The 51,311-nt window shown below is 43.6% G+C and overlaps 2 protein-coding genes across 6 annotated transcripts; both read left to right on the top strand.

Annotated features, from left to right (window-relative positions):
* The first annotated feature begins 629 nt into the window (after positions 1–629).
* Positions 630–39,885, top strand: ldlrap1b (low density lipoprotein receptor adaptor protein 1b). Of its 5 annotated transcripts, none has more exons than XM_069195416.1 (10): positions 630–962; positions 19,296–19,438; positions 20,807–20,919; positions 22,939–23,053; positions 24,651–24,723; positions 28,707–28,802; positions 31,753–31,889; positions 33,259–33,293; positions 36,509–36,606; positions 38,159–38,295. In XM_069195416.1, exons 1-10 carry the CDS (start codon positions 878–880, stop codon positions 38,203–38,205), a joined length of 942 nt encoding a protein of 313 aa, XP_069051517.1. In that variant the 5' UTR covers positions 630–877; the 3' UTR covers positions 38,206–38,295. The 5 variants fall into 5 exon arrangements, with proteins under 5 accessions (XP_069051517.1, XP_069051520.1, XP_069051518.1 ...); XM_069195417.1 differs by lacking the exon at positions 36,509–36,606 and adding an exon at positions 37,293–37,377 and having other exon boundaries at positions 632–962; positions 38,159–38,227; XM_006631237.3 differs by lacking the exon at positions 36,509–36,606 and having other exon boundaries at positions 637–962; positions 38,159–39,885.
* Positions 39,886–41,564: 1,679 nt separating this feature from the next.
* Positions 41,565–49,250, top strand: LOC102690739 (oligodendrocyte transcription factor 4). The gene is made up of 7 exons (XM_015348642.2): positions 41,565–41,638; positions 42,146–42,218; positions 42,822–44,053; positions 45,386–45,477; positions 46,046–46,143; positions 47,125–47,224; positions 47,465–49,250. The coding sequence occupies exons 3-7, from the start codon at positions 42,860–42,862 to the stop codon at positions 47,598–47,600; spliced, it is 1,620 nt and encodes a 539-aa protein (XP_015204128.2). The 5' UTR covers positions 41,565–41,638; positions 42,146–42,218; positions 42,822–42,859; the 3' UTR covers positions 47,601–49,250.
* Positions 49,251–51,311: the final 2,061 nt, after the last annotated feature.

Raw genomic sequence — 51,311 nt, 5'->3', positions numbered from 1 at the left:
GCTGACTCGTCCTGTTCTGTCAGGCTGACACGCCTCCCAAACTTGAGAACCAAATTCCTAGTTGACAAGACAATCTTTAACACCCCACCAAAAAAAAAACAAAAAAAAAAACAACCAGTTATAGAGATGGCAAATAGTTTTATGTCGCAAAGCCATGACTGAAAAATAATTCATAGTTCTGCTAAGTGCTTCTTCGTAATTTACTATTTTTGCTCGGATTATTTAATGTTTACATTTAATCTGCACAGTAAGGGGTATAATAAGAGAGAGGTGAACTATTAATATTCTTGTTCTTAATTTCATCCGATTATATTCTTGGTTCGGCAGTCGATGAGTGAGATGTGACTGCTTTTCTGACTGTATATATAGATTTAAAAATGAACTAAGTCGATACAGCTTCGACATTCTGAGGAAGAGAGGTCGTGTTGTTGTTCCTGAAGTCTGAGTCACTCCAAGCGACGGACGGGGTGCCCTTTGTTTGTCTTTACTTGAACTGTAGGAAATGCGGCCTTGGTTTAATTTTAGCACACACAAAATCAGGGGAAAAGTCAGGTTTCCGCTACACGAGTTCACCTCGCCCGCTCGGCCCTCCCCTCCAAGCGACTCTCAGCCTCCGCTGCGCTTTAAAAAAAAAAAGGCACCACGTCAACGCCAAGTACATTATCCGCCCGATTTACATAAATAACACCGCCCATGTGGGGCGAAACGTGATAATCCATCGACTGTGGGGCTGGCTTCGGAAAAGGGAGGAAGAAAAAGGGAAGAAAAGTTTGGGACAGTGACTTTAACATCGCGGAGAGTGCAGGAGCTGCGGTGCCGTAGAACCCGGAGCTTCCCGGACTCTTTCTTCCCCTTTCTTTCTGTGGGTTTCACAAGCATGGATGCTTTGAAGTCCGCGGGTAGGGCCATCATACGGAGTCCGAGTCTGGCTAAACAGTCATGGGGAGTCGGCAAACACAAAAGTAAGTTTTTTTTTGTGTGCGTGTGGCGCTTTGCTTTGCTTTTGGGAATCCCTGCTACGTTGTTGCTAGCCGCGGGGAACGATACGTTGTATTCGTCTGCGTGTTCTTGTGTGCGTGTGTGTGTTTTGCTCTTGCCGGCGAAGGTTTAAAGACAAAACGCAGGCAGGGGCATACATGCTCATTAAAAACGCTGGTCTGTGAACTCCTCGGTTGTTAGGGCACGTTTCGGTCTGCAACGAGGCGAGGTGTTTTGGGGTCAGAAGTAAATCTGAATTGTTGGTGCAACTCTTGCAAAATCCGTGTGGCGGGGTGCCGCTTTGATAGTGACCGTAGAGCTGGGGGATATTTTTGTGATTGAATCCGCTGGCTCCCAGCCTGAAGCCGAAAGGGTTTTTTTTTTTTTTGCAAGCGTGGGTTCCCAGTGGTAGCTGAATTGCGGGCTCCTGAGCGTTTGTTCAGGTAGCAGTAAGCCCACGCCGTGCTGGGGGAGGTTCACTGATGACTCGGGTCGTCCCGTTAAAGTTGGTCGCCTCCGAGTCTGTGCTCCAGAAGCTAACGGTTAACCTTTTGTACACCATAAAAATAGGTACCTTGGCTACTTAAGGTTATCGAAAACCAAAACTACTAGCACGGAGAGATTTGCCAGTCTATCAGGCAGTTTGCTTTTTTTTTTTAGCCTACACTTTGACGTCTTCATAGCTGGGACGCGTATCATGAAGATTTACTCTTCTATCCTTTCTCATAAACCTTTGGCTGTCCATAAGTTGTTAGCATGGATACGATAATAAATTTCCCAATGGCTTTCACAGTCTTTAATTGCGCCTGTCGTAGGCAGTTGTTTGGCGAAGCCCAAGATTAGTTGCTAGCGGCATCTCGGGTGGGGGAGCGAGGGGAAAACAGTATCTGGGCATGAAATGGGATTCACGGAGACTGGGCTTGTGGAAGAATTGATGTGTGTTTGTATGCGTTGATTTTAAAGTACACAGCCCTTGTAGCGCTGCTGGAAGACGAATGTTTGTATTGGAAGACGCGCTGGGTAGCGGGTGCATGGAGACCAATTTTAAAGCCGCAAACATCGGAGACGCCTTCACCGAACCCAAAAGTTTATTGGCTATGGAGAGTTGACTCCAGCTCTTATATACGAGGCCTAGTCACAGCGCGATATTATCCCACGTGTGGTGTTTGATTTATGCTTTTCGGCAGGTGTGAAGGGTGAGGTGACGCCCTATCATTGCCGTATAGAAGCCTAGCAGAAATCATGCGCGAAAAGTGCGGCCTACGTCAGAGTTAGACGGAAAAGAAATGTGATGTTGAAGAAGAACAAATATAACTTGGATTGGGGAAAAATGGAATCCCTTTGCTGGAAACGGCACTGCATAAAATGCGTGGCGACTTTGGCTTTTGTCGAAGTTCAAGGTGGAGTTTAGCAGTTAACTTGTCACGTCTGACAAGCAGGACTCGTGTGGTCTTATATAGATATTCCTGCAGCGCGGGTGAAACATTTTGTAAGGTTTTCAAACGTTTACTTGTTTATTTTAACGTGAGGGGTTCGTGTTTCCCAGGGCAGGAAAGAGCGCACCAGTCATGGCACTGGGATGAGACATACTCGTATCGACTAACTTGGTAGGTGAAGGAGTAGGTGGAACTATTTCCCCATGCAATCTCGGACCAGAATTTCTAGACTATCGCCCCAGTATGGCAGTGTGATGAGGGGGAGACACTGCAGTAGGAGGTGCTACCCTTCATATTAAACTGAAGCTCTGACTTGAGTATTGGAACTGAAGCTCTCTTGGGCATTAAAGATCTCATGGCAGAGTTTGTAAAAGTAAGTTGTTAACCCTAGTGTCTGGGCTAAATTACATTTTGTTCTTGCATGGTCTGGCCTACCTGAAGTTCACCCTTAACTTTCTCACTGCTCCACCTGTTTTTGCTGTGTGTCACACAGGTGGGGCCACACATCGGTGCTGGCTGAAGTGGGTCCCCTCCTATATGTGAAGCACTTGGGGGGGAATTTGGGGATCTGCTTTTCTTCAGAATGGCTTTGTTTGCCAGCTGCATTACACCTGCAACGAATGTGCTGTACGGTTTTGATGTAAAAACATAGAAACGGTCAATAATACATATACGCTTCTTATTTAAAAACAATTAGCAGACAGGGGTGGCAGTGCTGGTGACCTTTTGACTGGATCTGCTGGTGAGTATAAGGAGAATAAGCTTAATTAGCTTAAGTCTTAATTTTAAACTATTTTGGCAGCAGAGGTACATGTGCAGTGCACTCGAGACCTGCTGGTAACAAGAGTGTAATGCGGTGTCTGTGTTTTTTGTACTGGAAGGGAAACAATGGTCACTGTCACATAGCTCAAGGTCCTGGTTCCTGATTGGTCCTGAGGACACTATTCTAATTAACATTCTTTAAGCTTCTTATTCTCCTAATTATGCCTACCCACAGTCAGACCTTTCACTAGGCAATTATCCTTTTTCATTAACCTTGTCTTAATGTGTGTCTTGTTTATCTTTATTGGAGATTGGTGTGCAGGGCTTCTCAGAACAACTACAATGGGGGGCAGCCTTTTCCTTGAGTCAAGGGCAGAGTGGACATGTGGCAAATGCAGAGATGATTTGGTCTTTGCCTTAATACATTGGCGAGGTTTTTATCCAGAGCAGTGTTCTTGAGCTTTATGCACAATCAAAGTAAATTGGGAACTAGTATCCGGGCAGGAGCCAATAATTGAAAAGGACAAAAAAAAGCATCTGTAGCAGTTCAAGAATGGATTCTGACCTGCTTGAATTTGAATCAGAAAAGCTGTGTTACAGGCTTTGCTCTTTCTGTGGGGTTTCCCTCTCCCATCCTTGCCAAAATCTATACAGAAGACAACCCATCTATTATCTTGTACTTTCCCTTAACAAGATGCTGATTTTTCTATTACACAGCTATGGCCCCCTTCTGATCTGTACCTGTATTGGAAGGAGACTGCTCTATTTTTACTGTGCCCTTGCTCAGAATACATGCACCTTTTAAATTTGAAATTTATGCACATGCTGAAAAGGCAATTACTTTGCGCCTTTGGCCCATGCGCCTTGTGGTCTTTAATGATGTTTTAAACTCAAGCCAAAGCCTGTGGGTTTGGGGGATTAACTTAACTTCAACGTGCCAGTACAGGAATGCTTTGTAAATGTTCTGTGCTGCTGTTCTCAGGAATGCTGAAAACCACGTGTCACTGCTTGCTGAAACCCTCCTACATCAGTCAAGGTTTCTCTGGGTTGTGGTGGCAGAGGAAGAGCTGAAGGTTTCTTACTAATTGGTTTCCTGTGCTGCTGTCTCTGTGAGGTTGTTTTTCAGTCTGGCTTCAAACTGGGACAGGTGGCTGATGGGTGCATGCGACAAAGCTGTAGATCAACATTTTGGCTTGACTTGATGCGCTCTCATCTGCTTTGCAGTGAATGTTCTCTAGGCCCCCTGTTTACAGCATGTTAGATTGATGCTTCCTTCAAACAAGATAACAGCACATTTCTGCACTGTAATCTGAATGCCACTTCTCCCTGCTGGCTCCTGTAATTCTGAACACTGTTGAAGCCTCATGATGAGGCTTATGCTACATGTTTTTTTGCTTACTTTCTGTTTTATACACGCAGAGCTTCCTTGCCAGGGAATCATGTTACTCGGGGATGAACTGAATGTTCCTTTGCTGTTCTAAATGCCCTGGGAGTTCTTCCTGGCTAAAGTCAGGCGTGATCTGCGTTATTCATTACAATTCACCAAGCAGGTTTCAGCTGCTGCAGGCATGTGAAATTGTATAGCAAACTTTAAATAGATTCATAGCTCTGCAAGACTCCTTGCATTTTATTGTAAATTTGTTTGTGGAAAGAAAGTTTGGGACGTGAATTGCAGGGTGGGCGATCCCACTCCAAGGGGTGTTTCCTCGCAGCTGCTTTTGAAGAGATGTCATGTTTTGGCAGCGCTGACCACTGCGGATGTTGCGACGTGTCTCCGGCCCCTCGGCGTCACCTGGGAGTGCCTGCGGAAGTTAACTGCACTTTGCTGGGCTCTAGCTTGTGGCCACAGATGCACGATTCTGCTTAAGCCATTTCAAAGGAGTGTTCTGCTCTTAAAATAAAAATATGGTAAAGATGCATGGCCATGTTTTGTTAGAGAAGAACCCAGTGGCACATGGGTGCAGGTAAGAGGTTGAATTATACGTTTTTTTGTTTTAGTTGAGATGAAGTGTTGATTTTTTTTTTTAATAGTGCAGATGTTTTCAGCCAAGGAACAGCAGGCAGGCAGCTGCAGGAATGCCTCTGTTGCTTTGCAGGTTAAATCCTTGATGAGTTTATTTATTGTAGGCCCAAAGGCTGAAATGGACGATCTAATAAACTTTAATGCTCTTAGGGGCAGTGGCTTCCTGCGAGACGTGTCATTTCTGCTAAATACAGGACACTTTAAGCTGTTTACAGGCACTCAGGAAGAGCCTACTAATCCTATTGACGTGAGCTTTTTTTGTGGCCTGTTCACTGTGCTGTTCTAGGTGAAGTCCTTTACATTATTTAGTTACTGTTTTCCAAGGCTTTTAGTGAAACGTGTTTGATAAAGAGAACTAGAGCATGACCTGGTATCATTCGGTGACAACTTTTGTTTCATGCTGAAAGATGGATTCCTCCAATCTTTTCGGATTCATCAGTTTCTCCTGTAAGGAATGTTTCATCACGCTGTGCTCAGTATGCAAGCAATAAGACATTGGAACGTTCTCATTTTGAGCCGAGAGTTTTATGATGCTAAATGTTATGTTGTACATGGGGGGGGGAGTCTGCAAAATGTTTTTATGATTCAGATCAGAAGTATTTAAAGATGTCTGGGTGGTGTTTAAGCACTGTACTTCTCAGGCAGTGTAGCATTTGGGTCCTTGCAGTTATGCAGTGGCACAGAAGTGAACGCGTCTGAACTTATTCCTTTCTTTGCTGGCTGGGCCACTGGGTTTCCTTCCCCGGGGATGTGCTAATCAATTACAGGGACCAGCGTCATGCTCTTCAAATATAAGAGCTGATCGATTCATCCAGTGTTGATCAAGTCCATTTTGTAACACTCCTCTAATCCTTGTTTATTTTGCACACAGGGAGAGATGAGTGTTTTGGGAGATTCTTAGGGTGGAGAGGCATGAATGGGGGTGTAACATTCTGTGGGCAACATCTAATAATAGTAATTGCTAACACTTGCATAGCGCATTTCTGGACACTCCACTCCAAGTGCTGTACAGGTAATGGGGACTGAACCCCCCCACCATCAGTGTGCAGCCCCCACCTGGATGATGCTACAGCAGCCATAGTGTGCCAGTCCTCTCCCCACACACCAGCTCTCAGGGGGGAGGAGAGCAGAGTGATGAAGCCAGTTCAGAGATGGCGATTATTAGGAGGCCATGAGTGGTAAAGGTCAGGGGGAAATTTTGCCAGGACACTGGGGTAACACCCCTACTCTTTTAGAGACACACCCTGGGATTTTTAATGACCGCAAAGTCAGAACCTTGGTTTAACGTCTCATCTGAAGGATGGGTGTCATCTGGAAAGTGGCCTCACTTCGCTGGAGGGGTTAACGCCTCCAAGAGGGAGAATGATTTCAACTCTCAGGAAATGAAGTAAATTGGGTCTTTAGAATTTAGTGTTTAGTGTTTTGTTATGTAGCACTTGAAGTACAGGTTACACTGAGCTGTTATTGTTAGATAGCTTCACTGTGTTTTATACCCACTTTACCGAATACTGTAAACTGTGGCTGTCATGTCAGGTGCGAAGTGCTGTTTTAATCCCTGTGAATTTCCATTAGGGCCGGGAGCCCTATCTGCAGTTGTTCCAGTGACTAATGTGTGATGTCATGACAATACTAGGAGTCTAGTGCTAAAACTGCCTCTTTTTTTTTTTTACTTCTGTTTGTGAGTGGAATCACTTCCAAGGTGGTGCACTTCCTAACTCCAGTTGATAAGCCTCTTATCTACAGCAGATCCATTTCTTCAGTGAGCTAAAATTAGTTTATTAAGTCCCCTTCTAATACTGAGAGTATAATACAGCTCTCGTTCATCTGTTCAGATATGCCATTAAATCTCATGGCTTTGTGGTAAGTTTTTTTTTTTTCATGGTTACAGATACTGCTTAACACTGGACTTAGAACTGAAATTCAGGAAGTCCTGCGGCAGGACCTTTCTGATGGAATGGGTCTGTCTTGCATCTAGGTTCTTTAATAGTTTAAGGCTGTGTATATAATGGGATACAATCAGCTGGGTTTTTTTTAATTTGAAGAAATTCATGTTGATCTAGGGGTTTAAATAGTCTGATGGTTAGTTGTTCTCTTGCTGTGTTTTGAAAACCCAGTCAAAGCTGAATGTGTGGAAGAGCAGAGCAGGCTTTAAATATGAGTCGCTCTGACGTTCGTCCTCCTGCATTCCAGCAGGAAAGAGAAATGCTCTTCAGTGCATCTGCAGTTCTTCTACCCCATTTGCAACTTCTTCACTGTTGTGCAAAGGGTTAAAGCAGAATTGTGCTGGTTCTCAAATGATTTCATCATTAAAAATGAAGTTTAATATTTATATATTTTTAGAAGTAGTTTCTCAAATCACTTCACAGTAAAAAAAAAAATAAAAAAAAATCTGAACTCTTTTAGAAGTTTGAGTTTTGTTTTGAAACATCTTAGGGAAGGTGACTCCGGTATCCCTGACATAGAAACTGCAAAGGATTTTAATTAGATCAGTGCAGACTCCCCTGATTCAAGAAGCATTCATCGCAGATAGCATTTCGCCAAAGTCATTTCCAATAGCCATTTACATTCTCAAACCTGGGTATTTGTTTTAGACATTTTCATCCATCCTTCGCGGTTTTTGCAGCCTTGAGCTCCGGAGGTTTTTTTTTTTTGGCAGGTGGTCCTTTCCGCAGCTGTCTCCTTCAGATGATGGAAGCACTAGGCACTCAGAACGGGGAGCCCCTTGTGGTCCTGGCACGTGCTGAGGCCTCCTCCACTTGCCTAGCACGGTACTTTGAACAAGGCTCATGGGCTAATCCTGGAGTCATCCCACTGGGGTGCAAGTGGGCTGGCACATCGATGGGAAGCCATTGGGAGTGCTGTTGGCAGCTGGCCCCTGACAGGCCAGCAGGAAGGGCTTGCGGACCGACTGGGCAGGGCGCTAGCCGTGCAGTGTCCACAGAGGCCGGCCGCTCTGCGGTCTGTGATATATTAATCTGCTGCTCCGCGGGGAGGGCCAGTTCCAGAGGTGTATCGCTCGTGCTGCGATCTGCCTTTTCACACTGGCCTCAGCTCCACCCACTTGAAAGGGTGCTGCATCCCAAACCTTTTCTAGACGGGTATCAAAAAGTCAAAGGAGGTACATTTGAAGTACCAAAAAACATTCCCATTCTTGAGCTTCTCTCTGAAGGCAATGGAACAGATACAGTGAAGGTCCCTCACATAGATGGAGATCCTGGACTTTTTATTTCTGAAAGACTCTATTCGGTTTGTTCCAAGTTTTGACTGTAACCACAGAGCTCCACAGCTGGAAAGTGGTTGTGTACTCCAGAACTGAAAATGCCTTTTCAGTTTGGGGACCAAACTACAGGGAAACCTTAGTTGTGTTGACACGGTATAATGTGAACATTGTTGCAACGGAAACACCCAGGAATTTATTCCTCGATTTGTTCTTCCATGCTGGCTGTGACAGCTGAGATTTTGAAAGAAAGAAATATGCAAGAGGGGTAACTGAACATCGCAGTGGTGGTGCTTGATTGCTTTAAACCTTGAAATGTTCCTGCCTTTCTTCCTTTCGAGGAGATAACATTTGTTAAAAACCTGGTTCTCGAACGTACGTGTGTCCCAGTTTCATTTTTACTAAAGGTATTGATCAGATTGTACTTTTCAGTTCCTGGGAACGCTTCCTGCCGAAGCATGGAGGAAAAAAAAGGCTTCAAGTCATTCCCGGGGGTGTACCCTCTCTCCCCTTGGAGGATGGGAGGTATCTGTATCCATGGAAACAGACTTGGATTTTGTCTGGCAGACCATCCTTCCAAAAATAGTCTGAATGTCATCTTTATGTGCGCCTTGACCTTAAAAACTCGCCAGTTCTTGTACCCACTTAATCTGGAATAGTCAATTGTTTTTTTGTCTTGACTCGCAGCTCTGAGCCCTGTGCCTCCTGTCTCAGGAGAAGAAAGAGTAGCACTACTGTGATCTGGCCCCGGCTGTCTCCTAGCGCACACACACCTCGAACCAGCGGTTCAGCTCTGACTGGAGCAGAGGCACCGCAGCACCTCAGACTGTGGCCTCGGAGAGCCGCCAGAATCCCGGAATGTGCTCGGACACTGGTGCTTCTCCGCTCGGGCACTCGGGTCAGTCGGCTGGTGGCGCGACGTATCCCCAGATGTTCAAACATGAAAGCGCTTGCCAAGATGGTGGAGGACTCCACCATGAGGAGGACTGCATGAGGACTCGTTATTGGGATGTTCAAACTGGGGCTGTTCTTTGCTCTTGTCTTTGCGGTTTCAGCAGCTCCTCATCTGAAACCCTTTCGCTAGCGAGTCAGAATGCTTTGTTTTCTCTTCGGAAAATGTGGGCTTTAGTATCTGGCATAGAGCGAGCTTGGGATTACCTTGGTATTTATCGGATTTCTGCTCTGTAAACCCCCTCTTGTACACCCCGAGAGCATGGCATGGGAGACAATCTGATTGTGCCAATCTGGAGAACTCAGTCTACATAAATGGCTGTTGAAGGCCTATAGGTCCCAGGTGGCAAATTATTTGGCTTTTTACACTTATGACACAGCTGGATATGTTTTGCTGCTGTTGTGGGATATCAATCTTTCCGTCTACAGGGAACTACTTTTGGATTGTAAAGTGGAAGATATGGTAGGAATGGATTTCATGTTTCCGGTTTCTAGAACCGGAAGAAATGAAAGGCTGACAGCAGTGTCTTTGTCAGAGCAGCGAAGCATCTTGCATCCCACTAGGTGTGAGACTGGGACTGGGAAAGCAAAGCCTCTGCTTTCTCTCGCCTGTTTCCGACTAGAGAGCGAGAAGCCAGCTTTACGGTTTTGTGGGGGTTTCAGCTCATCTGAAACCGCAGCCCTGAGAATCCCGTGTTTAGAAAGTAAAGCTCATTTGTGCCAAGACAATTCTGCCTTGGTTTTAAACGGTTCAGGCCCGGCAGAAACAGCGGCTTGGCATTAGATCAAGAAGCGTCTGATTGAACTCGCCCTCGCTGCTCAGTTCTTGTTTTCCAGACTTAGTGTTCGATACACGCCCAGCTTGTGGGTTACTCTACATCAGACGCTCTGGGCTTATTCATGTGCTGTTGAAGCATCATCAAAGTTATTGCTCTTGGGAGCAGTTAATTAGATTTTTGTTCTGATAAATTCAGCCCATTATTTTATCAGAGCTTGCTATGCGAAGCAAATTGAAAATAAGCATTTTTTTGAGCACTAGGTTTTGAAACAATATAGCCTGTGTTGCATGTTAGCGATGAGATTGTTGGCAAGATTGTAACTAGAGAGCTGATTGAAATGTAATATTGCAGAAAAACCTATTCTGATTTAGAATATCTAAAGGGCAAAGTAACAATCTGGCAGTCATAAAATTTGTCATTGATTTATGCGTTTAAAGCTTTGTTTGGGTTATCAGATGGTGTTCGGAAGCCTTTATAAAAAATTCAGTCCCCATTCCATGTAAGCAACAGCTTTAAAAGCAAATTTTGTTTTATAAAATGACCACAGTAACAGTTACCTGTTTGTTATGTTTGACTTTTTTTTTTTGCACTACTGTAACAAACTAGCTTTAAATGATTCTTCTTACAAGGAGGAAAGAGAAATTTTGCAGATCATTGTTCAGTAGGCCTATCTGGTCTCGGGGGCAACCTGTGGACATCTGCTCTTTGTAAACCAGAGAGACCTATGGAGTAGATCTCAGGTGCTACATAGCACCACTGTCTGTTGTGGTCCTGCTAACATTTTCTTTTTCAGACAGCATTTGCAACTGCCTATAAAACTTGATTTTCCTCAGAAGGATGAGATGGGTTGGAAGCGAAGTGGAAACTTTCCATTCGGCTGTCGGATTTCATCATAGTGTTGCCAGTTTGTGCATTGTTCTGTGCTGATCAGCTTAAACAATTCACAAGTTCCATTATTTCCTGATGTTTTCCAGAGCTGCTCTGAGTAAATGCCAGATTTACAGTGATAAGAGACTGTTTTGCATTCCCCAAACCTGAGTAAACAGTAAGTGCCTATCATGAAGACCACTTCCCCTCTCTTTTTCTGAAATTATCTGTGCCATGTGTGGGAATTAATGACTGATTCAGTTGTTACAGACTGGAAATATAATTACTGCTGTGGTCTCTTGCTTTGTTTTCTGTACCTCTTGCTACATTAGCAATCCTGCCCTCCCTGACCAGGGCCTTTAACTGTAAAGAGAAATGGTCTGAAATTGTACAGGGCTTTTTCCTGCACATATCTGAAAGTATACAGTCCATCTGTAACTCATTCACCTTGAGATTTGTGTGCATGAGCTTGAATCACTAAAACTAAGAAATCGCCTTTTTCTGTTCCTTTCTTTTGTTGTTGTACCGATTATTCCAAAGACCTTAATGTTGGATAGACTGTTACAACTGCCAAATACATTAGTGCATCCAGAAAATGCAGCCTCAAGTTTTTCTCAATGTCAGATAGAAAGTTCAAGGCCTCTTTTGCTTCTTTTTAATATTTTTTTTTCTACTGTTTAGCAGATACATTCCCACTGGAGTTGAGTCTCGATGATATTAAGGTTAACCTCTCTGCAGCTGGTTTCACTGGCCTGATCCTCGTAGCAGTGTGGGGTGAGCAGGGATCCCGTCTGGTGTCCGGGCTGTGAGCCGTGTTTCTCACTGGGAACCCTGTGCAGCCTACAGCAGGGTGAATGTGAAGTTTGAGGACTGGTATGGTCTTTTCAATAGTAGTGGCTCAGAGGATCCTAATAAGGAATTAGGGGTATTTCTCAGGATGCAGTGTAAATCCAAGGGCTGGGCTAGGTCTGGATGAGCCATTTCATGGCCTAGAGATTCTTGCGCAGTGAAAGTCTCATCTTGTAGTAGGTAGCAGTTGCAAGTTTTAAATGGAAGATTTAACTGCTTTGCTTACATTGATTATAATGTGATTTTAGGTGGTTTCTTTTTTTTTTAGTTGTAGTGCTTGGCCATGTTGGGGGGGGAAATGGCTGCTGTTTAAACAAAAAGCCAGACATGGCAACTGTGGAAAAGGCATTGTTGGTGACTCTCTATTTAATTTGTCAGCTCATGAATGCCAAACAGGCCTGTAGGTGAGGGAGTGGGAAGTCTGGGGTGGGGATACTAGAGAGGAAAGCTAGCACAGTGTAACAGGCTTTTGGGAAGAGCAAAAACCTTAATATAGCCGAGAATTTCAGAGCTCGTCTCCCAGGGAAATTGCATCATCTCCTGCATGCTTCCTGGGATCTAGGCTGGGCGAAGCCGTGCCTTCTCGGTGGAGGCAGCTGAAGAGGAAGTTGAGCTCAATGAGTAGAGGCCCACGGCTGTTCACTTCTCCAGGGCTGCTGCCTCTCTGACTTCCTGTGGAAGAATGCAGTTCCCTGCCATGTTTTATTTAAAGGAGTTCCGTATCTGTGCAACACGTGTGCACAAACATTCGTATTCCTGTCTTTGGTGATTTTTTTTCTCCCCATTTGACTCTCATTCTGTTCTGTACTTAACCCTTATGAAACTCTGCACGAGCTGACAATAGACCCAATTCAGAAACATTTGTCACTTTTTTTAATGGGGGAGCTTGTTGAGACAGTGTCTGGGTATGGCCCTATGGTGATAGTTGAGGATGAGCGTTTGGTGTGCCCAAGAGCCACCAATCACGCTAATGGACCTCTTTGATTCTCTTTGGGTGTGGATTCTCTTTGGATCAGGTGTGGACTGATCAGCACTGTTAATTTACTCCTCTTCTCCAATGCTGAGGAAACCAGAGGTCTGTAGAAGAGGTTTGCCCGTAGTTTGTGTGATTGAGTAAGATCCTGTTAAGATGGCCCATTTAAGGCTTTGTATGTATGTTTTTTTTTTGGCTGGTACAGGTGTAGCTATGAATATTTGTGACTAAATGTGAAAGAATATAAAGTAGTATCAAGGCATAATCCTTTTTTTATTAAACCAGCTGGCATATTTTTAGAAATCCAAAAGTACCAAAACTACTTACAATACAAAGACTTTAGCTTTTATTTATAGTTGTTCCACGGCATTATTTATTGTACCGCGGGGGAACGTTCTGAGGTTTTTGTTGCTAGCTGGTTCCTGGAGTTTCTCAAAATATTTTGCCTACAAAATGATAGTTCTTCAGCTGCTGCTGCAGACCGGAGCTGCTGCCTCTCTTTGATTTTCCTCCTAGAGGATCTCCAGCGATGGAGCTTGTGACCTGGTGCTGAACACAGGATGGATATCGCCAAGATCCACAGCAGACTGAGCTTTTTGTTTCAGCAGTGCTGGAGACCAGTCACTGTGTCCTGGGAGTCTGAACCCTTTCCTTTGGACTGATTCAAGGAGAGCAGTCTAATCTGAAGGTGCCCATAAACTATAGCTTAGATCTCGGTTTAAGGCTCAGTCTCGGGATGCAAAACAGGCTTGTGGATCCGTACTGCAGAGGTCAGGAAGAGCCTGTGCTGGCTGAGCAGGAAAGAGTTAATTGCAGGCCTCTCCCGGATGTGGCTGGCCTGGTTTCAGTCTAGAAGATTAAGGCCCAGGATCTCCAGCGAGTGCTGCCTCTGAAATCCTTGATCAATGAGGATTGTGGTTCGCCAGCCAGCCCCCAGCTCTGAAATCTGCGATTGCGGGGCGATTTTTGATGGGCTTAAACATTGGGCTGATGGCTTTGCTTTAGGACTGGGATGCCCAGAAGAGGCCAGTGGGAAACAGAGTGTATAGATCTCTGCTTTTTAAAGCGCCTCATGAATGAGGTTCGGTTTCCACTCATCTGCGTGTCGCACTGCCATCCTCAGCTGCTGCCTGCTCTTCAGTGTGATCCTTGCTGGCCTGGGTCTTATCGCATGTGAGAAGCATCAGTCCATCAGTCATTCGCTGAATTTTACTTCACCTTGTGTGCTTGAACTAATACAAATAGCACATCTTTCCTGGCCTTGAGTTCATTCAGTTGAATTAACTGAATTTAGAAATCAGGTGCAGTGAATCTTCTCAGTTCTGTTTATTGCCATCTCCCAGGATACTTTCTTCTCAAGTTAAGTACTCAAAAATGTGTTGTGATCACTTCAAGTGGACTGTTCCCTTATGGGCGTTTGTTACAAGTTTGAAATTATTTGGCCTTGTTCTGTGATGAAATGGGAACATGTTTTGTGGGAGAAAAACAGGCGCTCTGAACAGCAGCATCGTGTGGTTAACATTCTGTTTAACACAAGAAGAAACAGCCTGAAGTCTGGCAATAGACTGTTTTTTGGATACACCATTAAAATAGCACTCAGTCTTTACCACATAAATTGCCAAGGTGCTGAATAGCACAGAACTAGTTGCTCCATAGTGTTAGGGAGAACTACAGTATGTAATGTGTGGTCACGAGATATATAGCACTTGGTTTCTTCAGAAACAACCTGACAGTCCTTTCCTAATACAGGATGTCATATTAACTCGTTAGTCTGTTCTGTATGCTTGCTTTACTAATACCTCTAAAATGTATTAGAGGTGTGAGTGCCTGTTAACTTGCAGGTCAAGTGGTTCTAACAAGTCTGATCTTTCGTGTAGTAAGCTGTGCGTTGTGGAGCTGTGGTTAGGGCACGTGTAAAAACGTGTGCTAGAAGCCGCAGAGCTCTGAACCACACCCACCTGTTAAAACAGAGCTATAGTGAAGCTAGTTGACGTGCTGTTGTGCCATCACGATGGACCTGGACTGCAGTGCTCCTGGATAGATCTACTCCAGGCCAATGAGAACTCCAGTGCAGTCATGTGCTGGCTTGCACTGCTGCTCTGTGAGTAGATCATGGAGTGGTACATTGCTAGGTTTGGGATGAAATGCCTGCAGTGTCAGGAAAACAGTTTTTTTGGGGGGGCGCTTTCTTTTGGGCTGCATGCAGGCAAAAAGCACACTAATCATATCGCATATGGGGGATAAAAACCTGTGTTCTTGGTAAATGCCAAATGAACCAGCGTTGGTGTCATATAACAATCCCCCAAAAGATTGCTGCTTTTACAGCTTCCGACTGTTGTACAAGGTGAAAACATCTATGGTCCTAATTTACCGTGGACTAATTGTTCGCAGAAAAATGAGCAAAGATGATTTAGTGCATTGGGAACATCAGGCCCTTCACGTTGTTGGTGGGGCTCAGAGATAAAAATTACAGGATATTATGTAGGCAAATCTGATCCAGGCTTGTTGCCTTACTAACCAGATTCAGATATGATGGATGACACAAGTCCTCACTGGATATTGAAAAGATTCTTTCAGATAATCTGCCACGTGACGGGTGGCATGTTGTAATCCATTTCTTTAATCGAAATCTCGGGGGTAAATGGGCTATTGACATGTGATTACAGGGGGTTATTTTTAGTATTCAGATTATTTCTGCACTAGATGTTAGTGTACTATGTAGGAATGTTGTTCCTTTTATTTGAATTTCTTTATGCTCTAGAAACCAAATCCTATAGCTCTGTGGCAGTGCTTTGTTAGTGTGCGATGGGCCTATTGCCTATAGACTGGACTTTTCATTAACACACATTCTGGTAGGGGGAGCTCAATCTTGATCATTGTAATCAGCCAGAGAGTATTAATGTGTTGTTGACATGGTAGGCTAATTTATATTCCTGGGTAAGTAGGGCTCTTTTTGAAGACTTCACTCAGACGAGTGTGGTCCTTGATCTGATGGCTGATTGAGTCATGTGCTTTTTGCCTACAATTACAAAATGATGAGACGATGCAAATCATATGCTCTTGACTCCTCACCCTCACCAGGTCTCATATCGGAAATCCAGTCGTGTTTTTCACCTTTTAGTATTTTGAGTAAGACTTGTCGCTGTTTCCTAGTTGCCAATATAATTAGCAGATTTGGGGGGGGCATTTGATTATGCTCGATTGTCAAATTGCCAGTTCAGGTTTGATTGTAAAGAAAGATATTTTGGTTCTTGCTACTATTATGTGGAAGACCTGAACACCTTTTGTGTGTGTGGAAAGTACTGCTAAAATAAAATACCTGCCAAACACCTGCTCCTTTGAAAGTGTGGAGCTCTCTGCCCAGACCCCTTAGGGGAGAATCAGTGGCTGGGATAGAGTCACTAATCTGCACATTCCAGGAATCGCACTGTTTCCATAAACACTCACAGTCAGGAAAGGGTCACTCACTGGAAAAAAAAAAGATTAGTTATTTCTGTATAACCGGAGAGCTAAATGTCCTTAGCTACAGGATGGTCTTCTTTTCCAAAGTTTAAACTAGAGTATCTATTTAAACAGGAACAAGTATAGGTGTATTCCATTATGAAAAATATTTTGGCTGTGGAGCCTTCTTTGTGACACTTAAATAGTTTCTAGAGACAAGGTTGTTTTAATGATTTGAAGAACAAGATGTCAAAGTCTAAAACAATCCACTGTTTGTTCGGTGAAGTAGGGTTTGTATGTTCCAGTGGAAATTTTACAGTTGAAAGGCCATTTTCAGGAGCTGGCACTAATTCTGCTTTTCCAGGTATTAATGCACCACCGTAGTGATTCATCATCTTTCTCATCAAAATATGGTACGGTTTCTGCATTAGCAGAAGAACATTGAGTCAGTGGTTTCTTTTCTGCTGTTTGAGACACTGGTAAGTAAAGTTGTGGCTTCATTTTCTGTTTTTTTTAAATAAAGTGCACTGCAGGTGAGGAGAGCTCAAAATGTCTGTTGCTGCACAGTTTCCACAGTCCTGAACGGGGCTGTGGGTTTTGGTGCTCTGATGGACAACGGGCCTTTTTTCTTCCTGCGATAGCTTGATGATCTTTTCTCTGGAGGTCAGATAATGCACAGAGGCAGCCGTCCCTGACAATAGCTGCTGGTATTGTGTGCAGTGGTTTGCTGGCTGTCACACGTGCTGTAGCTGGCACCTCCGTGCCTGCCCCTGGACTGGTACAGTGTTATAAAGAGTGATTGTTTTCGCTCTGCAGATGAAGAAAGGCCTGTCTTTGTGTTGCCTGGCCCCTCTGAGGCACTTGGGACTGGCGGTGGGGGGGGTTGTTTATTAAATCTGATCGTTGGCATCTTTGATCGCACAAATACGGCCAGATGCTGAACTCGGCATTTGCCAGAGTCTGTGTAAAGATGTGTATTGTTTCTTTTATCAAGTGATCTTGCACGTCTTGTAGACCTTCTTCCACAATCCCCATGGGAGCATAGAGGTTGAAAATGACTGTGCTGTGGTCTGTCTTGCCCGTTTCTTGGCTTATTTTCAAGGGTCTCATCTGGTCCCCCGAAAAAAAAAGTCCAGTAGTTCAAATTCAAAAGGGAGGCTGGATATTTTGTGCCGGAGTGTGGAATGGGAGAACTGGGGAGGCAGCGGCTTCTTTTCCGCTGTGCAAGACACTGGGAAGGAATGTTCTGGCTTTATTTTCTGTTTTTTAAATAGTGCACTGCAGGTGAGCAGAGCTTAAAATGTCTGTTGCTGTGCAGTTTCCACAATTTTGATTTGGACTGTGGACTTGAAAGGCTCTGAGGGGGACTGTAAATCTAACACCTGACTCTACCTAACTGGCAGTAATAATGCCACTTGTTCCTCACATGAGGTGAAACCTTCTCCATCCTCCCATTTGACACGACAAGACCCATCGCTGATAGTCGGCATGAAAAGCAGTTTTTCTTTCTCCTCCTTGTGGTGACCAGAGAGCAGGAATAGCTGCTTGTTGTTGTGCTAGGGGCTTGTCTACACAGCAGTCATGAAGTCTGTAACTGAGAAGAGGCAATTTGAGCCGTCTGGCTCACTTGTTTAAGGAATCCCTTGTCATAGTAACTAAAACAGGGTCTGACTCCACTGTCTCATGCTGTTTGTGTGGGGAAACCCAGTCATTTTACCAGTGCCTGTACTCTGGTATGTTGTAAGTCACCCAACCAAGAGAAAATGGAGAATTACTTATTAGCCTCTGAATTCTATGCCTGCTTTCCCAGTGGTGTTTTCCATAGCTCTTTCCAAATCTGATACAGGTTTAAAATCTATATTTGGTTACCAGTTATTCTTTCCTTGTTGTAGTTCATTAGTTCAAAGGCTGTGAGGTGTTCGTATAAGACAGTTATTGAAATCTCCTCCACTGGTAAACTTTTCAGTTATGAAGAACTGGAAGATTAAGGAACTTTTAACAAACACTTTTCCTCCTCCTGCTAGACCCGGTCTATACTATGCTATCTCTGAACTCAACTAACACAGCTTTCCCTTTATTCTGTGAAAAGGCAATGGAACGGGTTTGTTTTTGTGGAAGGTGGTGAGGAGAAAGACCCTTAAACAGTGCATTAGATTTCTTTGAAGGTGCAGCAGACTGTTGTGATGTTTGATTCTGTACTGAATTTCTTTTGTTAATTGTTTAGTCTTATCCTGGAATTGTCTGCCGAGCCTGTGACTAAAGCAGATTACAAAATGCCTTTAACTTCTTCCATCTTAACCTTCCTCATAATCCTTTTGCGTCTTTGCCTTGTTTTAAAGATGCTGCTTTGAGAGGCATCATGGCCTCTGAAGCCGTGTGTAATCGGGAAGATTACAGGAGCATGAATATGGTGAAGCAGTCCTTAATCCTCTGGTTATGCAAGAGTTGCAACAAGGGAAGAACAATTTCAAACTTGATCAGCTGATGAGGGCTAGGTTAATGCTTCTCCTGCTAGAGGAAAAGTAATCTATTCTTAAAATGTTTCTACAGTAACTTAATTTAGTGAAGACAGGCGCACACCAGGGTGTTTTTATTTAACAGGGTTTTTTCTAAAAAGATCCACATGTGGTTGTTTGGGGTTACATCTGAATTTAAAAAGCCCCTATATAGCAGGAAGTTAGTGAAGATGTTTGTGTGCTTGTCCCATTTTAATCTACGGTAGTTTAGTTTCCTGCGCTCAGCATTGTGTGCCAGTTTTGAGTTAGTCTTGCTCCTCGGTTTTAGAGGGGAGACAAGGTGGCATGGGACTGACCGGTTAAGCCGTGTTACGTTATGAATATGTGCCCCGTACATGAAAATAACTTATTTGAGGATCATTTCTTTATGGATTTTGTTGCCTTGAATAAAACTCGTGCTTGCACTATTCTGCCATTTTTCGAAGCAAGTTGGGCTCGAGTCTTGGCGGAGTGGGCTCTCTCCGTTGACCCTCTTCCTCCGCTCCCTCTCTCCCGGTGAGCAGAACTGCCCGAGAACTGGACGGACACGAGGGAGACGCTGCTGGAGGGCATGGCTTTCAACCTGAAGTACCTGGGCATGACGCTGGTGGAGCAGCCCAAGGGTGAGGAGCTGTCTGCTGCGGCAGTCAAGAGGATCGTCGCCACGGTGAGCCGCCACCCAGTCTGAAAGGAGTGATGCTGTAGGTTGTGTTGAGGGCTTGTTGATGATACTCTCACTGGCCTGGCAGGCTGCAGTATCAAGCCACCACTCATCTGTTTTTGTCTGGCTCCCTCATGTAAATGATGAATTTGAAGCTGAAATGTGCTGTCAAGGAGCCTGAGTAAACTCTCTGAAATCAAAACCAGTCTCGCACAGGATACCTCAAGCCTGATGCTTACAACGTGAGAAGTTACGGGAGAAGAGAAGCCAGTGGGGTGCTGTTAGTTAAGCAACATGAGGGTATCCGATCATATCTTTTGATGAAAGATCCTAAAGTTTTGGCTGCTGCAGTCCTACCAACTGGGCTGTTTGTTTCAGGAGCTCCACAGTGTTGTTTGGAGTTGTCTCCAATTTCTTTCCTCTCGCCCCCATGTGTCCTGTTCTGTTTGAAGGTTGAACCTCTTGTTTTAAGATGGCGTTTGTACCTTTTCTTACATTCAATCTTAATTGTGATTTTAAAGTTTATTCTTTTCCCAGAAGCCTTTTAACGGTTACACTGTGGCATGAGATCAGCTGGTGTAGGAAAGGAGCTTGATGGGGTTTTTTTTAAGGCTGTTTGGCTCACTGCTCATGCAAATGCTGCAGTCTGCTGCTGTTCTTGGAAAGCGAGGGGGGAAAAACCTGTAAAATTGAATGTGATGGCATGCATTAGTTTAATATTTGGAATTCCACCTCTGTTATTTTTGTTATCATGCATGCTTCAGCAGTCAGCCTTGAGCCTGCAGGGTGTGGGTCTGTGGCCGCACGCCTGTTGAAGCCTGCAGTCATGCTGGGAACCTGCAGGGGGAAAGGGAAGGCACAGTGGGTGGGGTGACGCCTGGCACAGTTTTCATGCATCAAACCACGAGTGATGGCACAGTCCTGTCTATCGAGAAGGTGCCAGGATGTAGATCGTGTTGCACGGAGCATTGCAGACAGGTGAGCCAGCGCCTTGCGGCTGGTGGAGAGAACAATGGCGTCTGTGAGCAACCATTCAGTGAATTGTGGAAGTTATACTTGGCTGCCAGACAGAAAAATATCCAATAGGTGTTCGCGCTGTTGTTGAGCCATTGCATGCCAACATTAGGGGAAAAAGAGAAAATTGACTTTTAAAGAGCCAAAATGAAAAGATTGTGGTGGAGGGTGCGGAGCCTAAAAACTTTAGGTTGATGATCATCACCTAAATTTAAAATGCGGTGGTTATAGTTTTTGGGTGTGTGTAAATAATGGGCTCTCAATGTTCCAAATGTTTCTTGTTCTGGTTATGGCTCTAATAAACCTGCCTCAACGGACTACACATTGTTTATGCTGACTGTTCTCTCAACATCCTTATAGGCCAAAGCCAGTGGAAAGAAACTCCAGAAGGTGACGCTGAAAGTGTCTCCCAGGGGGATTGTACTGTACGACAGCTCCACCAATCAGCTCATTGAGAACATCTCCATATACAGGTAGGCGGGTTTAAAGACATTGGCGCGACACGCAGCTGGCGCGTCTGGAGGAACACGAGAGGTCCTAGGTAACTGTGAACTGTGGTTTCTGCTCCAGCAGCGAAGCAGCTGACATGGAATGACACTGTACGGAACGATTTGGAGTAACCCCATCCCGAGCAATAATCCTTGAATTCTAAATTTGAGAAATTGTGTTCATCTGTATATTGTGGGAAGCCCTGCATTACTTTTCACCCATGAAAAAGCGGAGAAAGGGATTCTTCACACCCGATGTGTCGCAGAGGTGAAACAGTGTTCTGAAGAGATTCAGGGGCAGAAATGCATTAAGCCTCCATACAATGGGGCTTTGCTAGAACATGACCAAAAATTTCCCGAGCGAGGGGCGTTCTGAACGGCTCGATCCATGAAATGGGTTCCACCAGGCTCCAGATCTCCGCTCTCCCGCGGAATTCCCGGGCAGCTGTGTGCCACTACCAGCGTCCAGCTCCCCAGCGCGTACTCCCCTCACACTCGTGCCACCTGCGTGACCCCCTCACGACATCCACCCAGTGCAAGTTAACAACCGGTGGCGATGCTGAAAGCAAAAAAAGTAGGAGAATGAGAGAAAGATTTGAGGCAGGCTGGGCCTTGCTCAGGCTTGATACGTGTGTGTGGGCTTAATTAATCCCATCTGTGCAACTGGAAGTTGTTAGCATTAAACACCATCGATGCCTTAACGTGCACTCACTCATAAAATGTATTTATTATTCGTTTATTTTCTGATTTTCAGCCTGCTTTTTCCCCTTTTATTTTCATTTGATAGTATGTACTGCTCAAGGCTGTACATCATACATTTTTCTTCATGACGTGTGAGATGAGCAATCTTAATTTAGTGTTATTAGATGTATGTGCTTTTGAATTTTCTTTATTATTGAATTAATTCATTTGTAAATGCGTGAAACACTAGGGTTTAACAGGACTTTGTGCTGCCTTTTTCCTCCGTCCCTAACTTTTCATAAGCTCTTCGGTTTCTCCAGTGTGCTTTGTTGGAGGAATGTGCGCTGTAGTCCCTGCATTGGAGGGGTGCTTACTGTGTATCGCATGACGTTTGTGTACGTGTCACAACTGTACAGACTCGCTAAATGTTTTCCGCTTTGTGAATGAAAGTCTTGGTTTTGCAGATCTGCACTAAAACTGTCACCTGTGGAAAGGGGAATGGGCTTAGTGCTATTGTGAAAAACTACTACAGTCCTAGAAACCATAAGAGCACCCTTCATCCCCGAGCCGAGTGTGCAAGAAGCACAGCTCGGTGAACTTGCCTGTCCTCATGCTGTATTAATCTAAGGCCTCTTTTTATTTCTGGGGAGTCAACATTTTTATAACCTTTTGAATACAGGCTGTCTCTGCAGGGCTGTGGGTTAAATGACAGTCCTCCAGAGCACAGTCAGCAGTCTACAATTACAGCCTCTAATGGCTTTGCCAGGCAGCCTGACCAGGCATGTTTCTGTCGCAGTAATGGGAAATGCACAGAACTCCGGTTACTAATGGGCGCTGTCATTCACAACCACCTGAGGGCAGGTCTGCTGCTGGTGGCCATGTGCTTGGCAGACAGTTGGCATTGGTGTGGGACAGGCAAGAAAAAAATTCTTACAGGAACAGGTAGAATTTTGCAGTAGGTTTAATACTGAAATCTATTCTGATTACGCTCACAAATCCCATCTGTTCTGCTCCCCTACTGGGTGGGGTAGTGAGTATGCGATTGAAAGTACAAGAAATGCAGAGGTTTGGATGTTCTGTGTGATGTGATGGGGTAGCACCTGAGGGTCATTAAACAGTTTAATTTTCAGAAATAGACGTAGGATTTTCATTTTTGGTGGGGGGAAAAAATGAAACTGCAATTCAGACTTGAGTTGTAAGTGGCAATATTGAATATTGGTTTAAATGGTGGAGACGGATCTTGAAAGAGTTTTCTATGGAATGGGAATAATCCAAAATGTAAAAAGGTTGAACCTTTCCCTGTCGGTTCCTCCCCCTCCTCAGGATATCTTACTGCACAGCTGACAAGATGCACGACAAGGTGTTTGCCTACATTGCACAGAGCCAGCAGAACGAGACCCTGGAGTGCCACGCCTTCCTGTGCAGCAAGAGGAAAGTGGTGAGTGTCTGTACCCCGGGGTCCTGGATGTACGTTGCAGTTTTGCAGCCGTCCCGGCGGCAGTAATCTTCTGCAAGCAAAGGCTGGTCTGGCCCAGCATCACCGCGATGATTTACCTTAATTACAGTAGTGGGTGGTGCCAAAATACCATTCAATTCGGACAAATTGCAGAAAACTTTGAAATTGAATTGCATTTCAAGTTTTTTTTCCCTACCCCTTTATCTGTTTTTCTGTAGAGTCTTCGCCATGAATTTTTCATCTGTTAGCAGATCCCGCAAAGCTTACAGTGATGCTTTCTTTCAATATATCGTATTGAAGCACTGACTAGCTCCAGTTTATTAGAAGGCCCAGATGGGTGTTGAAAAAGATCCGTTCTCTGTTCTCCACATTGGTTGTAGTCATTCCCTTTCAGGCAGGAAAAAAAGTAATTGGCTTCGTCCTTGTATTCCACCCTTCCTGGGTTATGAAGAGCAAGGCCAGGGACAAACTGAAGGGCTCACTCCTACAGTGTATAAGCAACGGTCCTCTGAAGTGGTTCTCCTAAAATCTGTAAATGGAAGCCTTAGATGCCTTGTTGCTGAAGCTGCCCTGAAGACATTGCACATCCTTGCACGCCCCTTTATCTAAATGAGCTGTCTGATGGCGCCACAACAAATTCTCAACTGGGTGTGTCCCCTTCTAACCAGAAGGGCTGTTTCTTCCTCGGTGGCTGTCGAGGGGGGGGGTCTGGCTCTCGGGGGTTCGTTTCAGGAATCGCCACACCCATCTCCTTCCTTCCTCCTGTCAGTTCTTTGTTCTGGAAGCCCTGCTTCCTAATAAACAGCCTTTTAGCATTGGGGTTGTGTGCCTGTGCTGAGGGATGCAGAGCAGAAATACTAAATAACTACATCAAATTTACCAGTACAGCTGCTTTAGCAGGCAGTTCTAGTAATTTGAATTTATTCGGCTTTAAAAGTTTTTGGATTACTGTTCATAGTCTATATTCACACTAGGATCTTGATAGCATGAAGTCCCTAGACCTGAGCACTGTATCTGTTTCTGTAGGTAAGAGTGTTCTCCCTGAGTTTTGCATGAACCAGGTTTTCTACCTTTGCCTGTTGTCTAGGTGGGTAGAACTGGGTTACAGGACCCAAAAGCAGGCAACAGACGTGCCAGTTTAATAATGATCAATAATCCTTAAACTTACATAACATGTTCATGGACACTCCATTCAAAGTGCTTTACAGGTAATGGGGACTCCCCTCCCCCACCACCAGTGTGTAGCCCCAGCTGGATGATGCAACAGCAGCCAAAATGCACCAGTATGCTCCCCACCACAGAGAGTCAGGACCCTGGTTTTGTCTCATCTGAAGGATGGCACCACTTATTTACAGTATAGTGTTGCCGTCCCTATACTGGGGCATGAGAACCCACACAGGGCTCCCTACTGGTCCTGCTAACAGTTCTTCCAGCAGCAGCCTCAGCTTTCCCAGGAGGTCTCCCATCCAGGTGCTGGCCAGGCTCCCACCTGCTGAGTGCCAGTGTTGAGTTGCAGGGGTGATGCCCCAGCTGGCGATCGGCGAGACCCTTTCCTGAGCGTGTTTCTGCTTTGTTGCAGGCCCAGGCGGTCACGCTCACTGTGGCTCAGGCCTTCCGAGTGGCGTTCGAGTTCTGGCAGGCTGCCAAAGAAGGTAGGCCCGGTCGCCTTGGCGACGCAAGAGCTACAGCTTGGCCACGTGCCGCCCGGATTCTTGCACGACATTCGGGCTCCCCTTGCTCTGAAGAAATACAACACCCACCCTTTGCTCTTGTGAGAATTGAATATGACTTGTTGCAGATAGGAGGTCACTGGAACACAGGCTGAAGGCCTCCACCGTATTGCCTAAATCATGAGGTTTTTGGACCTGGAAGTGAAAAACGGCTTCTGGAGATGAATGCCTTGTTGGCAGTTTCACATCTGCTAATGTTAACTCTTGTTAGGTGGAAAATAGTTCTACCTGCGTGTGCCAATTTTTTCGGAAACCTGAATGAACATGGAAATTGCAGTATTGCATTTTGGTTTTGAGTACTGGCACCTTTTTTACATTCCAGACTAAATCCAAATTTGTGTTTGCTGTCTCGTGCTGTTAGCTTAGCTTAAATGGTTTAAATGAAGTTAAACTTTTCATTAGTTGGCCCATAATACAAATGGGGATACAAGGGAAAATAACTCCTTTTTAAATCTTTTTTTTTTTCCAGTGATTCTAGAGATCAACCCAGGTGTTAACGCAGTTGGTACAGCTGATGTCAGAAAGTGCCTGCCTGGTTAGGGCCCAGGTGTGTTACTGTGGGTCAGGATAGAAACAAATAAAATTCCTTGAAGGCAATATTTTTTTACTAGATTCTGGAAAAGGGTCTTGCTGCCTTCTGGCACGCTAGTGTGGTCATTGTACACATCTCTTTAAACCATGATGCTGTATAAACTGGTTTGGGTAGAATTTTGTAGTATTTTTATAAAGGGTATGACCCTCCTTTCCCAGAAGGAAAACCCAAACTAAACTGATGTTGCGTTACTCCACAGAGTGCTGTGTAATTATCTTTTGCAACATGCAATCATGCAGTTTTGAGTTCCAGTCCTCTTAAGTCAGCAAAACATCTGCATTTCATTTGGTCTTTAAGACTTTTCCTCTGCGGTTTGCGAAAGCCCTCCCCTACCTGATGTCCATTTCGTCTCCTGCTGCCATACCAGATATAATCTTACAAGAGGAGCAAATTGAACAGTTACCCGTGTCGGAACCAGCGCTCCTCTACACTCCCAATCTGTCCGCAAAGGCTTTAGGTTGGATCAGCCTGGGACTGGAATCGGAGTTCCTGTTCAGTGCCGGTGGACTGAGACATAAGCTGTACATTCAGTCCTTGATACGAGTTGAATCTGGTTGAAGAGAGCTGACCAGCGAATGATGTCAGCTCTCCCATCCGTATATGTGGGCAGGGGAGATCCTTCTGTGTTTCTCAAGTGTTTGTAGCTGTTTCCTGTGGTGCTGGATTTTTTTTTTCCCCCCAACGGCAGCGATCTTGTTGGGATGAGACAACTATTTGTCTTCAAGAAAACGGCACCTTGTCTCGTCCTTTTATGTATTAAGGGTGATTAATTCTAGCACAAACTAGTTTGAGTCCCAGTCTGTAACGTCGCTGAAAAGTGCTTTAAGGAGCTTCAGTTTTAGAGTCGATTTGACCCACAGTCATATGCACATGAACACAAACGTACAACCACCAGCCCCACTCCTCCTCCTACAGCTGCTGAGTATGAATGGCAGCCCCTTGGGAATCTAGCAATGTGACAAGTTAAAGAATCCCTTTCTAGGTACCACTGACAGCTCTGCGCTACTCAGATTGCTATAACTTTAATTTTTCTCTCACTGCTGCTTAATAAAGAGTATCAGATTGACAGGGTATTTTTAAATCCTTGGCTGAGCAAACACAGCTCATGTTTTCTGGTTTTTATTCAAGATCAAAAGCAGAGCATCTGCGGTACTTTCTTAAAGTACCTGCGATCAAGACGAACTAGTTTTTATTTCTTCCCACTTCTCGGCTGTGCATTGCCTTTCCTACATGATTATTAAAACTGCGAAGTAGGAAGGTGTTTTTTTTTTTAGGCTTATCAGATCCACAAGGATATAACTCACTGGCAGTACTGAGACTGAACAATAACAGGCTAAGTCTGTAGTTTCTGCTGGTTCATTAGATTTTAGGTACTAGCACTGCATCAACTTTTAAAGTCAGACGGCAATTACTACCCCCCCACCCCGCCCCTCCAAAGATGAAACAAGGAGAAAACATCCTTCAGGCATCTGGTTGTTTCGCTGTAGCGCAGAAACATCAAAAAGCTTTCAGGGTTTTATTTTTTCAGAGGATACTTTGTTACGGGAGAAGCCCTTGAGGAGGGAGAAGTTGGGAATCAAAAGGACTCCTCTTTTTTTTTTTTATTCAAAGGCAGTGTCAGCCTGAGTTACCTGCTCTTTGCACATGTTCCATTGTCTAAAGATCAAAAGAAAGCCTTACCTGGTCCTCTCTAGTCGCGACCTCGATATCTAAGCCCTACAAATGCGCGGACGTATGGTTCAGTTCCCCCCCTGGGGCAGCTGCAAGTCTTTTCAATGCAGTTGGATTTGAGTGGGCGATTCTCTGCCTCCATCTGTTTAATTCAGACTCAATCACACAGGTTTGGGAAGCCTTAAAGGGCCCTAGCCCTGGTTAAAAACCCCAAATGGGACCATACAATTTAAAGTTTCTTTGTTCAAGACATCAGGTCTGTTCTGTTTAAAATGTGATCTTCCTGAGTGTACAATGCGTTATTTTAGATCGTTTCTGATCATTCCTTCCATTTGTACAGTCCTTTTCAACCTGAAAGATCTCAAAAAAAGAAACGTCCCCTTGTTTTACATATAGGAGGGGACCCACTTGGCACCAGGCACCAGCTGCCAGATGGAGTGAACTGAGCTGTTAAACTCTGACTGAGAATAAGTGTGGTTTCTGTCACAGCTGTCTGTGAAGGTGTAGAATTAAGTCTCCCAGACAGCCTAGGGTTGGAATCAGCCTTCCTGTTCAATACCAGTGGGCTACAACCTGAATATAACGACCAAGTAGTCAGGCCCTTGGTTGAGTGCCACTTCCAAAGCGTGCTATCGCCTACAGCGTAGTGTCCCTGGTTAAAGGGAGCATGGACAATAAGTGAGAAGAGAATAGTTTGTTTTTAAATGGATGCACTAACTAAGTGATGCAGGCCCCTTGCTCACATTTTCAGTCAAATCCCTAACCCACTAGTAGTGGCTTTTTGATGGTTCACAAAAACTCTCTTGCTTTTAAACTTCTTAAGCAAAGCGGTTAAAGGTGTAGAGATCTGATTTCTTCTTTTTATCTTTTCTGACATTAATGGAAGCATGATGTATAAACTATCAACTATGATTGTGTTTAACAGCCCTGAAGAATGTTTAAATATGCATAACGTTACCTTGAGGCATGAGTGTGGTTCTAAATTTGGAATTGTGCCACCTTCTCCTGTATAATTATTGAGTGACCTTGCTGGAATCTTCCACTCGCAGGTTATGAACACTTGCACTTTGACCAGTGTCCTCCAGAAAACAATTCTTGTCGGATTTTGTTGGTAATGGGGAAACAATAGGGTTATAAAAGTGAAAAAATTTGTGGGAGTATACATGTCCCCCAGCCATGTTTTTGAAGCAGATAGCCTTGTTTCTTTCAAGAAATGGCTACATTCATGGATCAATTAATATCCTTTATTTATATAGCACCTTTTTAAAAGTAGCTTTTCAAAGCTAAAAAATTACAGCATTAATTACCAAACAAGTTTGATTGGGCCCAATGGACTTTTTTGTAACATTGTTCTTATGCAGATTTTCATGGATTCTTTTTGCTAATGATTTTATTTAGCTTTATTTTTATACAAGTGTTCTAGTTCACAGATGGAGCTGGTCAGGCCTTGCTGGTCATTGGGCACTACGATATAGCCTACCTGCTCCAAGCTTCCTGATCAGTGGTATTGAACCAGCTTGTACGGTTCCATCTCATGCATTTATACTCTCGTTTGCGCCTCCTGATTCTGGTTTCCTCCAGGGGGGAAGTTATCTTCACCTGGTACTGACTCGTAGTTCCTTCCGTTTCCTTCCTTCCGCAGAGAAAGAGAAGCGAGTGAAATCGGGGTCTGATGGCGAGGTGGCCAGCAGCTCTCAGTCAGAAAGCTCCGCTAGCCTGGCGAGTCTGAAAGGAGGGGGTAAGCGTGGTGTCTGGGTCTCAACGCACTGCTGGTTGTGAGCGGTTTCTTGCCTTTCTCTCTGTGAGGAACCGAACGTTCGTGAAGTTGAAATGAAACTTTAGAAAAAGCATTGGGGTGACTTCATTATCACCCTGTTAGTTTAGGAATGATTTAGAAAGGAAACGCTTCTGTAAAGTCACGTCTTTTTTTTTTTGTCTAATTGGGTTTCATAAGACTTCAAAATGAGTAATTTGACCCTGTGGTGACACTTGGTGGTATCAAGAATGTGAACGTGCTGCCTGCTGTGCTACAGCCTGATGCACGCTTTTCCCAGTCAGACCCAGTTGAGAATCAGGCCTTACAGACAGGTGGTAAGATCCAGTAGTGACTTTAAGGGTAAGGAGTATCTTGAACTACTCCAAAGTTCATTGCCAAAAACTGGCAGCTTTCACATGAATCCAGACAATTGCCAAAGGTAGTTATGTTTTTGCAGGAAAAGAAAAACAGCCTAACCACTTGATATAATGCATTCTTGAATCATAGCCCAGAAGTAATGCTAGTTCCTGAGACACTAGTGTCTTATTATAGCAAGTCGTCTCCTGGGAAAGTGGCAGACTAGCACAGGAGGTGAGTAACTCAATAAAATTGCAAAACCATTGTTATTAACCTGGGATCAATGCAGGGTCTAATGAACACCTGGCTGGCATGTCCTTGGTTAATGACTGTTTTGTAAATGGTCTTCAGTGCAACCCAAAGCGGGCTGCAATGCAAACCAGTAAGTAATGTGGCACTCTAGGGCTGGAGATACGTACCCAACTTGCTATAATATGGTTACAGTTGTTTTGGAAATGTGCATCGGGCCTTTAACATCAGGAGGAAAAAACTAGATCAAGGGTTTTTGACACCTCCTTGGCTTCACTTCTGTAATGGTGTTAAAATTTTGTTTGGAGCTGGTGTGTGCAAAGCAGACTGTAAACAAATTATTTTGACCTAAAAAAATATCTTAGGATCTTGATGATGATTTGGATGTCATTAGTTATAGAAAAATTATGGTACAGCAGGAGTTATTCATGCAAGCATTACTGTAGAGCCAAAATAGTTTCATCCAGTGAGCAAAGCTCTCTTCTGGTTTTCTAACAAACCAGCTAAATTACCCCTTGCTTGGGTTTTATTGCTCTTTGTACTTGTGCTCTCAGTGCAGTGGCTGACTGCTGACTGTTTTCTGCTGTGTTCGTGCTGTAACAGTACATCTTTGCTGCACCTGGCAGAGTTCCCCATTTTTCTTAACTCAGCAGCAGAAAAATGGAGGCAGACCTGTCTTTTCAGTAAGAAGTGGGCAGTTATGACACTTTTTACTGAAAGACACATGACAAGTGAGAATCTTTCAGTGGCACCCCTTTACCAAAAATATCCTGTTGGTTGATTTGTAGCTTGTGAATGTGTATTTCAAAATAATTACTTGTCACTTTGCTCAGTAGCTGCTGCTGCATGATATGATCAACAAAGGCATAATTTTACAAAGATAGATTTAAGGGGTGATTTCAGACACTTCTGTTCTAATCTGGAGTCTGGTGCACAGACTTCTGGGACAAGTAATCTTTCCACTTTATTGACCTGTTATGACTGAAACCTTGCGTTATGACTTGTTGAAGGAGTAAGGGGAGCCTCTGTCCCACCATTTTTCTATAATGATGGCAGCGCAGGGTTATTTAATGTTTTTACAGGCTGTTACGGAATTTTATTCTGGAGCTTTGACCATGTGACACTGCAAAATTCAAGCCAGTAGTTTGAGTATGAATGTTTAACAACTGTTTTTGATTGGGGAACACATTTACCTGACAAGAGTGTTAAAATTTCAATCTTATGTTTCATACAAGATAAATCTCCCCAGTGTCTTTATAGCTGAGATTTTCTTCCGGGACCATGGGGATTTTTTTTAGATGAACAAATAAAAGAAATAGATTTCAAAATGCCCTGCATTCTGTAGCAGTTCTGTAGATTATAAGTGATGTAGTTGTAGCTTTGTGAGAGGGGCCACTGAAATATTCATGCACACTGGCCTACAAGGGATTCCTGCAACAACTCTTCAGAAGAGCATAAATGCAGTATTATAATAAAGCTGCACTTGTTACTAAAATTTAAGAAAAATAAGTGCTAGTCTTTGGCATCGGTTTGAGTTGTGATGACAGCTCTTCATGACAACCCAAATTACTTGTGAAGACTGCTGTTCTAAACCAAACACCCCTTTTAACCTCGTGGTTTCCAGAGTTTTTAAACTCTTACGATCTCAATAGGTTCGTGACTGAAGCAGCATTCTTCGTTTGTTCATTTGACAGTGGCCTCTATCATTTGAGAATAATTCAGTAGTTTTAAAACTACATTCTGAAATGAAAGGTCTTCCTTTGGACATCTCAAACTGCAAATATTACTTGTGATTTGACTCCTTAAGCAAAGTGTCGTTTTAGGTTTACTCTTAGAATGAGAGCATTGTCAAATGTTTGTAAATTTGTCATGTAGGCACAGATGGCTCTCTTTGACAGCGGTTGTGCATTATGTCTGCAAATGCAGGTGTTGAATATTAATAAGATTATTGCACAATTGAGTACATTTGTATTTTTCAAGAGGTCTTTAAAATGCTTCTTTGCGCTTCTGCATATCTTGCATTGATTGGGTTTTAAATCGAATTTGGCATCCCATTATTTTGTGAAGACTAAACCCCTTTTTAATATGATGATGATGAAACTGCTGAAAAACCATCTATGCACAGAATAAATAGGTGAAGGTTTTGGAATAATGTGATTGACCTTAAGGATGGATAACGAATTGCCCTTTTTCAAGGATAATTTTCTAATGCTGTCACTGAACATCTGTTAAATTCATATCTGAGAGTTTTGGGGTAGATGGATTGAAGCATAAATGTTTTTTTATTGTTCGTCTTTCGGATACGGATGCTTTATCGTCACCACAGAGGTAGCGACGGGAAACCTGCTGGATTTGGAAGAAGGAGCGAACTTGGCTTTTGCAAGCTCGGGTGCCAATTCTGGCCACATTGAGGAGCCCTTCTGCGTGCACAGGAACGCCACCGAGAACAACAACACCGTCTGGGTGAGTCGAGACCGCTGCCGCCCCGGACTCCTGATGAGAATCATGACTGGCCCGACTCGGGTGGGACTTTATTTATTTTTTTTACAGAATACGTGTTCTCTACATTCTGGTGCAGGGTCACACAGCCTCGGTTATGTAGGTTTATATACCACCCGAGCTCTTCGCAACCTTATCAATCCAATGATTGTCTTAGCAGCAGCAGTTTAATACTGGTCCCCAGTTCTCCAGGTAGCTGGAGATGACATGAGTCCTGAGTTGTGTCCCTCCAGGATCTGAAACCTAGCATTTGCAGAGGACTGATCCTGCTTTGCCATTGGGAGCTGGAGGTATTAAAAAAACAAACAAACCATTTAATTAAGGGCTCGATAGATCTTAATTAAAGTAAGCTCTGCTTGAATAAAGACAAGGGGGCACTCTAGGACTGGAAAACGCTGCTCTAAGCCGTTTGAGAAGATTAACGAAAAAGGCAGAGCTGGTGAGCTGTATAGCCAAACTCTGAAAGATTCCTTGCCTGCGCGGATGTTGCGATGCACATCCCCAGCAGTATTACGAGTCACAGTTTATCCAGGTCTTGAGGGTCTTGGCTGATGTCATCGTATTGAGTTATGATTTTATGTTGCCAGAAGCACTGAACTTCCCATTACATACTCTACCCATTTTGGACACTTTTTTTTCTTCTATTGATTCATCTTCTACATTTAAATGTGCCTTAAGGCAAGAAGTGTTTTTTTTACACAAAAAAAGATAACTTCAGAGTCTTAAGAGGTACTGCCCTACTTCTGGCATTAGGGCAAAAACATGCGTCTGGGGTATAAAATGGAAAATTTGGAAATGCACCCTCCAAATTAAAAAAGGGAACTCTTAACCCCCTCCCGCTCCAAAAAATGAGTTGTAGTTGTGATTAAGGTCCCATTACTTTGTAACTTTATTTTACAGGGTACAAAGGTTTTCAAAGGATCCTATAAATTAGGGGTAAACTCCAAATCCCAGTCCTCAGGTGCCAGATTCCTGCACGGGTCAGCTGGCATCACTAAGACCTGGAAACACAGCAGATTTTGCTCCTTATCCACTTAATTTGTTCAGCCAAGTCATTAAGGCCTCAGATGCAGTGCAAACCAGCAAGAAATTCAGCACTCAGAGGCTGGAGATATTTACTCCTGCAATGAAGTTGTCAGGTTTTTTTGGGGGGAATGCACATCAGACTTTTGATTAGTAGATGTGGGGGGGACTACATATTTCTGGCACCTCCTTAGCTTTACTTTTGGTATGGTGTTAAAATTTTAATGCAACATTTGTTTGAAGCCTGTGCATGATAATTACTGCAACTTTAAATGAATTTTGTTTTGACCTCAAAACTTCTTTCTCACAGGAACTTGATGATGGTTTGGATGAAGCTTTTTCAAGGTAACTGTTTCTCTTTCTTACAGTGGATAGTGGGTGTGAAACTAGCACTGTGGTTTTATCTTTCTTTAAAATGCCAACGCCTAGTTTTCAGCACAACTGTAACAGTGGAGCTGATTTGCAGTCTAGAAACTAAGGTGTTCCAATGACCACGTCTTGAACAGTGATTAAGATTGGTCTTAATGCATTGTCGTGTAGTGGGGTCCAGAACCCGTGCATTCATAACTTCTGCTTATACTCAAGTTATTTACAGAATCTTCTTGAATGTGCTTGCAATTGGGATAAAGGGTGGTAGTGCAGCCTGGCAAAAATGAGGTTTTTCCAACTTACTCCTGTTACCTCTCACCATTCAAAGATGTGCCATCTTGATCTTGATTAGTTGGCGTCTTCTGTTTCTTTGTGTGCACCATGGGATGGACTGGCATCCCACCCAGTGTGTAGTCCAGCTTTGTGCCCTGTGCCTCCAGGAAAGGGCTGGGTTACCCTGGGACAATGGATAGAATCTGTACAAGAGGTCTTGTACGCAAGATTGTGTTGTGAAGGGTCATTCTTCTGCAGTGTTCCATGCATCGTAGAGGCCTTTTTAATTAAATGATGCAACACACTCCGTCGTTCAGTCACAACCTTTCAACAACTGACAGATCTGAAAGATAACTTGCTGAGCTGTGCAGTTGAGACTCTTTCACCATAGCTTACCTGGTTTGGGGGGACAGGTTTTCTGCTGTCTCGCCGATTAAAATTGGTGTTCGTTGGACATCCCTTCTAAGACTAAGGTGATGGTTAGTAACTTGGCAGTTTTTTGCTTTACTGAAGACAGCAGGATGATGGTTTTTGTTAAATAATTCACATCTACTTCACAGCACTTTTTTTTATCTTTAAGATTCTAATGCAGTTTTCTTAAAGAATCCCAGGAAAGTTTGAAATAGATCCACGTTTTGATGGAGGTAACTACAAATAGTTTTCGTAAAATAGTTCCTTTAAAGTGTCTCTTGTGAACCATACAGACCAGGGGTATGTAGTCCTGGAGAACTGGTGTGCACTTGTTGAGCTTAGACACCGTTTAGTGAAGCAATTCAACTTCAGAGCCATGGAGGGAGGAACCCCACACATCTGCCCTCCAGGACCAGGATTGGGCAGCCCTGCTGTAGATGATTACCCTTTCTTTAAATGAGTGGATTCATTTTTGTTTCAACTACTTTTGCTTCCCTACTTTTGCTGCAGTGATTTCAGTGGAAAAACCAGTAGCTCTGAAATAAGTGTTCCGATCTGCAGTGCCTCGGAAAGAGGCACTGATCGTAAGATCTGTGTGAATCTAGGGATATGCCCAACATAGGGATGTGTTCTAATGGTGCAGCTCTGACCTCTTTGTCTTGTCAGGCAAACTGCTTTTTAATGAGGTTCTCAAATGTTGATATGAAGTAGGAAGTTCAGCTACATACCTCGGGAGAAAAGGACAGGAACCATCTTGTTTAGCTGACACTGAGGCATGTCAATTCTGTGACCTTTTAGGAGACTGAGGAGGCCCTGTGGCTCAGAGTGCTCTGTAATTCATTCAGCAGATGGGCACAGTGTACATGTGGGGCTGTATAGGATTGGCTGGACATGCTAACTGCACTGCAAATCTCTTAACCCAGAGCTGGGACTGAAAGTGGAATTACAAAGGGCTGTTAGTTTAACCAAGTGGCACAGCTTGGCATGGTAGGGTGACTGTGGCCTATTTGTGGACGGTAAATGAGGATGTTCAAGCGCTAAATGGAATGGTAAATCAAAGAGACGAAGGAGCTTTCAAGCACAATACAAAAAGTCGCATCAAATCTTTGTGTAGAGAGACCTCTCCATTAATTTCATTCTCCCTTTGTTTTCGGACGCGATTTAAACTGAATTGTCTTAAACGTACAAAACCCTTTTATCTAGTTAGTCTCTCTAATCTGAAAGGAGATGGGATGAGGAGCTCTAGGAGAGCTTGTGTAATTTGTAATATGTACTGGTCCCTTACAAATTCTTCCAGCAGTTCCTTTAGTGGGGGCATGAGGGAGCTGCACACGTACAGTACCTAATAAAGCAGATGTTAAAATTGTTTAACGAATGGTTTTAAAATATTTATGCTCATCTATGGAAGATGGTAATACAATAGCTTGCCGTTATTGTCCTCCCCTAAATATGTGAGCACATAATCATAATTTATTTTTCTTCATGCTTGTAATTAGATTCTAACAATGAAGCAGAAATGATGGCTGCGAAGTGCTTGCTGGGCAAATTGTTGTAGGTATGGGCTCTTTAATTTAGCATAGCGTAAGAAAAAAAGGAAAGGAAGAAGGTGAAGAACTGTGTGAAATTGGTTTCTGAGGTTACTTACAAACTGAAGGGCTTCTTGATGGTACTTCATGTAAATGGGGAAACTGATTTTAGAGAAATGCACAGTACAGTCTCCCTTGCTAAAACGGTTACAGTACATCTTAGATCTTTACTCCAGCACTGACCCCCCTGACTCAGTGGAAAGTTTTTCCCATGAATGATATCTGAGCAGTGTCTCTACAAACGCACTTTGCGCTAAAGGTTACGAGCACCTAATGAGAAATGTCCTTCGTTCGCAGTCTGATGGACTCGGAGGGCCATCTACAGACCTCCTAAAAACAGCAGACCCAATGCTTAACAGCACAAGATCTTTCCAGCTTTAACTGCTCTTTCAGGTGTTGAAAGGTGTCTTGCATCGCCCTGGGAGAGCTCTGAGGTGTTTCACGTGGCTTGAAGCTTGACTTCAGCTGTGGGCCAGTGTAAGCAATAGGTGAGGACTGTTTTCCTGAGAGGCGCCAGTTGGATGGTGATGTTAGTAGATTGGTTACCGGATGTCTACAGGCCTGGCAATTCTACTCTCCTCTGACCTCTGTTTTTAGAACAATTTTAGCTCAAACTGGGGGGTAAAGCTTCATCAAAACAAGCAGGGCTTGAGCTGGAAGCCATCGTGAACTGTTGCCTGCCTGCTGAGCCTTTTTTTGATTTATGCAGGGTTAAAGCCAAATTCACAGCCCAAAGGAAGTGAATGGAATGGAGCTGCTTTGTGCCTCAGAAGTCTGAGGATTGTTGTACCTGGGCATGGTTTAACAACTCAAACTTTTTAAATGCAGTTTCATATTTTCTTGTGGCACCGCAGCCAGGATTGTTTGTGACGGGGGCGCTCGGAGCCAGGCTGACTCACGTGTTCTCTTTGCGTTTGCCAGCCGCAGTCTGGATAGCTATGAGTCTTCAACAGGTAATGGCGCCTTGTTCGGCGACGGGCGTGTTCGACGTCGCGCCTCCACCCTCGGCTCACCCATGTGTACGTGAACCCCCCACCCACGTCTCCATCTCCCGCTCGTCCCGCGTTCCGCCTGCTTCACACCTCCAGCTCGGACGCTGACCGCAGGAAACCGCTAACAAACATGAGCTGCAGTATCTGCAGAGTAACAGGTGGAGGTCCTCGCAATTCTGTTGCTCAAGCTTTCATTTAAGATTTTTTTTTAAATGATCATCCCAAAGCTCATCTTGCCCTGTTTTAGACACCCTCTTAGCTCCAAGACTTGAAATAACCAGCTGTGCGGGACGATAAGGTACTGACAGGGTCGGGGTTTGTTGTTGTCTTGTTAAGGACTTAAGATGTGGTTGCTGGGACAGATACTTATCTGCATTTATTTGTGCTGAAGCGACTTTTTAATGAATGCAACACTGTGTGTGTGTGAAACGGAAGGTTTTTAAGGCCTGTGTTAGACTTCAGTCTTCTTGGTAGCCGTGTTGTGAGGCACTGGTAGCAGAGTCTGAGGTGTGAAGCCTGTTCTAGACTCGAAGGCACAGGAAGTGGCCGTGTGCCAACCTCAAAGTCTTAAAATACCCTGCTTTCGTTTTAGGCGTCTGTCCTGGGCTGCGTTTCACGAGCCCTGGCTTTTCTGTCAAGAGATCAGACTCTGATCTTCCCCCCTTTTATCTGTAACTGCGTTGTCTTGGTTCATGGTTCTCTTTGTGTTACAGCCTGCGTTACAAGTACCTGGGGGATGGGAGAGGAGCTGCTGTGTTTACAGTTGTGGATAAGTTAAACCACACATGATATCCAACGGTACTTTCTTACGGAAACAGACAACAGCTTATAGATATGAGCTCATGAGTAGGGATGCATTTGCTCGGCAGCAGCCTGAATTGTGGAGGGCCTGGGGGCAGGGAGAGCCCAGGACACAGCGCTCGGGAGGGGGACGGGCGTGCAGCCCTGCCTCACCGTGCTCGGGCTGGCCTCGTGGCTTTCTCTTTAGGGGGAAATTGAGCTGCGGGAAATAGCTTTAGCTGCTGTTGCAGGTCTCCTCTTCTGACTACAGACTGGAACCTGCAGATCTCCGTGCGAGTACATTGCAACTGCAGTAACTACCAGGTTTATTTCTGGTTATCCCGCTCAATAGTCCACTTGCTATCCGGAGTGTTAGCAGGGAATTGTGCTGTTGAGAATGTCTGAATGTCACCTGCAACTATGCCGTGTACTTTAAAAGCTGGATTAATTGCTTGCTTTGGGACAGATGTGAATCAGATTTCATTGTGTTCTCTCTCCGTGTGTTGTTGTTATGTAGTCCACAGCTGTTTTGTCTGGAAATGCCTTCCACTGCTTTTTGTTACACACCATGCATTTTCAACAGGACGGCAAGCTAGCACGCATTTGAATGTTATTTGGCCTAAACTTCACTTTTGTGCTGTCAAAGCATGTTACTCCTCACGTTAATATGTGACTGTGTGTTGCAGGCTGTTCAGTATCATCGTCAACAATCGCACATTTCATTACAAGCATCATGGTCATCTTTGTTCTTGTGCAATTGAATCAAAATGCCGAGATTCATTATTTTCCTTCTCTGCAGACTCGCTGAGTCTAGAACTAACCCCCAGGTCTTGGACATTGGGGTGACGCCTCAGGACTTCAACACTGACGAGTGCCTTTCACCCACGGACTGGGACAAAGCTGACGCCAACGCCGCAGACAGAGACGACATCTTCGGTTTCTGAGGACGATGGCGCCCTCCTGTGTGCGGAGCCGGATTTGCACCGAAAGGAAAAGCACAGAAAGCCGTCTTCCTTGGAGAGACCACTGGCGCCACCTAGTGGTTTTTAGCTGGGAGGACTGACTAACCCAAAACAAGCGTTTTCAGCTTCCAGACTTTTCAGACCAAAGCAATAATAAACTATTACAAATATTTGCATTTCCCCCCACCTTTTTCTTTTTCTAAGGAGCCATCTTGCAGTTAATGGAGTTCTTTGTTAGTCTTGTTCTGTTTTGATTTCTTTTCATGTGATCACTTTTTGACATGTCTGTATATATGTATCAAAATCAGTATGACGTTTTATTTTAGAATTATAATTTATATCACCCTTTTATTTTTTTTATTTCGTTGAGTGTTTGTTTACCCTTTCTGCTTTAAAAAACCCCAAGAACAAAGCCCATGTCCTTTCATGTACTGACTCAGTGTAGCCTTTTCTGAATATATTTCAGGATCCCAAAGTTTCAATAATCCTCGAAACAACATGCAATTTCCTTCTGTTCTTTGCAGGACTGAATTTTTGGGTAAATGTTGATGTGTTGTACACATTTGTGTTGTCTCAGAGGTGCTTTTATTAAATCTTGTAAGTGTTAATTTTCAAAACAAGGATATCATGGGGAATTTTGAAACACTAGGGTTTGCTTTAGAAAAATGTAAATTCGTTGTTGAGCTCAAAATGGAACTTTTGGATTTCATTTTGTAAATGGACACAAAGAATGAACGTCTTTGGTTAGAAGAGGAATGAGACATTGTGCCATGTCTGCTTTTGATGCACTTAAACCATCACTTTCTCAGCGTCACACTTTTATTTAGGAAATAAATTATCACAAGGGGAGCAGGGCACATTGGCAATTGTGCTAGTAGAAATAAGATGCATCTCTGAGTGTGGAAGATTTTAAACCTGATTGCAATATTTTAGGGGTTTCTTGTCGGTAAAATAAATGCTGCATCCAGCGTTTCAGCTATAGCTGAAATTGGCAATGCCAAATAGACACACACAGGGACAGAAAAGCTATTCTGAACTGAATCTTTTTGTGAACTTTGGTAGCTCTTAATGTTTAGCAAGAAACTTTTTATTTTTCTTTAGACCACAATCATGGTGGGGAATGATACATTCACCTATGCATTCAATGAGGTAAGAAAAATAAACCTGCATGTCAGAGAAGGAATTTTGCATTTTATGAGAAGAAAAGGACAATCTTATTTTGTTTTCTGGTTGGAAAGCTTACTTTTCTGAAAACAAAAGCAAGAAGTATTTTTGCACTTGTTTTTCCTCCCTCTTCAGAGCACATTGTTTAATTGCAGGAAAGTGGGTTTTTATGCAGGAAATGCAAATGCTGCTAATGGTTCCCCACCTGTGTGGTTTTGCTTCTCCACATTCACCTTCCCGAAGCGATCACTTCCTGGGGAGGGGGCTAGGTGTGTGTGTGTCAGTGTTAATATTGACCTTCTACACATGGTTGCATATTCTTTTGGATTAATTTAAATACTACTCTGTCAGTATCATGTTATGTTCCCTCAAAATTGAATAAAATAAGAAATGAAAGTGAGACCTGTCTTTTTTTTAATTGCAGGATTTGTTTGTGATCCTGATCACCTCTAATGATCCGAAGCTGGCTTGATTATAATATATCAATATATGGGGGAGTCTTTACGACACCTGGCGGTGCTGTAATTTTCATGTTGATGGGAATGTGCTCGTCACATCAGTCTGGTTCAGATCGGGAGCCTTGACCCTGGAGGACCTCTCTGCAGTTGGTCTTGTAGGCAACTCTAAACTGACGGCTCCTAAACTTCAATTAATAACTTGGCAAGATTTCACGAACAAATTTAATGAGTAGTCTGGCCTTCAAGGGTTTGAATGGTTTGGATTCCAGGCAATTTGTTTGCTTACCGGTGTATGTGGTCCCAATGAAATTCTTTCTAGCGTTCACAAAGTGTCAACTCAATGGTTCCCTAAACGCTGTGCTCTATTGGAGCTTTCCAAGACCACACTTAGGGCACTGTTTTAGGTGGATGTGACTTAGATGCCTTTGAGAAGAGAAAATACTCTTAAATCCTTCGGTGTATTTTTGGTTTGGGGGCACAATTCTGTGCAGCCCAAGCTGCTGACTCATAAAAGAAGAAAAGAGCCCCTTTGAATGCTGCGTCAAACATGTTTCTGAAATAGAGAGTCTGCGTGTCATACTTGCACATCTGGTTGTTTTATTTGCAGATATCCTGTGTGTATTGGAAAGCAAGGGGTGCATCTGTCATATCCCCCCAAAAAACTTATCTTTTAACCAACTAGTTCTTGTTTTTTCATCTCCTTAAAATGCAAACGGTCTGGATGGCTTGGTAGCATTTGTTACTCCTTTCATAAATTGCTATGGGTATCCATTTATACATCTGGATTCTCCACAAAAAGCACGGATTAGTCCATGGGTGAACTGAACCACTGAGCTGGACTGGTGTCCAGTCCAGGGTGTACCCTGCCTTGTGCCTCTGGATAGTATCCAGCCTCCCCACAGTGCAAGTTTGGGAGAAGCGGTTGGAAAATGGATGGATTGATTTGGACCAAATTAGGAAATTGAAAACTTTGTCTACTGAACCATTCTTTTCCCCTAATGACGAGATAGTGAAGCTTATTCAATAAATCTTTGGTAGTTTCTTTATAAAGCGACATTAAATTAGCTGAGAATAAAAAAAAAGTCAGAACGATACCGTGTCTGTCTTTTTAACTACAGAAGGTGGCATTGTCATTTTAAAAATGTGGTAGCATCTGTCCTGAATTAGTAGACAACGATTTTTTTTTATATATATTGTATTCGAGTCTTGATTCGTTAAATTATTTTTGTCTCGTCTGTACAGGATTTGTAGATGAACAACAACAGGTAAATGCACAACCATGTTTATTGCCCTCATTAAATGACACGTTTACAACATGGTCTCTTTCTAATTAATACTGTTCCTATCCGTGTGTTTTACTGAAACATGGTGCGGTCGGCCCAGGTGGAGACCCGACTCCGAAGTGCTTAATTATACACATTAAAATCGACGTTTGGTTTCAGTTGACTAAAACGTCCACTACTTCGTCTTGGAGACTGCCATACAGTAGGTGACTTCAGCGCCCCCAATCATTACAATACACTCACTCCATGCTCGCACTAATTATGCAAGAGCTAACCGGTTTTTGTGTTTTATTCATTAAAAAAAACTACGAATGCAGCTGTAGGATTGAGCTCCGCCTTCTTCTCCACGTTAAATTAACGCTTTGTGGCGGCCGAGTCGGTTTGGCTGTTGGGGTTTGTAACGTTGATTAAGGTAAGTGTAGTTAACCTTTATATGTTTGGGATATTCCCTATAAAAAACAAATAAACAAACACCACCAAATCGTCATAAATTGAAGTGAAGTGGGTAAATCTTATAAAAAAGTTATAAACCGGATTTTTTTTTCTTAAGCGGTGGGGTGGAGCCAAGGTTATCGGTTAATGAGAATTAGATAACCTTCAAACAATCAGTAAAATAGTATGTTTAGCATTGTGAATTCGGGAGTGAAATTACACGTTTAAGTCATTTGCGAGCGGAATTATGAATGTCAGGTATCCAGGATTGTGCTCTTCTGCCTTGTTTGACGCTGTAACATTGTGTAAACTTCCAAAGGCTTGGAGTTTGATCGTTACGCGAGTCGGGGGTTTTGAAACAGTATCCAGCATTGTTTATTATTCTGGTTTTAGAACATTTGCATGATAACCTGAGAGCGCTGAAATCTTGCTCATACCCCGAGCGCCAGGTGCGCTCTTTGCCTTACAATAGTTTTTTTTGCCTTAGAAAAGTTTTCAATCCTGCGTTCCCGGGTATTCGGTCCAACTGGACACCAAATCACCTTAATCAGTGACAGAAGGTAATTGATCTGCTTGCTTATTTCGAGTTTTTTCCCTGCTCTTGTTCCTTGGTTTAAAAAAAAATAACCTGCAGTGTGTATGTATATTCTATCCAACAGCTTCAGTACACAGAACTTCATGTGGTCTCTTCTGAACCTTGCTAGTTAAGAATTCGCTCTCTTATTGAAGGCTCATAATAGACGCTTTGTAATCTACAAACACTTGATGGGAATGACAAGGCTTCAGATATTCTCGCAGTAAATCCACAAACACAAGTTTCTCCTTCTGCTTAAGTCCTGTTGCTCACACGTCAACACATTTCCACTCCCCTGAAGGAGGGTTTCAGTAACTGGGGTGCTGGCAGAGGGTTGATGCAAATTACAGCTTTTGAAGAGCTAAAAGAAAACTTAAAACCTAGACCTAGAGTGGAAACCTGAAATTGGCGAATCTATAGTTAAGAATATGACCTGGAAAGAAACAAAACAAAAATGGAACACATTGGTCTCTCAATATGAAGATGGAGAATTAGTATTTGGAAAAAGAAAAGATGAAAAGGCTAGTTTTCACTGCTGTATGACTGATTTTGGTGTTTCTTACTAGTGGAGTTTTCTTTTTCTTCCTAGGGCGCAAGTTCTTGCAATCTCATCTTCAATGACAGAAGATGGAGTCTGACAGCCCCCGATCGCCCTTGAGTTATCGCAGAGTCGTGCTGTATGACTTGCCAGATGATAGGTGTCAGAATTCTGCTTCAGGTCTCTCAGATTCGTACTGTAATTTAAAAATCGTAATAGCCAATCACCAATGCGCTGCACATCCCAAACGGCGCCTTGATTCCTTTCCAGAGCGTGCTTGTTCGTCTCCTTTAAATAAGCCTTTGATTTTAAACTCTGGTTTCAACTCCTTACGCAGCTCTGATAAAGCTTCCCACCCGCCTGATTTAGCTCGTGTCCTTGACTCCTCCTCACAAGACAACGAGGCGTCTGAAGCCGCTTCTGAAATCCTTCCAAGGGAAGAGAGAGCGCTGTGTGGGAAAACCGTGGCTGAAAGGTGCAGTCAGACCCCACGTATTTCTGTGCCATTTGGGGAGCAAGACTTGGACAAAGGCGCTTCAGTTCCGGGTGGGGCTTTCACAGCCTGTCCCAGTAAAATTACAATGACGCAAACTAGTTCCTCAGCTGGGAAACCTGCGGCACGAGAGCAAGCTGACGAGCTGATGTCTGTTAGCCCCGTTGACAGAGATGATGACGGGATTGAGGAGTTTATTGTAAGCTGTCAACAGTTTTACGAGAGCAACTGTAGCGGAGCTGGTGGCGCCGACTGGAGCTCGTGCGATGACCAGGATTGGAGATGTGGAATGGAAAACGGAACCTCTAGCGACGAGGGCTACTTCACCAGCTCTTTCAGGGAAGAGCAGTCGAGTGCTGAAGGGAGGGGCACCAGTCCCAAGGAGCTGGTGCAGCCTGTGAACACATCGACGCCTTCAGTGAAGGGAGCTGTTGCAGATGGGGGGCTGTTGCAGACGGGGCAGGTGGCGCTGTCGGGGACAGTTATCCACAGTGAGCCTCGGCCATGGGAAGTCTTAGGACTGCAGGCGTTTGCCTCATCCCTGACTGGTAATTCCGGGCCTGAGTCCTTGCAGAGGGATATTTTATTTCAGGACAGCAGCGAGCGTGCCTCAACCTTTGGGCCTGGGATTTGTGAAACCCATCATTCGCTGGAGTCTAAAGGTTTTTCTGATGCAGCGAGTACTGCTTCTGAGCACAAGCAGTTTGCCCAGAAGCCTTTGGCTTGTGTTAAGGAAAAAGAGACTTCTGCTAATGGTTCATTAAATGCTACACAGCTACTCCACAGACAGGTAAAAAAATGGATATTGTCATTATTAAATCTTTAAAAAACACCTCTCATCTAAACAGGATGTAGTGAAAGGATTGTTTCCTCCTTCATCTTCCTGCTGTCTGCGTTAGAGATGTTTCTCAGCTGTGTGCTACGAAAACAAAACACTGCATGGAAACTGGCGCGTGTGTCTTGTGGAATGAAAATGTGTAGACGGGATATTCTGATGAAAGCTGCATCCTGGGTAGTAAGATAAGTTTTAAAACCTGGATGGTGCTGGAATTAATATAAGCAGTGGTAAGAGTTCCTTACGGAAGAGCCCAGTGCAGTCATTCTGGGAAAGTGACTTCTGACCTTGGAGAGATCCAGGCTGTTCTTTCTGGTTTGTGTTACTCCTGGGGTTTAGAAAGTGGTGGCTTCGGTCACGGTGCTCCAAGGAAGAGGTTGGCTCCTAATGAGGGAGCTTTTTGAGACTGTTTTGAAAATAGATATGTATGCACAAGTAATTTATGAGGTATAGTCCAGAAATAAAGGTGTAGATGTCATAGTATTTGGTGCAGCCGATAATATCTAAGTATGGGCCAAGGTACATTTAATATGAGATATTTAAAATATAAGTGTCTTAATGCATACTGTTTTTGTGTAGATATGTGGAGCTTACTCTGTTGACTCTGCAACTACTATTCTCTTTCAAGTTGAGCACTTTAGTTGCATCTAAAATCTCATAGTTGTTCAAATGTAGTATTGTATGATGTGTCTTGTAGGATTTCATGTTGTATTTATTGTATTTTTGTACTTGCATGCATACAGTATGTCTTTTTCTTTTTATTGGTGAAGGTTGTGAAGCAATATTGCCAAATACATTTCCCAGGTTTGGGATAATGAAGGTTTTCTAATCCAATCCCAGTAGTTAACAGCAGGAAGTGTTATAAAGTACCCGCAGCAGAAACGTGTGCGAGGGGGTGACTTCAGGGTTGGGGCAAAGGGTCCCTCGATAAAATGGCTACCCAAGGCTGATCATCAAGAGTCTGAAAAAGTTTTGTAGGTTCTCTCTAGTATCTACCACTTCATACCTGTGATGCAAGGTTAAATTGGTGAGGCTAAAATTGTTTTCTCGTCTTGGTCTTGGTGCCGATTTCAGGACGCTGAGAATATCTGCTGGGCTTGTGCCCTCAAGGCCCAGACTAGGCACTAGTATCTTACGGAAGAGATGTCAAAAGGAATTCTCACCTCAGGCTGTCAGAAGCCCCTTTATGATGTTGTCCTCCGTTTTTGAACATTGTTTTCTTAAGACTCATCATGCTGATCATTCTAAGACAGCCTTCTCTTCCCCAGTTTTCTTGTATTTTTTCAGGTGAGGTCTGTGATTATCGCCCCTGCGACTATGAACCATGTCCCTCCCGCACAGGGCCCGGTTAATGGTGCCCTCAGTGGTCCAGTTTATAGGTACGTTCAGGACATCCATGGAGTTTCCCTTCAGAGAGGTTCGAGGAACAAAACTACTGTTTTATAGCTTAGAGCTCATAAAAGTACTAACTCATTTGGTTCATCCTAGCTAAATAATCAAATGAGTTTCTCCAAACATTTTGTGAAGCCAAGGTATCAGTTTGGACAAAGTGACTGGGTGGCAAATTGATCCTGGATCAATAATTCTGACGAGTATGTTGGCGGGACCTTATTTGCACTCCTGCTGTTGCAAGAGTAACAGCAGCGAGCACAGATGGAAACCACTAATTGTTTCTAAGCTTGAAAAATGTTGAGAAAAAAGTAATTGGCAGTGCTATTTGTTTTTAAAGAAGGTTAGAGATGCCTGGAGGCGTTGAAAATAATCAACATACAACAACCGTTGTAGCTGCCCTGTGGGAGATTTTAGTTATTGTAGAATTTCCAGGTTTAGCATATTGTCTAACAGTAGGGGGAAGCATTTAGTAACACTGTTTTTTGGAGGGGGTTCGTTTTAGTCCTATGTGCGCTTGTAAAGGAGTTTTTCTTCCCCACACACTGCTCTTTGTAGAAATGTAGTCTTTGAAGAATCAGAGCTGGAACAACAAAAGAAGATGTATGTCCAGCGCGTGTCCAGCCACATGGCCGACAGTAACGCTGAGAACCAAGGTACGAATGACCAATACCACGCTACTGTCAAGTTTTCTTTTCAATTTAATGCTGCGATAAAAGTGTCCAGTTTTCATGGAAAAGGAGCAGATTTCTGTATGGGAAACAGGCAGCTGTGCGTCAGTCGTGTATTTTCATGTCTATGTTTTCCTTTTCAATTCACTAGGTACAGTAGCATATGTCACTCGTCCATTTTGAGGCATTTTTTTCACATGGTTACGTCCTTTCTTTGCCACAGATTTTTGTGAGCGTGCTCACATTAATGTCTGTTTCTCTGGCAGCTCTTCCAGAGAGACACGTGCACTGGGGTGACCAGTGTTGGAGATGGCTAATACCTCTACCCTTGTAGGATTATCTATAGAAGAATCCTTGATAACCCCTCACCTGTGTGCACCTGTGTGGCCACAGCAGTGGGCCCTTTCTCCTCCCCCTCCTGCCCCCTCTCTAGCTCTTTCAAATTCTGATCATCAGATATCACCGCCAGAGGGTTGGAGTTTTATTTTGTGAAGAAAATCTCTGTTCTTTTTCCCGTCAAAGTCAGTCCTGTGTAGGTTTAACAATACAGAGTGGACACTGAGGCCAGTGTTGAGTCTCCTATTGTCTGGGACACAGCAGTGGCTGTGGAGCAGTGAGAACGCTCATCGGGAGCAGGTTGGGTTTTGTAACAAGGTCTCCATTTGCATTCAGAAGCAATACAGAAAAAGGAATCGTTTTTTTTTTTCCTCAGTACATGCCTGCATGCTTTTCTTCATTTTCTTGTGGAAAGGGTTCCAAATCTCTTGCTGAAAAGTTAAGAACTGCACTGTATATCACGCCTGGATGTGTCGTGAGTACACACTCTTATTGTAACCTTTGACTAAAGGTTTAGTGTTGAAAAGGTGTTGAAAAGATAAAGATCAGATTGGGATGTGAGAAAAAAAGTGTACATGGGGCTTTTTGAACCGGTCTTTTTAACCAGCCCTTCCTCCTGATGTTTCCTAGGCGTGATGAATGAGCTGCTGGTCTTGATGAGCGCTGTGGCCGGCCAGGGAAATAGCACCAGCAGCGGGTCATGGCAGCACCCCTCAGATCTCACAAAAAGGTGAGGTGCATGGTGCCCCGATTCTCCAGGGGCACATCTTTTACTCATTTATAAGGCCAGTACTCTAGAATCCGTGCACTTACAGTAATTCTTCTCGGTAACTTCTCTGCGTTTGGCATTTAGCACCGTTTCTCCATTTCTGGAGAAAATAGCACCTCCTAGCTGTATTTGTCATTTGTACTTGTGTTATTGTACTGTGGAAAACATTTGAACAGTTAATGGGCAATTTTATCGCTGCAGAAACTACAGGAGAGCACTGGGCAAGCCCGTCTGTCAGATTAGTCTGCAAGACTGGCAGAAGAGGAACGGAAAGTACTTCCGGCGCTTTGCATCAATCCCAGACAAGTTTAACCGCAGCAGGATAGCCGATACCTGATGATGAGGACAGTGTGTGTGCTGTCCTTTTGTGACTGTGTGCTGCTCTGTGCGCATGTCGTCGTTCACTATTTTTAGTAACTCGTAGTTTTCAGTAGTGAAGAGCACTGTGTGGTGAAGGTCCAGTCGCTGGGCAGCTGGAGGACAATATTTCAGTACGGAGGCGTGATCCGGTGGGGAGAGCGGGCCATCGGTAATTTTGATTTATTTTTATCATGTCACCAATCTCAATAATGTTGATGTTGGCCAAGGTAGCTCTAAAAAAGGAGAAACGATTTGACAGTTTTGGTGTCTTGACATGCTTGAAATTGCTGGCTCTTGTAAAGCAGGCTTGCTCGTCTGACCCTTTACTGGACAGACACTTTTTACCATAATACAGTTTATCAGCCTACTCTTCAGCCTACTTTTTTGCACTTGCTTGACCTTTCTTCCTTCAGCTTCTGAGCTTATAAGTTCATTCAGTTCATTTAAATTTGTGTTTTATTTTGCTCTCTGTACGAATTTTTCTGAACTGTATTTATTATCTAGCTAGTTCCGGAAAACATGCAGTTTGTCGTTGGTTGATTTTAACATTTTTTGTTTGTTTGTTAATTGTGTGTTTGAACTGGAAATAAATTAGCGTAAAGAATTTAAGGTCAGAAGTCTCTGTATCTTCACTAAATACAGGTGACACTTTGCTCTTTGTTCAGCTAAATCAGAGTTTCAAGATCCTGGATTCCCAGAATTACTGGTTTCACCTCCAGCTGGACTTGTCCCTAATAGAAATCTTTACTCACAAACTGTTTGATTTTCAAGTCTTTTCCTACTCGAAAGCTGGACATCGTAAGTCAATTATGAAATGCTGTGGTTAAAAGGCATGCTAAGTGGCTGAAAGTCATAGAAGTGTCCGAATGAATCCTGTTATTAGGTCGGTTAATGTAAGTGAGAGATCAGCTGGAACAAGAAGAGTGAGCACACTGGCTGTGCCACAGTGGGGCTGCAGGTTCTGTACCAGGGGTCTGATGGGTCTCCTTGGCTTGTCCGGGCAGGAGCAGAACTCTTGTCTTGCCATGTGGTCTCACACAAGCCTCTTCTGCCTGTAGGTGCAGTGGGTCTTGGTGTTCGAGAGATCTGCTCTCCATTTGGGGGTGCAGAATCGGGAGGGGTTGTTCTTCTCAAGTTAATCCCTTCTTATTTTTCCTTCTGTGCTGCTGCAGGAATGAGTGTAAAACGGGGTGCTGGGGATTATGTGTGAAATAGAAGAAAGGTATTGCACATCAAAAAACAGTTCAATGTGCATAAAAAGGTACTAAACATATGACTAATATCGGAGGTCTGCATACATTTTGAAAGCCTACAAACCTTGTACAAAGTCTTGTAGTACTCTTGTTGTACTCGCAAGAGTAAATGAAGGACATGTGCACCTTATTTTTGTGAAGCTAATGGTTTTGGGCTTTTATGTGTTAACCGGTTGACTAATTCCTCACCCCTGAAGAAGGCAGGCCATTTTTTTAGTTAACTGAAGATTATAACATTAAAGTCAGCAGTTTGCGAAGTTGCACACTTTACAGTCACTGAGAAGTTCTCCTTAAAACCCCTTTTCTTTTGTCGGCGGAGTGTTTGTGTGGGTGGGCCGTTGGAGAGAGATCTACTGAAGGTTAGCGACAGCCAGAAGCACATGAATTCTTGTGGGGGGGGGGGGAGGGATGAGAGATGAGGAACTACAAAACTAAAGCTATTTGCATTTGAAACAAAACACTGACTGTGGAGTATGCATTCACTTCCAATATTTGTATTTCTGTTTTAAATGTTGAATGTAGAGATTGGGGATTCTTAACACTGTCGCATTTGCAAAGGGGAGTGGCATGATAAGTATAGATTTGTCAGGCATAGTGCCAAAAGCTCCTGTTAGAACTTAAGGTTAATAGAAATGGAAAAAAAAAACAGTTTCAAATTTTGGATTGTTTGTCAATGAAAATGGAAATTTCCTCCTCTGAGACATACTGTAGGCCAGGGTTGTATCATACACTTTTTGCTTTTATTCTTTTAAGATAAATTTAAGCCAGCAACCTTATCACTCTGCATCTCACAACTGGATCCCCACCACAAACTATGCATGTAATAAATTTTGTGCAAATGAGCAAACTTACTGTTTTACAGACACTAAAACAATAAAAACACGAATGTCGCCTTTTAAAAATAAGAAAAAATATTTTCAATCATCTCGTTTCTTAATTTTTGTACATTCCCCAGTGTTGATTTGTGGCTGCAGCCATCTTCCAAAACCCTCTCAGCCTCTCTCTTTTCTGTATTTTATTCCGGCTGACTTTTCAATGTCTAAATTGAAATTTTAACATCATTTACTTAATCTGGGAAAAAAAACAGATTTTTTTTTCTTGACTGTCATCTGTCTTCATGTATGAAATATGTGTATGTACATTATGTATTCTATATGAAAGTAAATCACGGGGAAAATGAGTTTGTATTTCTGTTGCGTGTCCTTTTACTTGATGTATGTGTGTGATAGAGGGCCTCAAGGTTGACCTGTTACCATGGTGACATGAATCGTGGCTGTTGGGCCCTGAATACAGATCCACCTCCGGCAAGTCGGTCTTGTTGTGACTGCAAGCTCTCTTGTGCCTTACTGGAGCGTTAGGTTCATCTCTCACTGACATCACTGCATGATTACAGACACATGGCCAATCACAGGCATTGCTGTTTACTGCCATCCGCCCATTTCTAACTGCTTCTCTCAATTCAGGGTCGTGGGGGAGCTGGAGCCTATCCCAGTAAGCAACGGGCGCAAGGTACAGGGTACATCCTGGATGGAATGCCAGTCCGTTACAGGGTACACAGACACCAACGCACACACACTCATACCTCAGGCCAGTTTTCCCAGAAGCCAATTAACCTACCTGTGTGTTTTTGGACTGTGGGAGGAAACTGGAGCAGCCAGAGGAAACCATGTTTAACCCGGGGAGAACATACGAACTCCAAGTGGATGGGATCCCAGGTCTGGAATTTTACCTGGGTCCCCAGCGTTGTGAGAGATCAAAGCTGTCCACTGTGCCACTTGCTGCCCTGCTTTTTACTTAAAAGAAGCAAACATCCTTGCCAGCTTATGTCTGTGGGGCTGCTCTACATGAGAACTCTGGCATCTGGGCTATGGGGCTCAATCCTTACATTCCTGTTTTACACTGGATGAAGGTGCGACAAAACCTTTTGGTCATGAATACACTGCCCAATCCTTGATGCAAGACATTTGCAGTTCAGTTTAGTTTTGCGCTTTTTGGAGCTGGTACTTCTCATAAAGAGACCCAGCCAGCCAGTGTTTTTAAGTGCGGCAGCCTATATAACAGCAAAAATGCTGTTGCTGGGCAAATCTCGATGCGTCTCCTGCTTAGATCACTGTGGACGGACCATGTGAATTATGACCGTCTCTGACTGCTGTGTACTTATAAAGGCCACCCTTGTACTTTGTGCGTAATGCTGAGTGCCGTTAACAGGCACATTTGTGCTGGCAGCTAAAAGACCTGAAAAGTGATATAGTAGCAACTCAACCATTTGGAGGTTAATGAAAAGGGAGCTAAAAAAAAGCCCTGCAATCATCACACAGTTTCATTGCAGGGATAGGAAGGCAGGAAACAGTGGGTAACTCAAATGCATGAGGGAGAAAAAGCTAATGAGCGACATTGTTCAGTGTAGTGCCAGAAAGGCTGGATTTAGGATTTGT

The sequence above is a fragment of the Lepisosteus oculatus genome, chromosome 11 (assembly GCF_040954835.1).
Source record: "Lepisosteus oculatus isolate fLepOcu1 chromosome 11, fLepOcu1.hap2, whole genome shotgun sequence".
Lineage (NCBI taxonomy): Eukaryota > Metazoa > Chordata > Actinopteri > Semionotiformes > Lepisosteidae > Lepisosteus > Lepisosteus oculatus.
The sequence above is the reverse complement of the archived record's forward strand: the minus strand, read 5'-3'. Positions and strand labels throughout refer to the sequence as shown.

Excerpts from the sequence above, each read along its gene's own strand:
- ldlrap1b (XM_006631237.3), top strand. The coding sequence starts at position 878 with ATGGATGCTTTGAAGTCCGCGGGTAGGGCCATCATACGGAGTCCGAGT. Across the intron at positions 24,724-28,706 it reads CTGGCAGGCTGCCAAAGAAG|AGAAAGAGAAGCGAGTGAAA; the intron begins GTAGGCCCGGTC and ends TTCCTTCCGCAG. Across the intron at positions 31,890-33,258 it reads AGAACAACAACACCGTCTGG|GAACTTGATGATGGTTTGGA; the intron begins GTGAGTCGAGAC and ends TCTTTCTCACAG.
- LOC102690739 (XM_015348642.2), top strand. The coding sequence starts at position 42,860 with ATGGAGTCTGACAGCCCCCGATCGCCCTTGAGTTATCGCAGAGTCGTG. Across the intron at positions 45,478-46,045 it reads CTCAGTGGTCCAGTTTATAG|AAATGTAGTCTTTGAAGAAT; the intron begins GTACGTTCAGGA and ends TGCTCTTTGTAG. Across the intron at positions 46,144-47,124 it reads CAGTAACGCTGAGAACCAAG|GCGTGATGAATGAGCTGCTG; the intron begins GTACGAATGACC and ends GATGTTTCCTAG.